Here is a 72089-nt window from a genome sequence, read left to right on the forward strand (position 1 = left end):
TGGAGGAGGAGAAAAGTAGGAGTTGGAGGAGGTGACATTATGTCACCTATTCCTAAGAAGGGGCATCTGCCCAAAACCCAGCTTTCAACTGTTGTTTCTGTCTCTCTCTGGTCCTCACCCCTCCTTTCCGAACCTCCTCCCATTCCTGTTCTGACTCCTTCATTCCACCGGCCCTGTGAAGGCCTCTCAGTGAAGTCCCCGCTGCCCTTGTGACTCAGGACCCAGGCCTCTCAGCATCCAATCACCCAGGAGAGCCTGGGCTAGCAGCCACAAAGAACAATAGGATCACCAGCAGAAGAGCACTAGGTGGGCGGGAAGGGGGGTCTCTGGTTCCAGTGCCCAGGCCCATTACCAGCTCTACACAAATTGGAGGTCTGCGGCACACTTTTGTCGGGTTCCACAGGGTTTTGGGGGATTGGGTTGGAGAAGCCTCCAAAATATGGTCCCATTTTAACTTCCATGAGCTTATTTTGAAAGCTACAGGCATAACACATGTAGTCACAGTTGCCTGTTAAACCGCCACTTGGTTTCGCACATCCTCCCACACCTGGGGTGTTGTCCTGTGGGCAACAAAGGCCTGCGAGGTCTAAAGGAAACGGAAGTTGCTTGGATTATTTCTATCTTGACTTGCCTGGCAAACAAAATCATTGACTTTCTGTTATAATGACCCGTCATGGAATAACAGCCCCAAATCGTGACGACCCTACTCGAGGGTTCCAGGGTACAGCTAAGGCACCAGTTAACTTCCCATGCTGAACAAACTCACATTGGGAAGGGTGTCCAGGTGATTCCATGAAGCACCCGTGCCTACTCAGCTCTCTTGGCGAATTCATTTCACTGCAAGGTATTACCCCTGCCTGCCCAGTTCCATAGCTTCCCCTCCCACAAACACGGCACTGCTGAAACAGCGACGACGCTTTTATGTGTTTTATTGAGCAACAGACTTTCCCAGCAGACCAGCTCCTGGGGCTTATTGTTTTCCACTTTAACAGTCTTTCTCAGGAGCCAAGCGTATTCATCCCGTGGAAATTTGCTCATCATCCATGAATGGCACTTCAACAAAAGCAACAACGCACTTTCCACTGAAAAGCCCTTTGGGTTCAGGATTTTTGGCAAGTGCTTCAGAAAGCCCCCAAGCTTCCTTCCCAGAACATAAATCTCAAGCCCCTCAGCCATGGGTTCTGATTAAGGAGGAGGGAAGGGGGCGGAGCTGAGTGTTGCTCACCCTCCCTCTTTCTCACTGGGTTCAAGCTGGAAATCCAAGGAAAAACTGCTCTGAAACGCGAGTGGGGGTTCTGCGGAGAGGGCCTGCTGTGGGCAGGTCTCTTTCAGAAACGCTCCCTTTGGCAAAGTTGCTGGAGCGGTCAGACTGTCAGGAGGTCCCCAGAGCTTCGTCACTATTCCTTTGAAAGACCCAGGACACGCAGAACCGATGTATCTCTGTTGGAATAACAGCCTGTTCAATGGAACTGGTTGGCTTTAAGTCAAGACTGGCTTTGTCAGTGCAAGTGGAGATGGGCCCAAATGGAGCTGGTTAGTGTGGTAAGTTCTACAATAAACTATAGCACAGACCAATCTCCCAGGAATGTCCTACCAGCCCAACACCAACTGTCCTCGGGAGAGCACTGGTTGGCAGGTCAGGTGCCTGCAGAAACACATCAGGCTGCCCCTGAGTTACCGCACACCCATTTCCCGTGGGTCTCCTGTGGATGCTGGGGCTCAGAGAACTGCCTTTGGAGCAAGAGTGTCCTCCGTGACCTGGTGGTGTGTAACTCTCCTTGTGTCCTCTTCATCCCGTCTTCCTTCTCTCCCTTCTCTGCCACCACTGGTGACAGTGACCATATCAGAGGTGTGCTCCTGGGGCCATGCTCTTTCTCCTCTGCATGGAATGCCTACTCAGACCCGGGGCCCCTCCCTCGTGCCACCTTCCGTGCAACCTCCCGAACCGGGAATCCCATACAGGGAGCCAGGCCTCCACTAGGCTGGAGTGTCACTTGTTAAGACATCAGCAGGGAGCATCCATGATCTACATCCAACGTTTGGATCTGAATTAATTGGTCTCTCCAGGCACTCACTAGCCTTGCACATGTGGGAATGACCCACACAGAAGGTTCTGAGGGGAATAACAAGGACGTTGAACTGGAGGGTGGAAGATGGTAGTAGATGGAAAGACAGGAGGGGTAGACTTCAAACGCTCAAAGGTGTAGAAGGGCCAAGGGGAGGAACACGAGTGACTGACTGGGTGGGTGGGTAGCCCAGCCCTTGGGATTTGGGAGCTTCTGTTTTTTGGCAGCTAGAATTAAACAATTCTGAATGAGGCCTTCATTCACATCCCAACCACTCCTCCTGCTCAGCTGCTATTCTCATAAACATAGTCCCAAGTCTCGGATGAGTGTCTCTCTGTCAAGCAGGAAGAGAGAACTGCAGGGTTGTGAGGAGAATTTATGAATTTGTTTTACAGAAGGAAAGAACATCCCCAAGGTGGCTGCGACCAGCTGCTGCCCAGAACACTGTCCATGGACACGGCCGCTTGGCCCTCCCTGGAAGTCCCGTCCCCACTCCCCAGCTGCATGAAACCTCCCTGCCCTGCTTTCTGGGAGTGACGGATTGGAGGGATCTTGCTCTCCGGTCCTCTCGCTTTGTCCCAGTCGAACAAACCTCTCTCTGCCTCCAAGACCCGGGGTCTCAGTCATTGGCCACTAGCACATCGGCACACACACCTGAATTTGGGGAGGTGCACTGGTGTGCAAAGAAGAGGCCTAGGCTTTTGTCTTAAGGACATGGGCATGTGTGGCCCTGTGATCCTCTGAGAAATGGAACACATTTGTGGGAAAATAATGAGTTTCATTGTACTCGAACATCTTGCTTTAATAGAATTCTGTGTTCAGTTCTCAAAAGAATGAGACTATAAATCACTTTTAAAATTAAAAATAACAATAAAGAGATGGCACCATTGTGTGCAAAAGTGTTGGCCGCCTCTGACAGGCTGGAGAAGCCATTCTTTGAGAGGAGAGGAGGCACCGTCTCCAACTCCCCGTGACACTTGGTCTGTCCCACCCATCTCAGGAGAAGGAGCCAAGAGGCTGGGTGGGAAGCTGCCGTGGAAATGAGGTTGTCCGGCAGTTCTTCTTCCACTGTCCCCTCGGCTCTGCTGTTGCAGATGCCCCGTGCTCTTCCAGCGCTGTGGCCCACTTTCTGGAGCTGCACACATTAAAAAGAAGACCTGGGGCACCTCCCAAGACTCGCCAAGTCTTCTGCACGCAGGAGCCTCCTGTCTCAGTATCCTGCCTGTCAAGTACTCCAGAACTCCTTTGGAAAACACCACCCCTCTGTCTCTCAGCGTACAGCTTCACACGCTCGCTCTTGGGTTTGTTCTGGGGGCTCCCCTTTAGAATCTGAGTTATAACCCCGCTCTCAGGTTGTATGCCCCCCCACACACACACCACTGACAAGGTGACTGCACATCACACACCTAAATGTGCTCAATTGCAGGCGGCGTGAGCGGGAGCATAGCTTTTCATCAGCCAGCGCACATGAAAGGTTCCGCCCAAAATGCCCCACACAGAACTTCAGGCCAGGTGCGCACCCTGTACTCAGGGCAGGGAGGGCCTGGTGGGAGCATTCGATTCAGCAGACTGGATTTAAAATGTGGACCCTAAGGTCAGATACACCAAGACTCAAATCCCCACCCACCTACTAGTCACTTGGGTCAATGTGGCAGGTAACTCATCACCTCTCCATATATTTCTCACCTGACAAAATAACAGTACTGGCCCCAGTCCCGCTGCAAACTAAACGAGACGGTGAATGTGAGATCCTTACCCAGTGATCAGTGATCGGCCCACATTACGTGCTCATTAAAACGGTCATTAACCTAAGCTCACGCACCGCAAGCTACGTTCAGTTGAGCTTCTAGTGCACAGACGGCACACACAAGGCCCGTGGGCCGAATCCAGCCCTCCACCTTGTTTCATCCGGCCCAGCACCTTGTTTCTACCCAGCAGCAGCAATGAGCTCTGCTTAATTGTTAAGGAGTAGTCACATTTGTACAGTCCTGAAATTACATTTGGCCCTTTGAAGGCAACCCGAGGCTGATGTGGCCCCGGTGACAATGAGTTTGACACCCCTGCTCTAGTACATCACCATGGGAAACCCACTTCCACACACACACAAAATGCATCCACTGGTCACGAGAACATTACAGTGCGTGTTCTCTTCATTCCAACGATCGACTCCTGTCCTGCTTGGAAAACTCAAATCCGAGTTTGGAACTGCGAGTAGGAGTGACTGGCACCCGCTGCCTGGCATTCATCCTAGGCTGCCCTCGTCCTGAATGGCACCCACGTCCACGGAACATTCTCGCCTGTCCCTGTTCTCCCACCTGCCTCTCAGAGCTCCATGGCACTGAGACTAGAGCAGGCTCTGCCCGACAGGAAAGCGAATCGGGAGAGGGGCCCGTTTTCTGGAGCTCTGAGCATCTGGAGCCCTGCACCTGGTGCTGTGGCTACAAGATCATGTGCCCACTGTCCCCCACCTTCCCATCCCACCACCTCAAGAAGACAAGCTTAAATTACAAGTAGCGGGCAGTGGGTCTCAGACTTCTGCTGGACACTTCATCTGAGCTGTTTATTGAAAGTCAGATTCCTGGGCCCCATCCTCAGAATCACTGATTTTAGGGCCAGTGTGGACTCTGTGAGGACTAACGCCTTGCTCCGGCAGCTACCGGCCACCCCGCACGCCCTGAGGTGCTGCTGCCTGCCAGCCCACTCGCTTTGCAACTGTCCTAGACGTGACTTTTGTTCTTCTTTCTCTCTTCTTTTCACAGTTACTAAAGTAGTAAGCTACAGAATTAGAAATAGGTGTGTTACCTCAACAAGTAATTATTTTTCTGAAAAATGAAAGCTCATTGGTGTTTTTTGAAATCAATGAGCTGACGAGAACACAGCTCACCCCACAGTGCATTTCAACCTGCATTCAGGGAAGTGATAGTTAAAAGCGAGCCAAGCAGCAGGGCTTCGTCAGAACGTGGGGTGGCCCTCTCCTGGGGCCACACGTGCTCCCCGGAGACTGGAGCAGCCCTTTTCTTTCCCTTAACGACTGGTAAATTGGTTTTCTCCCACTGCCACGGTGCAAGTGGACAGTTAACCGCAGAGAAGGGCAGGCCCGGGCTGTTGAGCTGCAGAGTCTGCAGACTTAATGAGGGAGCTCCACCACCCTTCCGGTGGAGGGAGGTGACCTCAGGCTGCAGTCTGCAAATGCCCAGATCCTGACATGGCCTCTGATCAGAAGCCGTCTCTTGGGATGAGCCCTCCTGGGTGACATTCCAGTGCCGCCCTAGTCCACAGCTGCTGTCTTGACTACTCCCTTCCGCTGGGGGGACCGAGGAACTACAGAGATGCCGAGCACATGCAGCCAGCCCCTCTGGGGTGAAGAGAACTTCTGGAAGGTGTGCTGAGGCCAAGGACGCCCATGCCTATGGGGCTGCAGCAGCCAGAGCCTCGGTCTTCTGCATACAGACAAACCACCGCAATGGGCTGCAGTAACAACCCCACTGATAAGGGCCCAGCAGCTGCCTGCCCCGCCGTGAGGGTTTGCTGTGCAGAGCAAAAGTAGAAGTTGCTGAGCATCAGTTCCAGCAGCCTCACTCTCAACTGGGATCACAGCCTGGCCTTCCAGTCATCTTTAGCAAACTTCCAAGCCCGGACATTGCTCCATTTCACTACTGAATTAGAAGCATCTCTTTTGACATTTTGCTAGATAATGTCTCATTAAATGTCAACCTAATTCTGAAAGTGAATGTTGTGTGTGTCCCCAGAGGAAAGGAATGTGCCAGGTGGGCAGGTGGCTGGTCCAGTTGCACAGAGAGCGGCACAGAACTGAGGCTTACCCGGAGCACAGGCACCCACCCCGGCCGGGGCCAAGGTCAGACACAGCCAGTGCTCCGGACACACCAGCCAACACTGGTGACCTCAGGAGCCTCAAGGGTCCCCTGCTGTGAAAATCAGAAGACAGTGGCTTGGGGGTCCCTGGGGCCCCGCCTTTACAGACAGCACTCAAGTCCTGCCCCGGCCCAGAAAAGCCACTACCTCTCCTAGTTTCAATTTTCACCTCTGTGAGACTGGACCGGGACATGCCTTAGACTCGGGGTGAGAATTAATGAGGGAGGGCGTGTTAAGTGCTTCGTAAAGTAAGTTTGTTATAAATTCAGGAAATGGGACCAGATTTGCTCATCTGAAAATCTTAATTTCAAAATGGTGATGGATAAAAATAAAAGATTGTCAAACTCAAAGAAAATAAAAAGCAAATCATTAAGAAAAAGATGGGAAATAAAGTGAATGACCCCTATTTTAGATTATAAAAAATAAAACTATTTTAGAGTATGGGCTTTCTGGCACATCATGAAGTACACAGGTGATGGAATGTGGGCTCGCAAATGAACGGAAACTTCCCTCTGCCCTGATTCATGCTGGTCCAGAGTCTGGAGTCTCCATAATCAATGGACGACCCATCCAAGATTTAAGAAACTCAAACATAATGACGAAATTGCCTCTTTTTTCAGAGAATTGTGCCATTCAAGGTGACCGTCTTCTCAGGACGCCCTTATTCACGTGATTAAACTGACCCAGTGGGCGTTCAGTGGAGTGGTGGCAAGCCAGGCACAGTCCCCTGGAGCAGCTGCTCCCCTTGACAGCCCACCAGCGGTGCATCTGGGTACTGCAGCCCCAGCTCCTCCCCACAGCCCCATTAGGACTGCAGTCCAGTGTCTGTCCTCACTCCCTCTAACATCTCTGGGCTCCTGGAAGCCTCTGACCTCCCTCGCAGGACTCACTTCAAAAAGAGGTGCTCCACGCCATGCCGGGCCTGAGCCCCCTGGCCAAAGCTCCATGGCAGCACCCCAGCAAAACCTCTGCAGTGGCCTTAGCAAAGCCAACCCAGGCATGTCCTCCAGGGTACACCCCTCTCTGCCCCTCAGCAACATTCTGAATGCCTCATCACCTGAGATGCATACGGCTGTCCCCAAGCGGGAACAGTGGCACTGAGCTCAGCAGACAGCTTGTACCCTCTGCCTGCCCCACTCCGGGCACTTCACTGCTCCACCCTCCACACCGGGGCTGTCCCCAAGAGGCTGTGTCACAGCAGGGGCATGCAGGGGCTTTGCAGTGGAAGTGCTCGATCCCCATCCTCACTGTTCCACTCGCTGCGTGGAGAATCTTAGTCCATGAATGTTGCCTACATAGAACCATAGTTTTCTGTGTATAATGCACCCTTTTTTGCCCAAATTTTTGAGGGAAAAATAAGGATGTGCATTATACATGGGTAGTATTAATTCCATATCTATATGAATGTTTTTAATTCTTTTATTTATGCTTATGTGTTAAAAGTGTAACTGTAGAAAGCAATGATATCCATATGCAAAATAATACCCTGGAATACAATAATCAGCTTTGTTTCTAAATATAAATAAATAAATAATTGGATTAAAAAATTAAACAAAAGATTTTTTTCCTGAAAGTTTGGGCCAAAAACATGGGTGCACATTATACACAGCAAAATACAGTACAGAGTCAATATACAGTTTATATAATATGTTGTATGATACTATGTAATGTGTATTTGTGAATGTGGTATATGTAAGAATGTATGCAACATATAGTGACCTGAGACAGGACTCTGGCTCTGGGAAGACACACCATGGTAGTGATCACTATAGCTACCCAGGAAAGCACCAGAGCAAATTTCTAATAGGGACCTGGGAACACATTTTTAAATAAAAATTTAAAACTGTTTGCAATCTTCAGTTTCAGATCTGGAGCAGCGTCGTAGCCATACCACGACTGGACAGGGAAGGTCAGTCTGGGCTGTGGGGTGCCTGGGGCTCACTTCTGCCAACGCTCCCCAGTGCAGTCTGCTCAGGGGACATTAAGAGCAGCCCTGGACAGAAAGAAAACCACAGACAAGCAGCTGAATTTGGGTGACCAGGAGGTGACCTGGGGCTGCATGGGGAAGGGGCTGTACAGGTGTATGGGACTCAGACATGCTTCTCAGAGGCTGGCGGACCCACGTTCCTTCTGTCCTGCCCATACGGAGCTCAGTCTGAAGCCTCTGGGTCCAGACAGCACACAGGGGACCACTGTCCTTCAGGGCGAGGAGCTGGTGCTCACACCCTGCCCTTAAACTCTACCTTCACTCTTGCCAGCAGGTTCCACACCAAGCATCTATTCTATAGCCCATCCAAGAGGAATCAACTACTATTGTTACCTGGAAGAATTAATACATGAAAGAACCAAACTCAGTGGAGACTATATTCTAACACCTTTAGACTACACAAGCTATGAATGTAATTAATTGGGAAAAATATTGAGCTGAGACCAAACCAGGGAAAGGTGGAGATACCCCAACCTCGAGTAGATTGCAAGTCAGTGACGGAGAAACACACGTACATGCTGTGCTCAACAATGGAGTCCAATAAATGCATGTTTAGCGGAATAAAATTGTATGATGGAAACACCGAGAAAGAAGATTTGTTCAAAGAGCATTTCAGTGAGACTGCTGTGTGCCTAACTCTGGGTTTTACAACAGGGAAGAAAACACGGATCAGGTTCTGTCTTCACCTCTGAGGCTGTTTAATCTTTCCAGGAAACAGTTGTAGTTAACTGTTCACAGACTACAGGAAGTAGGATACGGGAGTCAGAGCATCTCTGACTCTCCTATCAGGCTGGGATCCTGGAGAAGGTAGCCTCGGAGGTGAAGGGACAGACCAACTCCTAACCTTCCAGCGCCACTTGAACCCAAGTGGTGATGACAGGCCCTAATGTCGTTGGCTGGGGCAGCTGAGGAACCTTCGCTTCTTCAGAGCTCAGCTTTACTAGACTCTTTCTCTGTTCAGTATCCCTGGTGATTAGCTCAGGTTCTTTGGGCTGATTTTTCTCTCTGTCAGCAAATAAATGCAAAAGCTAACAGTATCTCTCTTATTCTCATTCTTTTCAGAAGAAAGCCCTTATCCCTACTAGTTACAAGTCAAGCCCAAATTCACACTGATGCCCATGTTCCATGGGCTGTCGCAAGACCATTATCTGGGGAACACATTTTTCTTTCTTTTTTCTTAAGATTTTATTTATTTACTTTTTTTTGGGGGGGAGAGAAACATCAATATATGGTTGCCTCTTGTGCACCCCCTACTGGGGACCTGGTTCACAACCCAGACATGTGCCCTGACTGGGAATCGAACCAGTGACCCTTTGGTTCACAGGCCAGCACTGAATACGTTGAGCCACACCAGCCAGGGCTGAACACACTTTCTAATGAAGATGAAGAGTGTAAATGGACAACGCCCACACCCCATTCTTGTCATAGCGAGTAAACAGGAGCTGAATAAATTGGCTTTAAATGTCACTTGTCACATTGTTGACATGTGAAAGCTGCTGGTGTGACAGTTATATAATGAGGGGGATCTGAATCAGTAGATCAGAAATAGGCAGGACCTGTCCTCTTTATTGGGTCTTTGTTAATGAACCTGATATTGCATCTGGAGGTGGTTCTTGAAACTTTCTTTTTAAGTAGAGGCCGTCTTCCCGCACTGGCGCCCCTGAGCCCTGAGCGCAGCGCATGAAATAAAGCCCCAGCACTCCGTGCTCTTCTCTCGGCAGTTTCTCCCTTTGCTTCCACAAATGCAAAATGCTTCCCCTGTAAAAGTCTGTATTGGTACTTCTTTTCTCAATGCGACATAGAAAACAGAAATTTTAGCCAGTGACTGGCATGTTATTAGCAGAAATGGCTTATTTTGTTTTCGGTTTTGTTTTGTCATGGATTTGTTTTCAATGTGCTAAATATTCTTTTTGTTATTATCCACTCTGTTTGAATACAAATCCTCCTTACTACTGAATGAAGCACCACATATATTTTAATTACAAGAGTGTTGCATCTGTATTGTCATAGTCCCAACAGAAAAGAAAAAGAACAGATATCAGACACTATGGAGAAATGGCTGGGGAAGGCTGGGTAAAGATGAGCCCACCACAACATGTTGTTGTCCCAGAAAGTATGGAAGGCTCAACATAATAAGAACACACCAAAACGATGCTGAAACCAGCCCGCAGGGGCTCGCACTGGCCAAACCCGCCAACCTGAGCAAGAACATGACGATACTGTCACATGACACAGGAGACCATGAGTCTATGCTGACACAATCTATGCTGACACAAGTGGATGAAAAATAAATGGAGGTAGGAGAATACTTTTCTTAGTTTGTAACTAACACAGAATACGACTAATGGATATAGAAGTGAACATCATAACAATTCAGCCAGGGAATGTCAAGTAATGTTAAAACTATGGACGGAAATTAAAGAGAAAGGCAGTATTCCACACTGTCAAAATGCCTTCCCAGAATAAACGTAACTTTATAGCAGGGAAAGGTAGCAGATACCTCCCTAATCAGGTGATCAAGGTTAACTTCACCAGTAATGGGATACCTTGCCCTCATCTGCCCTGTGATAAGGCACATAAGGACTCACTGTCACCTCCGTGACACTCCTGCCGAACTCCACAACCTGAATCTAATCATCAGACCAGAGCTGAGGGACATCCGACAAGGTAACTGACCTGTAATCTACGACAGCATCACTTCCGTGAGTCAAGAAAAGATAGAAGACTTCCAGCCCCAGAAAGAGATTAAAGAGACAGGACAAGGAAATTCAACATTGAAACTGGCTTGGCCCCTTATGCTGGTGAGGACAGTATGGCAACAGTTGGGGAGAAGGGAACAGAGTGCATACGCCAGACTGTAGCATGATGTTAACGTCCACGTCCTGACTGTGCTGGCTGGTCGGAGTGTGTAGGAAACCAGCCTGGCTGGTAGGAAATGCCACTAACGTATGTGGTTTATGGGCATGCTTTTACAGCTTACTCCCCAAAGGCTCAAAAAGAAAGCTCTTTGTACTAGCCCAGCATCACTTTTATAAGCAGGAGGTTATTTCAAAATAAAAGCAAGACAAAGATGAGAAGACTCAGAATAATACAAAAAAAAAAGAAGCTGGCAGAGTTGATGAAAGAAACTAAAGGAGAAAAAAGAAAACTGGTTCCAAATTTGAAAACTACCTCTGTCGCAGAACGTGGAATGGATGTTGTTTAAAATTAAGTCAATGATGTGTAAGACTTAAGAAAAGTCACACATAAAGCATTGAAAACTCAAACATGAAATAAATACTAAAAATTGCAAGGATGAACAATAGAGACCCAATCTGTTCAAAATTGTTTCTGAAAAAGAAAATATAGGAAAGGCAACAGAAAAAAAGCATCAAGTTATAAGAACATTTTCCAGAAATAAAGAACACATGAATCTGTAGACAAAAAAAGATACCCCATATCCCCAGCAAAATTAATAAATAATTCATTGCTTAATTCAAGGAGAAGAATCCTTAAGCATATTGGCATGAAATATTCAAGGAAAATCTCAGCCTCAGGTATCTCAACAGGACTGGTTTCCACAAGAGAATGAAAATATGCTTACACTATGGTAATTTTTAAAAAATAGTTTGCAAGTATTCTCTGCTAATTTTATAAGTTGTCATTTATTTGTAAAGGAAAAAAACACCCTCATATTTTCAAGCCCTAAGGGCCTACATCTTTCTTAGAATTCATAGGAAACATATATTTGCAGACTGTGCCAGAGTCGGCTTGTTTTTGCCCTGATACAAAATCCTCCCCTCTTGCTTAGTGATGAAATCCCTAGTTTCCTCCAGGCACCGAACCATTCAGATTAAAAACGCCGTTTTCCAACTTCCCTTCCATCCACACTGGCTGTGCTGGCCAAGTTGTAGCCAAAGAGCATGTATGTGTGCTGCCCGTGTGTGTGCTGCCCCTGGGCATGCTCCTCCCAGGAGCCCGGGCACCTCCAGAAGCCGCTGTCCAGCCCTAGCCCGCCCTCTGCCAGGCGTCTTTTGAGAGAGAGAACTAGGTGCATTCCTATCTTAATGAAGCCTCTGTTAGTTTCTGGTTTCAAACCCCTGCAACAAATCTAACCCTAAATGACACCAATAGACCCCAAAGCCAAAAAAAAAGATGTTATCACAAATGAGGAAATCATTTGTGAAAGAAGTTGCAGTAAACACTAAACTCAGTTGAACATAGAGTAAGTCAAAACCTTTGGGTAAATTGAGTTAAAAACGCCAGTGTGTGCTGCTATCATTCTTCACAGAAGAGACAAATACGGGATGCATAACTTGGTGGTGATGGATCGGGACAGAATGTAGACTGTGTCAGCAAAGGGAGGCAGCACGCAGATGAATGAGGGTCAGAAAGGAGCAGTGGGTGAGTCAGATGTGCTGATTCATTCCTCTGTCAGGGGGGAAATCAATACATTCAGTTTCACTCACAAAACTCATGAATTGAAAAGTACGGGGGTTAAGAGTATTACTTAATATGTTTGTGTCACTGAGAATTTGGTTTAGTTGACAGTGAAAGACTACCAAAATCAGACTGACTTAAGAAATTCAGAGTTTCATTTTTCTTTCACATGAAATGAAGTGGAGATAGGCAGTCCGGGGCTAGGAATGGTCACCTCACTTTGGCATCAGAAGTGTAGACTGATTCTGACATTCTGCTTTTCTGTCCTTGACAGGAGGTATCCACTGCCAGATTGCCTCATGTGCACAAGGTGGTTACTGGAGCTCTAGCCATCATATCTTCCTCCAGACAAGAAAAAAAAGGGAGGGAAAAGGAAGATACACTCATCTAAGTTGTCTTATATCCCATTCCCCACACATAAATTAAAGAGAAAATGGCCCTGGCTGGTGTGGCTGGTGTGACTGAGCACCAGCCTGCAAACCGAAAGATAACCGGTTCAATTCCCAGTCAGAGCACATGCCTGGGTTGCTGGCCAGGTCCCCAGTTGGGGGCATGCAAGAGGCAACCAATATACATCTCTTGCACCGATGTTTCTCTCCCTTTCTTTCTCCCTCCCTACCCCTCAAAATAAATAAATAAAATTAATGGAAAATGGAAAAAATTGTCTTTACTCAAAGCATATTTTTCTCTCTCCATGAAAAGAGGGTTCTGTTCATAAGAGGAAGATGCAAATGGATACTGGGTAGGTGATGAGGGGTCTCTGCCTTGGAAGGAAGTGTGACAACTTGGCTGATGACTGTATTTCACCAAATCAATAAACCAGAAAACCAGCTTCAGAAGGCTCTTTAGCAACATGCTAATCCACAGTATTTCTAGTTGTCCCACACCGTTAAGAAAAATGCACTCCTGGGTGTTGGGGGTTGAATCACACCCCACGAGAATCCACAGACTGAAGTCCTAAGCCCAGCCCCTCAGGAGGAAACTGTGTGTGGAAACGGGGCTGTCGCAGGGACAATTAGCTAAGACACAGTCATGCTGGAGCAGTGTGGACCCCTCATCCACCATGACCAGCGTCCCTGTAAAATGGGCACTCTGCACACATGCACGCAGAGAGAGGACCATGGAAAGATGGAAGGCAGAGGGGGGTGGAGCCTCTACAAGCCACGCAATGCTAAAGACGGCCAGCAGCCACCAGAGGCACGGAACAGGTTCCTCTCACAGCCTCAGGAGGAGCCCGTCCTGCCAGCCCGATCTCGGGCTCCTGGCCTACAGACCGTGGACAGCGCATTCCACTGTTTAAGCCCTGGGTCTGCGGGACTCTGTCACGGCAGCCTGGGCAGACTCACCTGGTGGGATAATTGCTTTTTCTCTTACAAGTTTTTGCATGGTTTGACTATTTTTAAAAGCCTATTTATACATATTATATGGAGAATTAACAATAAAGATTTTTCTGTAAATAAGATGGAAGAGGCAATTTCTAGCTTTTGTTTTATTCTGCAATTTTATGTATCATAGGAATGACTGCTCTTCAGTTTTTGGACAAAATTTAGCAGTAACGTTTCCCGGGCCTGAAACTTTTTAGAGAGCCTTTATTTTTAGGACCTTTTGCAGTTCCGTCCAGGACCCTAGTCAACTTTTAAATTTTAGAAAATTATGATCTTTTATACTTTCCTAAGAAAAAAAAAGTGAATTATCCTTACAGTGAAAATAGAGTGGTTATATTTTCTGCCAGATGCCATCAAGATGCCCCTAAAAGTGCCATTTCCCTGTTAAAGCACAGGCTCCTGAAGGACATGGCTGGTTCCAGGCCTGGGGCAGAAAGTGTCCAGGATGAGTCTTCTCATCTCCCAGGTCGCCACTTTCAGAAGTCTCTTCATCCTAACGAAGCTCAGCTCATCGGCTCTTCGTGGAGGGGCCTTTGTGGTGTATCAGAAAACTCACGTGGGCTCTCGTGTAAGGGACACCAATAATCCATAAATCGGGTACCTTTCTGGTTGTCCACACCATAATTTTTTATTGTCTTAGCCTCGGTTTTGTTTATGTGCTTTTGGGTCAATTCTCGGAGCTTCCCGCCCTCAGGATGACGTCCTTCCCTGCGTGACCCTATTCTTTCGGATCTTTGGCTGCAGCCCTGATTCCGTCACAGTCTTTGCTGGTAACACACTCAGCCTTTGTTCATGGAGGGCCGACACCTGTGTGCATGTCTCTTCCTTCTGTGTGCAATTGATTAGCTACTTTAATAATACATCCGTCGTTTATAAACCTACTGTTCCAGAGAAATGCCAGCGTGTGGGTAAAAGCCTTTATCGTTCCATTTACTTCCAGCCACTGTCCCATCCCCCGGGCCTCCTCCCAGACAAAGCAGGAGTCCTGGTTTTCATCCTCCTCTTTCCCTTTTATAGATATTTTATTGCATCTATAGGGACTTCATTGTCTTGTTTTTATAAGCTTTTCAGCCCCTGCAGTATCATCTTTAAGCAGAAAAGAAGAGCTGACAGCCCCTGGTTCTAAAGCCTCTCCAGCGCCAGCATCTGGAGAGTGCTTGTTGGGAAAGACAGGCTGATTACATTTCCATTATTGAGGTGACATGAATTACTCAAAATTCAGACTGTGCGTGTGCACACACGTGGGCACAGCCAGTACCTGGCTCACTGTGGGGCATATGGGAAATGGTGAATTTCTGAAGAATTTCACACAGGTTTCCCAGCTGGGAACTATACTGGAATTTAATTCCAATGCCGTAGGCATTTGTAAAAATACACAAGGTCTTCTTCTTCTTCAGTAACCCAGTCCTTAGGAGCTGATCATTCGTGCAGAAATGTTAAGCAGCCATCCATTTGTGAACGCCTTGTACGTTGGCTTTCCCAAGCAGAAAGATGTGTATAATCTTAGTATTCTTGAAAAAGATAAGCCTTAACCCTGAAACTCCTGTAATTTATTATTTCTTTGTGATGGACAATACTAACAGATTAACAAAAGGGGGGGAAGTGTTTGCTAGCCAGGGGTCCCAGCAGAGGTTCAGAGATTGCTTCCACGCCATTTATACCTTTAGGTTTTCTCAGCACCTTGAGCTCACCGGGCCCTGGATGAGGACTCGGGATTTGACTGACTGACCGTGCTGAAAAGCACTGATTTTCAGGCAGCTTTAGAGCATTGGAGGGATTTCATTGGGCTTGGTTCAAGCTCACTGAATTAGTATTGTTTACGTTTCTGCAATTTTGTAGACTAAGGACACTTTAATTGTGCGTTTTATGCCTCTGAAATGTCAAGGGAGGCCCCTGTTGAAAGCATCTGTCCTAAACCAAGGTGCACGCACTGCCCTCTGCCCACAATGACCATCTATAAACATGGCTATAAACATGGTCTCCTATGGATTGCTTTTACTGCCTGCGTATTTCATGAAAGTTGATGGTTTGGACGGTCACTACCCTACCAGAAAGAACTGGCTTCTGCAGCCTGGCCATTTTCCCAGCCAGTGAAAAAGCTTTGCTGGAACAAGACAAAGGTCTGCGATGTACACACGTCACTGCAGGAACACGGCAGGAACAGCAGAACCTGCAGCCGCCCTTCCCCAAAGCGCACAAAGTGCTCGCCCAGACGGCAGCCACCGTCCCTGCAAGTAGGTCAAGTGGCCTCATCTCAATTAATGGTTTCGCATTTCTTTTTCAAGCGCTGCTTACAGAAGAATTGCCCCGCTGAAATTGCACTGCATTCAGTCCTTCCCAGTTTTGTTTTGTTTTCTATCTAGGTCATTTGTGGTGTCGCCCTGTTCCCACACCCCACGGTGCTCACATGACCAGGAACACACGTCAGCACTTAGCTCGTGTGGACCCCAGCCGGCTCGTGCACTGCTCTGGGAGGCCCACCACGAAGTCCCTCCCCCGCTCTCTCCCACCTGCTAGGGAGTCGGACACTCTTACCATTACCTTGGGATGCTCTGGGCATTTTGAGACGGCCAGAAATGTCAAAGTCTGCTTTGAAAACTGCACATAACTGAGGAAGCGCTGCATTACAAAGTCACACCAACGTCTGGCCATTGCCCCCAAATGCCATGGTTTTCTCATCTGTCCTGTCTGCTCTCCTGCCCTCCTCTGCATCTGACAGCAGCACCCCTCACCTGTGTCCCCCAGCCCCAGAGTTGCCTGTGCTGCATCGCCCTCTGCTGCCCCTGCAGAACCTACTGCTGTCCCCTCTCTCACTCCAGCACAGCCTCCGGGGCACCACACTCAGCCACCTGGGACAGGGCAGGGAAGCAGGACATGCACGCACAGCCCGCACGCGGTCTGTCCAGGAGGCACCCGCCATGTACTAGGAAAAATAGAGATATTTACGGAAGATACGAGATAGAAGAAGCACTGTACATACGACAAGGACGCCTTGGTCCCCCTCAAAGTAGGTGCCCTGGGACCTCACACAGTTCTCCTAATCGCCATCAGCTGCTCCAACGTATTTTCCTGCATCTCATCAAAGCTCTAAAATCTCTTCCCTTTCAAAGGTGATTTTAGTTTGGGTAAAATCCAGAAGTCGCAGGGCACCAAATCTGGACCCTATGTAGGGAGGCTGAGCCACCTGGGTGATGTGATGTTTCACCAGAAAACTCTGCACGAGACATGAAGCATGAGCAGGTGCGTTGTCCTGGTGAAGCTGCCAGTCACCAGTTGCCCATCGCTGCGGCCTTCTGAATCATCCAAATAGTTTCCACGGAGGAACATTCAAGCTTAACTCGAAATATGATGCAGATTCATTGCTCTGCTCACTCAGTCATTTTGAATGTGACGGCCACACAGTACACATGCTCACTCAATGGTGTCTGCCGACCCACTGACTAGTACAGTGAAGTTGTCATTGTTCACGTATGTGCATGCCAGTCCACACGCCTTGGCTGCTAGGTCACATCAGCATCATGCAAACCATTCTTATTATACAGAAAATTGCTGGACTTTTCTAGACAGACCTCATGTACTTGGTCACTTCCTCGGGGTCCCAGTTTTGAGCACCTGCCTCCTGTTTGCACTTGTTTGCACTCTGACCTGTCCCACTGCCCCTTACGGTCAGCCTGCCCTCCTTCCACTCCTTCATCTCGAAACACGACTTGTCCTTTACAGCTAACGTAAAGGGCCACATCCTCTTCCATTCCTTTCCTCCACTCCCCAGCCCCTCTCCCGAGGCCGATGTAAGTTCCTGTTACCAAGGAACCAGAACCTCCCTGGAACCGCCCATCCTCAAGAGCAGTACCTTTCATCCCTGTTTTGCCCACCAGACTGTGAGCCCACCTAGTGACACCTCGGCAAACATACATCCAATGTCAGGCAGAAATGCTCCAATGTGTTGGTGACTTTGGCATCAGAGCAAAGACGGTTCCAATCCTCTGCAAGTCACATAACCTAAGTGAGATTCAGTCTCCTCACCTATACAAAATGGACCCAACAATACCGTCTCGGTGAGATTTTTGTGAAAAGCAAACACGACTCGCACATACACGACCTTGGTCACAGTGGCCAGTTCACACCTGTGAGTCTCCTTCCTGCTTCACTCTGGTCAGCGAAGCTGTTGTGAGGTGCGATCGCAGCAGATTCACTGGCAGCCGTGACAGAGCGAAGCCATGTGCCACTGTCCAGGCAGGGGCCCTGGGCTCCACTGGTGTGTACAGTGACAGCGAGGGGCCCAGAGGGTGGTGAGGGGTGCGACCTCGCCCCTCTAAGAGCAAACTCAGACGCTCACTATAGAGGCAACAGCTACTCCTGAGACCACTGAAGGCTGAGGGAACTGGTTCTGAACAAGCACAAGAGAAAGACCCCCGATGGAGAGGCCCAGGGAGCCCTGACAGCTGGAGACTCTCCAGGCAGGAGGAGCCCTTGAGTGCTGCAGTCCATGTTCCCACCACTTGCAGCAGGTGCTGGGAGCTCCTGTGGCCTCTGACCGCCCTGAAAGGCCATCTGGTCACCTGTTCACAGCTGCACTGCTGGGAGCTGGGCCTGTGCACAAAAGCAGTCGGAACAAAAGGCATCACTCACCTACCCAGCCTCCCCATTAAGAGCCCTGGGGCCTTCCATGCCTGTTGGGCAGCCACCCACTCCCCCACATGACCTGGCAAGTACAGCCCACACGAAGGTCAACTCCACCTGAGGCCACTTCGGGAACAACAAAGCAGAGAGACTCTAGTGGAAGGGAAAGGAGCCTGAGGGCTCTCTAGTGCTGTGGGAATTCTCCAAGGTCTGCTGGGGGCAGGTGAGCCCCACTGTTTGTGTCCCCCTTCTCCTCCATAGAGTGGGCGGGGCTCTATCCAGGTGTTCTGACCTACATGCAAGGTCGCTGCAGCATGTTCCCGGATGCATCACTTGAGCCCCTTTGGCCCAGGGCAAAGGGAGCAGGCAGGATCAGTGGCATTACGACATGCACCTGGCCTCCCCACTTGGAGCCACTGAGGCTGACGGGCCAGTACCCTGCATACCTGAGGCAACTGCTCAGCCCCTGCCTGCCTGCCTGGCAAAACCACCAGCACACAGCCTACGCAGACGCCACTGCTCCTCAGGCTCCTCTGTCAACACTGGGAGAGGCAGCTGTTTTGTCTAATTCGTGTAAACACACACAGGAAGTCCAACAAAATGAAAGGACAGAAGACTGTCTCTCAAATGAAGGAATGAGAGAATTCTCCAGAGGGAAAACCTTGAGGAACCGCAGATAAATAAGTAATTTGCCTACTAAAGAATTCAAAGAAATGGTCACGAGGACACTCAGACACACGAGACTTGAGAGGGGACTGGAGGGACTTCAGGAGAGTGTCAACCGAGACAGAAAGCACAGGAAAGAGCCACACTGCCTGAAGAGCAGTGCAGCTGAAGGGAGAAGTTGGTCGAGTCTATCTGTGCTATGTTTCCTCCCCTGGAAGACCCGCGAGTTAGCGCTCATGAGGCTGTTCGCAGAATCTGGCACAGAGTAAATGCCCATTCGGGTGGTTTTGTATTAATCCTCTGTAAGCACCTTCAGATAGAAATCTTCTGTCCTCCCAACACACATAGTACCCGGCCTGCATTAGACATCTCCATGGAAGTATCTTCACTGAGCGGATGGGTGAACTCGATTTACAAAGGGAGGGAGAATGGGAGAAAATTCTAGAAATAGTGACAATAATCAAAGGGGTCTCCCGGGGAAAGGGCAGAGGCAAGGATAGAAAAGACTTAGGGAAAATGGGGGCACCTGCTCAGGGTAAGTTCAGAGACTTTCCCATCAGCCAGCGGGAGAGCTCAGGACTAACGCACCCCAGTGGAGAAGCGCCTCCCACGTCTGTGCATTTATCAGACCCGACGAGAACAGGCATGGAAACAGAGACGAGCCGGGGCGAGAGAAACGATTTCATGAGACGTATGTGACGGTGCTGGTCCAGGGATGAGCATGCCTGGGCTGGGTCCGGCATTGAGGGCTATCTACACTGATTTGCTAGGCCTGACAAAACTTTTACTTCCATCGTCAACTAAAGCCGGATCTTTACGAGATGTTGTAGTTTGTCACTTACTTTATGTGAAGTAACAGGGCAGGATGAATGGATTCGTCTGTCCGACTCCCGCCGTGGCAGCGTGCGCCAAGAGGAAGAGTGTCAGAGGCCACTCTACACAGTATCTCCACCGACAAAATGCGACAGGGCTAATAGCACCTGCACTGGCGGGTGTCGTAACGGGGGTTCCAGGCTGAACGATGTGGAAGTGCACACAGCAGTCCACCATCTGTGTCCACGAGGTCATCGTCAGGTGAAGAGTGAGAGTCATTTCTGGCGGTGATGGGGTTCAGGGTTCCACTGTCCAAGCAGGTGGCCGACAATAGCGGAGGGAAGATGCTGGAACTCGGGACACCGAGACCTGGAAATGCCAGCACAGCGGGGGATCGACATACAGATGCTGACATCTCTGAAGAATGGCAGTCAAGGCAAGGAAGCATGCACCCAGGAGCTAAGTCTTTAATAAGTGAAGGAACATGAGCAGATAGGCAGGAAGAGAGAGCACTGGCAGAGCCAGAGACCATGAATCTCAGAGGCTCTACAAGGTTCTACGGGGGAGGAAGAAAGCTCAGAACCTCAGGTGATGAGTGAGAATTAAAGCCTGCAGCTGCCAGAACTTTAAGACAAGCAGTGCCCTCAAGGGACAGCTGGGTTTCAGTCAAGGGCAGTCTTGGAGCTCAGAATCGGGTTGAAGACATTAGGGGAGTTTGCAAGTCAAGGCAGGGGTAGGAGAGGAGGGAAGGAGGGAGTGATGGCGACAAATTCGGTATGTCCCATGTTGTAGGGGACTGAGGCTCGGACGTCCAGGGGTACCCAAGGGGAGCTGGGCATGGAGAGATGAATCTCTTACAGAAAACCAGGCCACCAGTCCAAGCCCTTGTCCTCCCTACAGACACAGGGTGACAACTGGGTGCGAGCTGCGGCAGTGGAAACGAGTACAAAGACAAACGTGCCTCCAAGAAGAGCATGTCTCCCTCAATGTGTCCTTTCCCTTATTTTGATCATCCCAGGAGCCAGGCAGCATCTGGCTTGTTCTGGGGGGAGTTAAGCCCATTTCCTCCTTACACCTCCCATCTATATGGTTTGGCCTTCAGTACTGAATCATTTCTTTTCATTCAACCGGTACTTCCTAAGCACCTGCTGTGCCCCGGCCACCACACGGGAGCACAAAATGCACCAGATGTCCCTGACCCAGCGCTGTCTGCACCCCAAAGGCGCAGACCAGGTGGGGATGGGTAATGTCAAAATGATGCAGGAACAGTGCCTGCTCCCCACACCGGGGTGCTCCTTCTGGTTGTACCCTATGTGGGTACTTCTTTCCTCCTCACTACCCCATGGCGTGGGCGCTGGTCACCCTTCCTACTCGGCCATTCTCCAGTGGTGCACATTGGGCTGTCTCCACTGTTTGGAGGACACTGCTCTGCAACTGGTCGTGGTGACAGTTGCGTGACTCTGTGACTAGACCGAAAGCCACTGACCTGTACACTCTGAAGGAGTGCATAGTATGGTCTGTGTTTATTGTGTCTCCATAACACTGTTGCCCCCAAAGGACAGTGATAGAGTTATATACAGGTGTTTTATATGTACATATATATTTTTAAATTTTTTTCTGTATATTATGATGTTTTGACATCTCTTCAAAAACCCTTTCTGACTCAGGAGAGACTGCCTCTCCCTGATTCTTAAGGGCCCAGGCCACCTAGGAGCAAGCCTTTGGCATGAAAACTACCCAACCCACAGCCACATCCTTCTACCTGGCCCAGGTGCACACCCAGGGCTCAGTACTGCTCAGCCTGGTCTTCCTAAACCCAGACACCAGGTGACTAAAGACCACCCACCCTCCCAGCTTTGAGCCCACAGAAACTATTCCAACTCCCAAAGCTGCTGCTCCTCCTGCCCAACCTGTCCCTCCCTCAGGAACCCCGATAAGGGCTCTAGCCTCAGCTTTCCGCTTGCTCTGCCTTCCCTGCCTCCTAACCACCCCAGCGCTTCCCCATGCGGCCCTGCATGATATGTGTGACCCCTCCCCGGGCGTATGAGGATGCAAACTCTCACTCTCATTTCCTCCTGGGCCGCCCCAGCCTCCCTGCCCTCATCCACACGTGTGAGTGTAGGACACAAGTACCAAATAGCACAAAGATGAGGCACCCGCCCAATCGGACGGGCTGGTGGTTTGAGAAGGCGCTTCTGGGAGGCCCTCACAGATACCAGCTGGCCACCACGTCCAAGGCATTGCATGCTGACTTGCTTGGCAATGCAGAAAACAGAAAACGCTGCTTCCAACCGCTCAGTGCTGAGGACCAGAGCCTATAACACGTACCCGGCTAGGGCTCTATCGCTTGAGCTCTCTTCTCCTAGTCAGACGAGCTCTTCCCACTCCTTGCAGAGGCAGGCAGCCAGGCAGGCATCCAGCAGAGAGAGGCCTTTCGAGTGCTCTGAAGCACTCACGCAAAGATGAATGATAATTTCTCAAATGAACAATAAAATGGCTCTTGGCGAGTGAAGCCAATGCAAAAGCAGTTGTGTATGCCCTGGACTTGGACTGAAAAATAAGTGAGGGGTGACCTCTACACCAATCTGGAGGTTTGAAATGATGCCCACTTATAAAGCTTATTGCCAGCTCCCTCAGCCCCTCCCACATGTACTCAAGTGTCCCAATTCACTCCAGCTCACGTTTGTGGCATCTGTTTCTGAGGTCCCACCAGGTAACAAAAGCAGCAGCAGTTTTGAAGCACCCTGCATATCCAAGAGGTTTGTTTTCCAAAGAACAGCGCTGGTAAACAGGTAAGTTTGGGCATATGCAACCTTGAGAATTTGCTATGGACTGAGGTGTGTACCCCCAAAACACAGAGCACTAATGCCCTAACACCCCGTGTGACAGTGTCTGGAGGTGGGTGCTTGGGCGGTAATTAGTTTAGAGTAGGCCATGCGGGTGGGTCCTAATGACGGGACCCGTGAGCTATCTCACGTATTGGTAGTCTCTCCCCACGCACAGGCCACAAGGGAAGACCACTGAGATGCGGGAAGAGGGTGGTCATTTGCAACCCAAAACAACCCACAACCCAACTAAAAACGGGCACAGGACCCGAACAGACGCTTCTCCAAAGAGGACATGCAGATGCCAGTAGACATATGGAAAGATGCTCAGCATCACTAATCATCAGAGACATGCAAATTAAAACCACAATGAGATACCATCTCACACCTGCCAAAACGGCCATCAATAAATCAACACACATCAAGTGCTGGTGAGGATGTGGAGAAAAGGGAACCTTAGTGCACCGTTGGTGCGAATGCAGGCTTGTGCAGCCACTGTGGAAAACAGTATGGAGATAGCTCAAAAAATTAGAAATGGATCTGCTGCCCTTTGACCCAGCAACCCCACTTCTGGGAGCATACTCACAGAGACCCAAAACACCAGTTCAAAAGAACATATGCACCCCTACATTCCTTGCAGCGTCATTTACAATCGCCACGATTTGGAGCAGCCCAAGAGCTGCTTCATCAGTGGATTACAAAGCTGTGGTGCATCCACACGGGGCCCACACTGCGCTGAGAAGGGACAGTGGGGCAGCACTGAGCGGGACGTCATGCACTCAGACACACAGGGTGAGAATGGCCTGGGCTCACTGGTCTCATCGGGGCAGGCTGCTGGAGGACTGTCAGACAGCCAGCCCCGATGTGACCTTAACTTGGACAATGAGATGGGTTCCTGACACCCTTGCCTCGCTCCCACGGTGCCCTAACCCACTTCACCACAAGCTGCCTCATGTCCTGTTTGCAGACCTGCTTTTCTCGTCACCCTTTCCGACAGCCTCCCTGCTGTGCTCCTCAGGTGTGCTTGTGTGTGTCGTTTGTGGTCACTCCTGTTAGACGCCAAGTGGAACCAGGTCAGCCCCGGGGGGTTGTAACCCAGACCACACCCCAGGCTCACCTTGACCCCAAACAGGATGCCAGCACCCGGGCCTCAACTCTTAAATTCAAAACATAACAATTTAGTCCATAACTGGACTAAAGTACAGTTGAACTAACTTAATTAGTATAAATTAAAATTATTTTTAAATAGTATGTTCTCACGAGATGAATACTAGGAGACACAGATTTCTTTGAATGTCTCCTTTTTTCTCTTATTTCCACGACATTAAAAATGAGTTAAGTATACTTTCCTGGAACTCCTAGTCTATTAAAAGTATTAAACGCTGTGATTTAACAAGGCACAGATTTCTCATTCTGTGAGGATTCCATTCCTGGAAACTACTGGATTGAAATGCATAATTATGCACTGGCCAGCGCAGTGGATAAAACCAGCAGCTCTCTCTTACCCAAGTCAGTCATCTGTTTTGTGTTTCTCATATATAACAGTAATAATACCTCATCCACAAATACGTAGTGAGGAATTACAAAACACATTCAATTGTTTTAAAGTCTGAAAGCACCACACCCACCTGACGGGCTCCCCCGCCCCCCAACCAGGAAGGAGACCCTTCTTCCTCTTCCTGAAGCGTGTGCACGTTTCAGAAGGCGGCCCTGGGAGAGTGTCGGCAGGCACCTTCTGTTTCTTCCATCTCCACTGCAATTCCGTGCAGTCCAGGGGGCCTGACGGAAGTTCCCCTGGGTGCCAGGCGCTGGGCCTCCAGTTTCCAGTTAGTAGGAGGCTAAAATCAGACAGTGGAGAACGACCATGAGATACAGGCCTGCCGTCCAGGTCAGTGTCTGGCAGTGCGATGAGGGAGCCCCCAAAGAGAGCCCCCCACCTGCGCAGACAGATGGCTGTGGAAAGTCACGGCTGCAGCCCAGCCCCAACTTCTTCAATCGCCCCGATGTTCACCGTTCGTCCATGAAGGCAGGGACAACACGTGAGCAACGTGTCTGCTGCTCCCAGGGCTCAGTCCCCACTCGCTCGAGCTTCTGTCCAGAGAGCACTCGTGACACCATCCGCCCCCATGTGCTCTCGCTTTAACCAGACTGGGCCTGGAACCTGCATCCTTTGCTTCCTTCAAAACCTGTCCTAGCCCCTCCCCCACCCCGTGAAGATACTCCAGCTGCCCAGGAGAGCTCCTCGGTCCCTCCTGAAGGACTCCCGGTCCCCGGGCCTTCCCGAGTAGCACGTCTCTGTCAAACAGGTGGACAGCTGTGCAGTGACGGGTGTGAAAGGAAAAGGGACCGTAATGGGGGTGGAGCATGGCGAATCTGCCACCCCACTCATGGCCAAGGTCAGTTCAGCTGAGAGAAGTATCTCTGTCCTCCCCTGGGAGCCGCAGAGCAGACGTCTTCTCTCTCAAGCACTCACAAACTGCTTAGTGACCTGTTCCGTTCACCCTCACAACCTGCTGACCCCCAATCCACGCTGTGTGCGACCACTGGGTTTCCGAGCCTCCCCCACCCTATCGATGTCCCTGGGCTGTGTCTTTCCCAAGGAACGGTCCTTTGACACTAGGCTTCTTCCGTCCAAACCCTGTTGCACCAGCTACGTCTCTTGCCTCTCGATGGTTCAAACCGTAGCTCTGCTCAGAGACAGGACCATGGAAGGCAGCCGCAGGCCCTCTCAGCAGACTGAAGGAAGGAATGAAGAAGAAAGGCATACAGGACGAGGTGGCAGAAACACTGGCGGGAAATCACAGGACCTATCAGCCCTAAGGTAAGGAGGGCCCAAGGCACAGTCTTCACCATCAGGATGGAAAAGAGAAGGCAGGTTCTTAAAAGAACCGAAGGAAGAAACACTGAGCGACACCCCCAGAGGAGTCGTGTGCGGCGGGCTGCTCGCTGGAGACCATCTTGTGTGGCCTCCGCGCAGCGGTCCCGACAGACGCTCTGGGCAGAGGAGAGTGCCACACTGTCCCCGCCGGCCGGGCGGTGTCACTCTGCCACAGCTCACGGCCCGTTCTGTGGTTATTCACATGCAGCCCTGTCCCCGCCTCTTGCATACGAGCTCGCTACTTAAAAAGACTCGAGATGAGTGCAGTTATCATCGTATCCGATTTGCCACAACTTAGTCTTCGATTCTTGAGAATCTCCTCTGAAAAAATAAACAGCGCATCCTGTTCTCAGCGACCAGGTCCGTCCCGGTCACTAACGGGCCATTTTACCTCCAGTCTCCCTGGGTTCACCTCTCTGGGGAAAGAAAGCCAACTTCCAAGTGAGAGGTAAATGATGTTGGCTCTAGGCAAGAATGGGACACCCACCCACACACACACAAAAGGTTTTTTAAAAATCGAGTACTTCTGTGGCTCTCGTATTGTGCCAGGAATTGCTCGGATCTATTTACACACACTGCTCCTTCAGTCTGTAAACGCCCCATGAAGCAGGCACCCCACTCACACATGCAGCCTCAGCGAGGTGACTGGCGACTCAGCCCCCGCACGCACTCTGGGTCCCCTCAGTGCCTCTGACCACAACAAGGCAGCACGTGGGTTTGAAGTGCGGGTCACAAAAGGGAAAGAACTTGTTCTATAAACTACAGATTCATTGTATCAAATTAGTTTAACTTCAGCAAAAGGAAAATGCACTCAATATTAAGAATGCAATTTTAAGGTTATGTCTTTGGGTCTCATGTTTGAAGTTACATTACCCCATTTCTTAGGCAACACATGAAAGCAACTTAAATAGCCCAATGTCATGTAAGCTTTCGGAACACCGTGCTTTGTAGTTTCACACTCACCGCCTCTTTCTCCCCAAGAGTACAGCAGAGGCCTTCAAAATAAATTGCTCTCAAGTAAGCAGTGCGATGTTTTATGTCCTGATCTCTTAAGAAATCTGCGCCCGTTCTGTGATGTATCTAAAGATAGAGAACACGGTAAAATGAGAGGTGACTGGCGGGCACACTTCAGTGAAATTCACTAATCAAGGGCTGTTTGCATAGAAACTGCACAGCAGACAGGGACTCCACACAGGGGTATCTTCAAGCAGCAGCGTCATCAAAGGCGGACTCCAACCAGGACCGGTGGTGGTACCGTGCCCACGCTAAGCAGTGACCACAGACACCGCGCTTCAACAGGGGTCGCAGTCCAGGGGATTCGCTCACCCTCCATTACTTTATGCTTGTTACAGAGACTGCGGTTTGGTGCGAGTCACTTCACCTCTCCAAACTCTCCCACGTGTGAAGCATGTGAAGCCCCATCTCTCCAGTCTTCACTGAGCATTAAACTAAATGTGAGGAAGCATCATTATTACATTAGAGGAGGCAGCTGAAGGCCATGGTCTTCTGTGGCTGCCTTTGGAACCTCGGTCTGACACTCCTTGAGAGAATGGGGGCTAATACCCAAACCTCATTTTCTTTATCTGTGAATGGAATAACCACAGTCTGTGTGGAGTATTAGAGGAATTATTAGAACCAATGTAGGTAAACTACATTAGCATAATGCCTTCAATAGAGCATTTATATCTATGAGCGTGTATCATTACTACAGAAAGGCTGATCTCATAGTAACAAGTTAGCAAAAGCTGTTTTTGGTGTTTTAACTTACTGTGAGTACTGAATGTCATTTATCTTTTCCCTCCCCCAATAATTCGTTTCTGTTACCCTCATTTTTAAATTCCCTCCTTCCTGAATACTTAGTCTGATGTGACGTGGCTGAGATTGGCCATTCCAAAGGAATAATTTACAGGTGTTCCCTGCAGTTAAACTGGGTTCAGGCCAGGAGAGTGTGGATAGCAGTCACGTACGCCCTATACAGGCCTGGCCTAAAACCCCCCAGGCAGCCCTCCTGTGACTGTGCCCTGTGCTGAGGGCGGTGACATGGTGGGAGGGAAGGAGCTTGGACCCTGAGTTACTGCCAGGAGGAGAGGCTCCCAGGAAACCACACACCCACTGGACCATGACATACACTATAAATGTACTTCTGCTGGGCTGAAGCATTTAAATTTCATGCTCTTTAAGAATCACCTCGTAGCCTCACCTACTATAACTAATAACACTAGCTATAAAGAAATGGAAGTAACAGTATGTGCATGAGCAGTGCGATAAGATGAAAGAAAAGTCAGAGGAAAAATAAGCAATAGGAGAAAGCCCAGAAAAAGTGGAGTGGAGTGACAGCAGACAAAGGAGCTGGGGGCAGGTGGTGCTTGACAACAGGTGTCTGGACAGCGGCCCCTCCTTCCCGGCGGCCGATGGGTTCCAAGACCTCCCAGGGGATCCCTGACACCATGGGGCAACCCGGGCCCTGTGTATACTATGGTCTTTCATATACATACATGGCCATGATAACAATTAACTTATAAATCGGGCACAGTGTGTGGTTAACAACAGTAACTAAAACTAAAAGTTACAACAATATAATGTGATAAAAGCTACGTGGATGGCTCTTGGGCCCTTACGAAGTAAAACCAGGGTGACTGATTAAGTGAACGTGCTGTGACACCACCAGAGTCAGCCTGACCACCAGGGCGGCCACTCAGTGACTGACGGGCAGATGGCATCTCCAGCGCAGATGTGCTGGCCCAAGGGATGCTTCACGACATGGGCAGGAGAGGACAAGGTGTCTCATGCCCCTCAGAACAGCATGCACTTGAAGACTTGTGAGCTGTTAATTTCTGGAATTTTCCACTTAATACTTTCAGACCGTGGTTGACCGCAGGTAACTGAAACCACAGAAAGCAAAACCACAGATGAGGGAGCTGCTGTATAAAAAAGATGCAGTTATGTTAATTTGAATAAACTGATTTGAATTAAGCCTGTTTCATGAAATCTCAGCTCTAGTGTTGACTTTTATGAGTAAAGGTGAAAACTGGACGAGTACTTGGAGAGGGAAAGCACAGAAGGAGAGCGTGTGACTGAGCAGCGGGCTGTGGAGCAGATTCACTCAACAGGAACAGAAATCAGAGGTTCTGAGCGCTGAGGGGTCTGCAGACCCTCTGGGCCCACCTCCTTGTTCTACAGCTGGGAAGGAGGAGCTGCAGGGAGATGATGCTTTCTTTTATCAAATTTCAAATTTGGGGCCTTGAACGGGGACTTCCTAATACCCTCTCTTAAAGCGCCTCCCCGTCCCGCTCCTGTGCCACATGCTAGAGAGAAAAATAATAATCCAAACTACAACCTGCTGGGTTTACCAGTGAGTCTGGGCAACAAAGTCATTCTCCATGGAAGGTCAGTACAGGCTCTCTGAGTGGACTGTCCACAGAGCAACACTTAGGCAGAGATGCTGCCTGTCATTCTGGATGCCAAGGAGACTGTCTCAACCTGTCGATGCCCAAGAAATAAACTCCGCAAGGAGACATCCCGTGGAACTCCCCTGGGCAGAGGGGGCGGTGCACACAGTAAAGGCATGACTCCGCCGTTGTTAATCGGGACTAGCGCCCCCAGTCAGGGCTGTCTGTGAGGACCCCTTCCCCCAGTGGAGGGGAAGGGGCACGGTGCCCACCTGCAGGGACACAGGTGTGGCACTGTGTCCATGCCCCCGTGGGTGAACTTAACAGTAAGGAGGGTGCCCCACCTGGGATGCTCCCAGCCACACACCAGGTATCCACACGTCCCCTGTGGTGCTGACCCACAGGCAGCACTTCGGGCTCCCAACAGGCGGAAGTGCAGTCTCCAGCGGGGTGCTGAGGTGTGCCTCAGTCAACGGGAACTTGGGGAGGCTGCCAGAAGCTCCTGACAACAGGAGAGGCACAGCTTGCTGCTTCTCTTCACAAACATGAGCTTTATCACCTCAGCAAGGAGACCCCAAAGCGCCCTGCACGCCTGGGAGCAGGACTGCAAACAGCAAGCAATTTTCAGGTGAAATCTGCCCAAATTGAAGCGTTTCTCTCTGTTCTGAACCCACTTACTCAACACAAGATATGTTAAGTAAACTGACAGTAGATGTAAAGACTAAATTAGATTTTGCCTTTTCCCTCCAGGGAGTACCACCCATAAATAAGACACTGTGAACACAACGGCTCCCCTTCGGAGCCTGAGGAAACGTCGCGATCGCCTGCCTGCTCAGGGAAACACCCGTGTGCTCGCGCCCAGGGCCGAGGGTCCTCAGGGTCCTCAGGCAGGCCGGCCGGCTGTGCCCACTGCGGTAGTTACTCCACGGCTGCACTGGGCCCATGTCTTCAGGACACGGAGGGAGCTCTAGCGCAGAGCCCGGTCTCGTCTGTGAACAGCCCTTGTTTTATGGTTCCATCCCGCACTGTTATTAACACCGGGCGGTTATTACTGTCCCCACTTTACAAATGAGTGGAGGCAACAGGCCTGTCAAAGTGCTAACGGATGCTCGAGAGCCACTGACAGTGACCACAGGCGGCAGAGACCCAGTGACTCAACACCTAGGCTGTGTGCTAAGATCCACAAGGCTGGCAGGGCACTGTCCACGCAACTCGAGACGCTGAAGGTGTTCACCTGAAAGTGATGATGACCCAAGGCTGGGTACATGGTGGTGAGCTTCTCCGTAAGTCGGACAAGTAGCTTTCCGACTGATAAAATAAAACGGGGCCGCCCCCAGGATTCCTGCGCCCCCGAGGGCAGAGGCCACATCTGAATGTCTTACCCTCTCCTCTGCCCACCACGGCGAGGCAAAAAGCAAGCACTGCATCCACTTGCTGAGACAGGAATCAAAGCAGCTCTTTCATTGGGTAACTTTTAACTAAGTCATCAAGTTAGGGGCTTCAGGAGTCTTTAAGCAGAGACAGTGAGCAGCGAAGCAGACTTCGGAATGTCCTGGCTCCACACGGGAACAAGGAGTGGAGACAAAAGAGGGTGGTATTCTTTGTTTCCCTTTCCCATCGCAAGCCAAGCTCAGGACGGATGTTCCAGTCCATCAGAAGGAAACACAGTGGCTTCCCGGAGCTCAAAGCCATGCCACGCTTGGCTCAGCCTGGTACGAAATGCGTGAGCTAGTTATGTCCCATGCCTCTAAAACCATGGGGACATAATCATGGGAAGAAGGCTAATTCAGAGGTCACCCTGACGTGGCAGTTACAAATGGATTTCCCACTAGTCACTTAACACTTAGTCCTTTAGCCCTGAGACACAGCTCAGGCAGCAGTGCAGGTGGATGAATACGTGCTGTGCCCCTTCCACCTGGGGACACACTCACATGTGTGAGTGCATTTGTTCTGCTGGACGTAGATGCTTCTCCATCAAGGTGGGAGGCAGAGAGCAAGTGGTAGAGCAAGAGAAAGAGAGTATTCTGCAGCTTCCACTTCCTTTATTTCTGCCTGAGTGGGAAAGACCTCCCAAGGAGAAGTGATGCCAGGCAGACAGTACCTGCCCAATATGGAACCGACAGGCCTCCTACTTGGGAACACTGGTGGAACACTGTTGGTCACAAAGGTAAACAATCCTTCTGAAAGGCAGCAAGGCTGACTCAGTGGCGAGCAAGCGGGCTTGCTAGCAAAGCAACTCTAATAACCAAGCAAAGTTCGTCCTCGTCACACAGGAAGAACTGCCTTTCCGTCAAGTCCACGTGCACGCACGGGGCACCGGGTGTTTTCAGGCGCTGGGGGCTCCAGGTGGGTCATGGCATTTGTCACCGTGACTGGACTGAGGGAGCCCAGAGAGCTGGCCACACATGTTCTGCTGCGTCTGTGAAGGGCCTTCTGGAAGAGATGGGGGTGGGTGCCCCCCGAAGTGTTGTGGGCCCGAGCAAAGAGGCAGAGGAAGGGTGAACTTGCACCCTCGGCTTGAGCTGGGACAGGCATCTTCTGGTCCTCAGGCCTTTGGACCCAGAGCAGGACTTACACCACGCCCAACACCCACCCCCCACCCCCAAGCCTTCAGGCTCAGACTGAACTGTACCACTCTGGATCTCCTGCCTTCAGCCTCCACAGCCATGTGAGCCCGTCAATTCCCATCATAAATCTCCTCCTCTCCGTCTCTGTGCAGCCTGTCAGTTCTGTTTCCCTGGGAACCCCGACTCAGAGCTGCTGGTCCAGAGCAGTGGAACACAGGCGTGTCGCCTCCCTGTGGTGGGCAAAGGGGCTGAACCTACAATCTTGGTCAATGTAAGAGGCTCCTGCAGGATCCCGTGGGAGCCTAGGTGGTGGGCACCCAGTCTAGGGTGCAGGTAACACCCCCGGGAGCCCCAGCAAAACGGGGTCTGGAGGTGCCCAACCACAGGGTGATGAGGAGGCTGACGAGGAGGCTGACAGGCTCTGGGGGGCAGAGGTGAACCGTACCCACTGTGTACCTCTAGCAGGTAGCCCAGCCCTTGACATCCTCAATGCTCAGTGGCACCCATCGGGCCGACCTGTAGTAAAACAAACTAAGACTGCAAGGTCTAACTAATGCCACTTTGTTGTCAGCATTTAAACAAGAGACTTGTTGGCTAAGGGTAATGCATATTATGTATATTACGTACGATATATAACACGGTAGTGTCTAATATAATCTATAGAGTAGTATATATTATACGTCACTATATGAGAAAGACAAAAACATAAACTCGTACATTACATGGTTTTATCTGTATTACATAAATCCAGCGTGAGGTCCTTACTGAAGGGCCCTTTCTCACTGAAACATGTTCAGACACAAAGGGATCGGGGTCTGGTAAAGGCAGAAGAAGAAACCATTAGGACCCCTCAACCAGAGCTTGTAAAGGTACAGGCAGAATCTTCTGTCCCAGTCTTGCTCACACCTGGCCAGTGAGCAAAGCGTCCCCTTGTCGGAAGGGAGCACGCAAGTTCAGAGAAATCCCCGTAAAAACCCGTCGGAACCTTTGCAGGTTTTCCAGAGGAAGAAAACACTGGACCTTGAACAGGAGGAAAAGGCTCTCCTTGGAGAGTTTAAGGACTCAGGCATGAACACCACAGTCTCTCACTGGGGACGGACCTCTGAGGAAGGACAGTGACCGTGGCTGTGGTGGCAACTGAGACACCCATCTTCTGAAGGGGCCGGCTTCCCCACACTGCCACGCTGCCCGAGCCTGTCGCACCTGCTCAGCTCCCCTCTACTGGCGATCTGTACGTTCTGTGGGGGGTCGGATGAATTGCACTGCGAGTAAAGGGACTGAGGTCTGCAGATGAGGGCACTGTGTAAACAGGGCGTTACCCTGTTTCTTTCCCATGCAGGACACATTCCTTCACAGCCACAAAAGGAACGTGCCCGGTGACTTTCCATTCGCTGCTTCTGCAGCTTCAAATTCAATTACGCTCTGAGATGAACGTGAAATCAACTGAACAGCTGGGTATATAGCGATCTTATTTACCCGATTGCCTTAAATTTCATACTCTCATAAGATAATCAAATTCCCCTTGTGTGGGCTAACGTTCTAGTGAACTTTAGAGGAGAAATAATTAGTTTAAGCATGCTCCCTAATAGTATGTTAAAAATGTAAAGTCTTTATGTATACATAGGTACAGCCAGCTTTCTGTATCCATGGGTTCTGTATTGTGGACTCAACCAACAGAGGGTCAAAAGTAATGGAGAAAAATAAAAATATTATGTTGCTACTGACACGTCCTATGCAGTTAGCCCTGCAATGGTTTTGCTAGTCATCATTCGCTAAACACTACAGTACAACTACTTATACAGCATTTACATCATATTAGATATTACAAGTAATCTGGAGATGATTGAACGTATGTGGGAGGATGTCAAAGTTGTATGCCAATATTACATCTTTTTTTTTTTAATTTTGTCATTTCTTTGTTTATTGTTATTCTATTACAGTTGTCCCAATTTTTTGCCCTTTGCTCTCCTCCACCCTGCCCAGTCCCCGTTCCCACAGTCAATCCCCACACTGTTGTCCATGTCCGTGGGTCATTCATACCTGTTCTTTGACTAGTCCCTTCCCCTGCTTTCCACCATTAAATTTTTTTTTTATTGTTATTCAATTACAGTTGTGTGCCTTTTCTCCCCATCCCTCCACCCCACCCCAGCTGAACCCACCTCCCTCCCCCCTCTCCACCCTCCCCCTTGGTTTTGTCCATGTGTCCTTTATAGTAGTTCCTGTAATCCCCTCTACCCACTGTCCCCGCCCCCACCCCCCACCCCCGCCCTGGCTATTGTTAGATTGTTCTTAACTTCAATGACTCTGGTTATAATTTGTTTGCTTTTTCCTTCTATTGCTTATGTTCCAGTTAAAGGTGAGATCCTATGGTATTTGTCCCTCACTTCCTGGCTTGTTTCACTTAGCATAATGCTCTCCAGAGACATATGAAAAGATGCTCAGCACCAATATTACATCTTTTAAGATAAGCAGATCTGGGGATCCTCAGGGGTCCTGGAACCACTCCCCCGTGGATACCGAGGGGTGGCTGCATCCATGCAGGTGCACACAGGCCAAAATACATGGAATCTAGATTTTCTGTTCTTTCAAGGAACACACACTAACTAACTCATGGTAAGAGTATGAAATGTCTCAGACTGAATAGCTATTACCTACCAAAAATGGATGAATTGTCTAAGACCTTCTTTTTGGCTTAGATAGCTTTTATGCTGAAACAAATATTTTCCCATCATTGTAAAACTGTACTTCACGAATTACTTTCCTAATATTCTATGTTGATCTGATTATTTTATTTTTTATTTTTTTAATCTTCACCCAAGAATTTTTTTTCATTGCTTTTACAGAGAGAGTAAGGGAGCAAGGGTTTAGAGAGAGGTGAAGGGAGGGAGAAAGAGAGGGAGAGAAACATCGCTCCATTGTCTTTCACATGGGCCAGGACCAGGAATCGAACCCACGACCCTTCAGTTTGCAGGACGACGCCCAGCTGACTGAGCCACACTGGCCAGGTATGTCGATCTTTAATCTACAATCAAATGTTTGTACATGCGTGCCTGTGAAATTAAAATTAAATCAGAGTGCATAGCCATAAGAGGTGGTTTTCATGGCAGAGCCCAATGCTGAGGCTTCCGTGGGCTGTGGGGGGTGTGAGCAGAAGCACACGACTTGTGCAGAGATTCTCCGGCTGGTGGAGAGAAGGCACAGGGCAAGGGCTCGGAGTAGGATCAGCCCTTGGAATGCAAAGTCAGAGACGTGGAGGAGACAGAGCAGGAATGAAGTCAAGGTCAAGGGAAGTACCGTCCAAGAAAACAAGGCCATGAACAAAGATCTGCTCTGACATTCCGTGCCCTTGGTAGGTACCAGAGATTCCATAAGGTTCTGAAGAGTTTAAAAACAGTAACTGGTTTGAGATTAAAAAAAAATCTCAGTTTGAGTGCTCTTTTTTTAAATCAGATGAAACAAAGGTGTAACGAGACTAAAAATTAGCAATACCTGTATTTTCTAGAATAAGAAAAGATGATTCTGGCAACTAAATCGAAGGACATGGATGTCAGTCAGTGCTGGCAAAATCACAGTTCAGATTAGCACACAAACGACCAATAAAGGGATGTGTTTTGAGTGAGGGACTGGTTTAACCCAGCACACAGGTAACAACGATTGGCAGGAACCACCCAGTTTTACTAACAGCACATGAAACTGTGTTGGTGGGGGTCTCAGGCAGCATCCACCCACAGGCTCACCTGGAGCTCCTGGACTCCCAGCTGGCCCAGCGGGGCAGCCTGTCACTCCTTCTGAGAAACAGCCCCTGGTCAGCCAGTGAGCAGGTACATAGCTCTGTACACAGTTCCCCCACCTAGCTCTGCACCCAGGCAGCCCAACCTTGGTTCAGGTCCACTCAGATTCTAACAACCAAATTAAGATGGCAATGGAAATAATATATTCAAATGAGAAGCAACTCTGATCCCACAGGTGGATCCCCTTACATAAAAGTTTGCGGCCACACCTTCAGAGGCCACTGTTCCTGATGTCTCGCTTGGGCAGCCTTAGGCCACACTAGGACCTCACACCCAAGAGGCCCCCAAGTGTGCTTAGGATGGGTCTAACATTGGCTCACCCAAACCAAAAGACCACAGTGTCCACAGGGCAGCACCAGGCATCCTGTTCCAATGGCAACTCTGGGTGGATGACTGGTAAGAGCCACTCAGCACCATGGGTCAAATCAAAGTCATTCATTTCCCTTGCCCTGGACAACACCCTTAGGACCAGACATCTATTTCCACAGATTCTTGGGCTGTGGCTAATGGCTGAGTTATCTGGTTGGGTACCAGGGGGATAGCAGACTGGAATAGTAAAACACCACTCTGTGGGACTACGAAGCCATTGCTATCATCAATGAGACACTCAGGGAACCTGTGGCCCCACCCTGCACCCTGCCACGGAAAGGAGTGGTACCCAGGTGACACCATGCAGAAGCGATGGAGCTTACCGGGACTGCAGAGCCCAGGCGGCCAGCTTCGCCCCCTGGACCCACCCTCGGATGGGCCCTCTCCATCCCACCCTGGTCCACGGTGCACTGGAAAGGTGGGCCTCCATCTGGGTATCAAGGAGGAGAAGCCTGGCCTACTGGGGTGATCTTGTCAGCAGCTGATCCGACTTCTACAAGCAAGGACCTGCATTCAAATGGGTTCCTGCCCTTCCCTGTCATACAGACGACATCAGTCCTCTGCCTCCACTCACAACAGGGTCCAACAGCCACTGATGCATTCGCACTATGTAGTCGCTATTCTTGTGAGAGTGGCAGGAGGTGGCCACAAAGTGGTAGCACGTGGATGCAGCTGGCCCATGTTTGGCTCATTCTGACAGTTGTCACCACAGTTCACGGCAAAAAGGGCCAAGCAATAAACTGCTCTGGCATTGGGTAGACGCTGTCCTGCCATCACCCAGAGGCTGACTTGTCTGATAGACTCCTGAGCAGCCTCCGCATCAGCAGGGTGGGCAACACCTCAGTCTCACGAGGTGGACAGGCAATGCGGGTGTCCCCCCAAAGGAGGGTCCCTTTGTGACGACAGCAGGAGGAGAGGAAGCCAGTGCAGCTCTCTCTGTATCAGCAATTCTGCCTGACAGTCCTGCCCTCCTTTTCTTTCTGTCCACGGCCCTCGGCACCAGGGCAGCCTGCCAGGTGGCAGCTCAGGGTAGCAGTTAGATAGTAGGGGGAGGGTGGCACAGACTGTTGCTTCTACAACCACCTGCTTTTAGGTAAAGCAGATCACAGACCCCAAAGATTATAACCAGTCATGAACTCTAAAACACCCCAAGGTAGCCTGCCCAGGTAGCCCTGTGAGACATCATGGACCCCTGCAAGTTCCATCACTGCTCCCTGGTCCTGGCCCATGTGGACGGGAATTCTGTGTGCAGGTGGGGGATGGCTGGGCAAAGTAAGGAGGGGTAACTATAAGACTGGACAAACAGACCACTAGGCTGTGGTGGGAGAGTGACATGCAGCACTTGGAGGGGGTCACTTAACACCCAGGAGGTGCAGGGAGGAGGGCAGAGAGAACCAGCTTGTTGAGTGCTTGGTAAGAGGTGCCAAGCCCTGGCCTGGCCTCTCTCAGCTGCGTCACAACGCACTGCATGCATGGTCGCCACCAGGGTCCACCACACCACTCCCTGGGCCCTGGAGAAGGGGGCCTGGTGCTGCCCACTGCTGCCCCTGCCTGCTGAGCCCCAAGGAGGGACTGCCTTGCTCTGGCCCGTGGAGTCTGTGGATGACTTCCACCACCCATGGAGCTGCCTCCAGGCAAGCTTCACACTTGCCTACTTGTCTCCTTTGGAGTCCTGTCATGCTATTCTTTCCCATTCTTTTTTTTTTTAAGATTTTATTTTTTTAGATAGAGGGGAAGGGATGGAGAAAGAGAGGGAGGGAAACATCAATCTGTGGTTGCCTCTTGCACACCCCCAACCAGGGATCTGGCCCGCCACCCACGCATGTACCCTGCCTGGGAATCGAACCAACGACCCTTTGATTCGCAGGCTGGTGCTCAGTCCTCTGAGCCACACCAGCCAGGGCTACTCTTTTCCATCCTTGTTAAGGTTGAGATTCTCCCCTGACACTGGGCAAGAGATGAGAGCCAGAATTTCCCAGGGGGCCCAGTCACACCTGGATGGTATTTGGGTTTAAGTCCATCCTAGAGCTGCCCGAAAGAGAATTCAAGATGAGGTTTCAAGACAGAGATGGCAGTGCTGGTGCCCCAAGTGGCCTTCATTGAAGTGACATTAAAGACTTCAAGGTGCACAGGGGAAGAGACAAGGGGTGTGGGGGGGAGAGAAGGCGGGGCTGAGACAGGAATGGAAGGGGACAGCCAGGCCCACAGAAGTAGCTCGGTGTTTCTCTGATCCGTGGCTATTTTGCAATCCTCGACCAAGATGAAAACTCAGAATTTGGCTTTGGGTTAGAATTGCTCCATCCCTGGGATGAGAAGCTGGCAGGGACTTTGAGGCTGAACCGCTATCCTGTGCTGACTCACTTCAAAAGGCAGGCGCCGTCTCATTTGCATAGCTCTGCATTCGTGATTTGAACGTAAGTGTGCAGAGATAGAAAAGAGCAGGCTTTTCCTACCCTAACAGCTGTAACAGATGGCCATGGATCCAGTTTGTTTAGAATAAATTACGACTAACATAAGTGGAATAATTTACACATATGATTCTGGTGAATCTTTCAGCTAAATCAGCTAGACTTCAATAACATTACTTGGGTAATGACTCTCCTATGAGAACGTAATTTGTGTGATACCAGGTAAACAGAAATTTACAAATGCAACTGAGGGACGACTGGGAGTGTGCTGTGTGTTGCTGTAAGGGTCCGCATATTATAAAACTGTAGCATTCATTAAGAAAACACAGTATTTTATATTACCTAAGCCTCCATACATTCTAAGGCACATCTCATGACCACTAAAAAAGAAAAAACTGCTGCCAATTAAATTGGCCTAATTTATTCTCATCCTTTAGAACACTTCCATACGACACAGACCTCAGTCCCACCAAAAGCTCTCCTTTGTTTGTAGAGTTTCATTGGTTGATTGACTGACTTATTTTTAATGTCGGAAGAACACTTAAATGAGATTTGCCTCCAACAAATGTTCTAGTGCACAGCAGGGCGCTGCTCAGAGAGGGCACAATGTTTCCAGCAGATGCAACCTCAGCCTCACAATCGGTTACAAACTCTTCATACGAGAGCTGCCACCCTCGTCTCCAGAGGTGTCTTCCCAGCTGCTGACACGTGTCCTGCAGGCTCGATCCTCCCATGTTTTTATTGCACTAGGATGTGTGCAGAAGATTTTCAGAGAACACGGGAAAAACAACAAACGACACTCAACGCGTGTAGCCCCAGTGACACATGAGACTACAGCACACAGGCCAGGGCTGACCACGGCCACGCGGGTACAGGCAGTGACAACCGGGACACCACTGCTGCCCGCAGCCACGGTAAGACAGCGCTGATTGCAGATCTGTCACAGGTGGAAAACGTTAAAATGTGCCTCCAGCGTCCCTCCTCCCAGTCTTATTTAAACCCACCCCACTGAGACGAAGCCACCCCATGTCAAGACCACCACCTGCACACGGCCAGACCTTGCAGTCAGTTCGCCCCTCAGCTTGTGTGATGCCTGCGATCACTTTCTCCTCCCCTCCTAATGTCGGCAGGGCCCCGGCATCAGCCCTGGGCCTCCTCTCCCTCTACGCTCGCCTTCACTGGTGAGATCGTCTACTTTCTAGCCTTTAATGCTACGACTCTGAATGTTTGTATCCCCAAACTCATGTAGAAACCCTGGCCCCCCAGGGGGTGGTTTCAGGAGGTAGGGACTCGGGGAGCCCCATGAATGCACTGATGCCCCTAGAAAAGAGACCCCAGAGAGCTCCCTCCCCAAAACTAAACTCCTTACCCCTCCCCAAATCTGCCCTACTCATGTTCCCTGCCGAAGTTCATAGCAACTGCACTGTTCTCCTCGGTGTCATCCAGGCCCCTCATCCCCTACACTCCACACCCAGTCTATGGGTAAGTCCTGTTGGCTCTCTTTAGATAATACCTAGAATCCACCACTCCTCACCCCTCCGTTCCGACCACCCGTCTGCACCGCCTCCACCCCTGACCCAGGTCCCTCTTGTTCCTGCGGGCGGGTTCTCCTGCCCGGTGCTGAGCACCCACAGTCTGTTTTCAGTGCAGCCATCATCCGGACTGAGGGTCACGCCGTGGCTCTTCTGATAAAAACCCTGCAGTTCTGCTCACAACAAAAACCAAAGTCCTTTCAGGGAGGCACTGAGTGGCCTGGCCTCGGTCCGCCTGGCCTGTCCTTATTCTCTCTGGTGCAGCCACACCAGCCATCCCTGTGGCCTGCAATGCTCTTCCTCCAGACCTGTCTTAGAAAACCTCCCACCTGCTTCAAATCTTCAATCAAGTCATATTCTCAGTGAGGTGTGCCCGGCCCACTGTTTAGTACTGCTGCTGCCCTTCCCCCACCCCAAGCCCTCCAGCCCCCACCATCTGCTCCACCAAAGAGGGCAGAGCACTTACCCTCTAACACACTATGCAGTTCACTTTGTATCATGTTCACTGGTTCCGATCCGTCTTCCCCATAGACGGTAAACTCCAGAGCACCAGGGATCTCCGTCTGTTCTGTTCATGGAAGAACAGCATCCAGCACGTGGCAAGTGGTCGCCAGATGTCGGAGAGGGACCTAAGGGAAGGCAGGACTCTAAGCAAGGCTGAGCACGCAGGTGCTGGATACTCGGAGATGAAGCTGTCACTGCAGAAACAGGGGAAGGGGACACAGCTGCATCTGGGGATGCAGTGAGAATGCATGGGCACATGGACTGCTGAGATGGAACAGCGGTGTGGCCAGAGCGGCTGTCCCAGAAGCCCCTCTGGTGATAACGGCCCAACAGCCATACCCCGTGTGTGCATGGCTGGCTGCAGTTCCTCGGGTCTAGGGCAGGAGCACCCCGAGTGTGCATGGCTGGCTGCGGTTCCTCGGGTCTAGGGCAGGAGCACCCCGAGTGTGCATGGCTGGCTGCGGTTCCTCGGGTCTAGGGCAGGAGCACCCCGAGTGTGCATGGCTGGCTGCGGTTCCTCGGGTCTAGGGCAGGAGCACCCCGAGTGTGCATGGCTGGCTGCGGTTCCTCGGGTCTAGGGCAGGAGCACCCCGAGTGTGCATGGCTGGCTGCGGTTCCTCGGGTCTAGGGCAGGAGCACCCCGAGTGTGCATGGCTGGCTGCGGTTCCTCGGGTCTAGGGCAGGAGCCCCTTAAAACAGCTCTCTTTAGTTTCTAAACGTAACTGCACTCTCTCCACTGGAACCTGCTGCCTCCTGGAGTAGAATTTAGTAACTGAAAAGTTGTCTCAATGAGGACGAAAGCTAAGGGACAATGGCCTGCAAGTTCGCTGTGTCAAATTAACACAGTGTTCAGGACATTTTCTTTTAAATGAGTTACTCAGAATCAGTGAATGTGAAGTAATAGCATCTGTCTTCACTGGGAAAAGTAACGTGAAATAGTTGCACTCACTTAAGTGTCCTTTCTAAAAGGAAGAAGTGGAACTGTATCTTCCATTTACAGACGAACAGCCCTGGAAGGAGTACATTTCAGCATGCACACACCAAGGGGTGAGGGAGTCATCTAAGGTAACCTTTCGAATTGCGGTCAGGGTCGCTGTCTGCACCTGCACCACGGCACACACCCCCTGTGCCACCTGCTTCCACTGGCCGGACATGGCACAGCCCAGTGCCAACAGAGCAACTCAGACTCTCTAGACTATAACTTAGCTGAGGGTGTTTAAAATAACTCTACTTTGGTGGGTTTATTTTTTTTCATCTTGCAAAGAGAAAAATCAAAGCAGAACCCCGCTGAGGTCTCTCTGATGCTTGACCGAAAAGCATCTCATGGAACAGCGAAGTCCTTGATCTGTCTGTGAAGTGGAGGACGCAGGTGTCCGTCCCCAGTGTGACTCCCGCTCTCCTTACCATGTGGATTTAGAAACACTGAGCACCATTCCTTGAGAGAAGTCAAATTCATGTCTGGATATTTTTTACAGCGTATGTGCACTGAGCTTTGTGATGTTATTTAAAAGATTTTGAGGGGGACATAAAATGCAATCTACATTGATCAGAGCTATTATAGTCTACTAAAATTTATCTTGGATAAAATAGAAGAAAAGGGCAACAGTACTTGGGCGAATGTCTTTATTTTCCGTTTTATGGCCATTGTTGAATGGATTCTGCATTTGATCCGATGATAATGGCCTCTCCTGAGATCCAAGTATCATCAAAGTGAAGTTTAAGGACCTTTTCAAACATAACTCATTCATCGGACATCTTCTGAATTTTCCACCAGGAGAGTTACCCAGTAAAGCAGCATTTCTAATTTATGTTTCAAGAACTCTAAGATTCTTTCCTCTCAACTAAAATACTGCAGTAAAATAACTTTGGGAAATAATGCATATACCATATTCCCTCTCTTGAAAATTTATAAGTTATAACAACATAAAAAGGACTCTATTTACTAATCTAATAAGTTTGAAAAACTTGAAAATGTACCTAATGAATTTTGGAAAAATTTCCAACTTTATTAAATGGTTAATGATTCTATCGAACAACGTTGAGAAAGGCCACATGTTGTCCTCTGACCCCTTCCCTGCTTTACAAGGATGCGCGTTGGGCCTGGACCACCTCCGACCAAGAGCTGAAGGGGTCCTCACGGACTCAGTGCCCTCGTGTGGGAGCGTCTTTCCTTGTTTCAGACTCACTGCGTGCTCCTCTGTCCTGCTTCAGCCTGTGTGTCACATGGCACCCGGCCGATTCCACTGCTCTCTGTCCTCTGTGGGTAGGGACAGGGTCCTTCATTCCGTAGCACAAGAGGGGTGCATGCAAGCCAACCACCCTGCGTCAGACGCAGGGAGGGACCCACCAGCCACAGGCACCAAAACCCACCATGGAAGCCCCCGTTCCGTCTCTCCTGCTTGGGAATGTGCCGGATGGCACGGCGCTGTCCATGCTGACTCCAACCCCCAGCCACAGTGGACAGCAGCATTCCAGAGCCCACTTCCAGCGACAGGCAACCAATGCCCCCACTTGCCAAACACACTTTTGGAAAAACTGCTCTAAGAACAGCATCTGCTGGCTACCTGCCTCCTAAAGTGAGTGTGCTCAATGGCCAGAGCCACCTATTTAAAGGACCATGAACGAATGACAAGGTCAGGTGCACGTGCGCAGACAACATCCACCACGGCAAGCAGGGAGCACGCTCAAGGGAAGTCACAGTGGCATCACTCATAGGCGGGATCTTTAAAACTGCTCTGCTCCTAGGAACGGAGAGTGGGCTGATGGTTGCAGGGCCTGGGAGTGGAGGAATCGGAGAGGCAGGTTAAAAAGCACAGACTTTCAGCTCTCAGATGAATGAGTTCTGAAGACGCCAGTTGGTAAACTCTCCGCCATAACTGGGACATGCTACCACAGTAGGTCTGCAGTTAATGCTAGATCGCTTATGGATAGGTGGCAACAGTGTTGGTTTTTTTAATCATCTAAAATAAAGACTAGTTATGTTACGATGGAATCGTGCCTTTGCACTAGTAATTTATTCCACAGAGATAAATGGATGGTTGTAATTAGGAATGACTAAGATATGATTTAATAAGCCTTGATCTTTACCAAGAATCTAATTGCTCAGATTAGTCTGTCACCTCTGAAAGCTGCAAGTAATACAAACAATTTATATATCACTCAGAAACTTACAACATGGGGGATGAACCAGGAAACCTTTCCTAATCTCATTTGCCTACTATATATTAATATGCATGGTGTTTTTTCATAAAAGGTCATTGTAACTGCTCCAGTCGTCTATAAAATTACAGTGATTAATATGGAGGGTGTGCTTTATGTTTGTCATTACAGTACAGTGAGTTTTCAACGAGACTGGTCTACCCTTTGGAAAGGCACAAAAGAGAGACCTCCCCAGGTGCCCAGTCGCCCTGTCCAGCTGAAGAGGGCGTGTAGATGCCCCTCTGCTTCCCCACTCACTGTCCTGTGGAGGGTCTGCACAGGTCCTGCCAAACCTCCTGAACAGGGAGCATCTCTCCAAGAGACACACGTGATGGCTACAGAGGGCCAAACAGTTGCAGAGAACTCCCCACCCACAAGCTGGGCATGGGGCAGAGTTTGCATACAGTAAACGCTGAAATCTCCATTCTTTCAACCATCCATCCATCCGTTCATGAACACTAATGGGTCAGGAGCCAGGCATCTGGATCAAGGGGCAGTTAAAAAGCACCCATTCTCCTAGCAGCCAGGGGATGCAGCCACTGTCTCAGAGCCTGCTCTGTCTCAGCCTCCTGTCCTGGGTCCAGGCACCTGACCCAGGATCAGGACATGGCAGGGGGCCGCCTCACACCCCTCTGCCATCCCCAAGGAAAACACTGTGTGTCCCACCCTCTGCACGGTGCAGCAGGGACTCTTATGTCAGCATTCTTTGCTTTAAATTATGCACACCCCACTCCAGGGAGGTGCTCCTCTCCCATTGGGAGTGCTCTCAGGTGTGCCTTATGGACCACGCTCCTGTGGTCTTCCATTACAGGTGGCACACACAAGGCCCGCAGGCCGAATCCAGCCCTCCACCTTGTTTCTACCCGGCAGCAGCACCGAGCTCTCGCTTAACTGTTAAGGAGTAGTTTCATTTGTACAGTCCTAAAATTATATTTGCCCTTTGAAGGCAACCGTGAGGCTTATATGACCCCCGGTGAAGATGAGTTGACACCCCTGTTTACAGGTAGGACACTCAGTGCTCTGGAGCACTGATCCTCCTGCCAAGAGATGGAGGAGGAGGAACAGGGGCAGGAAGGGGAGGAGGAGGAGGAGGGGGAATCTCCAGGGCAGATGTGACTTCCCAGGCTTCCCAGCACTGGTGAGGAAGATCTTTCTCGCCAGCCCTGGTCTCTGTCTTGAGCTCCACAACCCACCACCACCTCCCAAATAAGTGAGCATTTTCACCTCACTTAGACTCAACTCGGCCAAACCCCTGTCCTCCCACAGAGACAGGAGCCTGGCCGCTCGCTGTCCCGAGTCAGTGCACAGAGCACCGTGCTCCCGCCACTCTATGGGCTCAGATGCGTACCTCCCCATCCTCTGTGCACTGCAGGTGTGACATCCTGGGACCTCTCATTGCCGGCTGCCCTGCCACCACCTGAATTCGAGCTGTTGTCACACTCACATGTGGGCTTACGCCCAGTGTCGAGGTGTCCCCTCTCTTCTCCCTCCCAGGCCAAGCTGCTGGAGACACCGACAGCACCTTCCTGAGCAGGTCTGCTTCCTCACTCGCCCCAGCCATGCACCTCAGTGACAGCCTACTGCGCACCGAGTCCACTGCATGTCTCCACTCTGGGGTTCAAAAATGTCGCTCCTTTTAAAGGCGTGCTATTTGACAAATCGGTATTTTAAAATGCTGCCAGTACTATATCACGTTAACACGCGCGCACACACACACACACACACACACACACACACACCTGAGCCAAAAAGACTCTGCCTCGATGTCTTCCCTGTCTTCCCACCCCTACTTCTTCCCCAATGTCTGTGAAGCCCTGACATTTTGAGGATGCACTCAAATGGCCCCTCAGTGACTTCTGGGTGCCTCCCGACTCCATGTGGCATCCTTCCTCTGATCACTAATGGACTTTATTTTACTCATCTCTGTTCTGTAAGAATTTAAGTACTCAATATTCAGCTCCTGAGGGGCAAAGCCCCTTCTCTTCCCAGACCCTAACTCAACATCGGGCATATTATATGGTTGGCACATCATCCTGAAAATACGTCAGGGGTAGGAATAGTCCCATTAAAGGTAAAAGCAGCACATCCCCAAAATGCAGCTGACACAAGCCAGAAGCAAGAGGGCAGGGCTGTGCCATGTGCATGACCCAGCTGTGGCCACAGGCATCCATCCTCAGCCGGTGTCTGGGAACGCCTCACTCGGGCCAAACTACTGCACCGATGTCCCTACCTGGATGGAAACCAGTTGATCTGGGAGCTCGTGGTTGGAGAGACCGTTACTTCAACATTAGCCTCAGCTGAACTAGAACACTCCCCTGGATGTGGACACCCACTTATAAAAATGCCCCTTCCAAGATTCAAAGTTTTCAAAAATACAACCTACAGAACTGCTGTCCTTTCTCTCTCCATCTTCTCCTGGTCCTTCCCCCAAGTGCCGGATTCCCCGTGGGGATGGCTGACTTCCAGCGATGGAGCAGGTGAGATGGGTTTACATTTAGTTGGTGTTAGTGCAACCTGTGTGTGAGGTCCGTAGACATTCTAAGTAATTAGGTTATTGCTGACTGTTCTGGTATACAAACAGCTTTTCGAAGTCCCTGCCTGCCTGCTCTCTGACTCTGCTGGCAACGGGACACAAAGGGGCCACGTCCAAGGTCAAATGGGCGACCCTGGTCCGAGAAGCACCCCCAGTGCACCTCGCCCTGGAGTGTGCCAGGAACAGCCACTGAACAAGGTTTGACACGCACAGAGCCTTAAGCTAGTCTGTGGAAAATCCTTCTAATCATCAGATATGTAAAACTGTAAGTGGAAAATTCAATTCTCACAGATGTCCAGTCACAACAGAAGTTCTCCTTTGTGAGAAATAGAATGCATAATGCGGTGTATATCGTTATCAATGCACCATGCAGTTTTGAGTGTTTTTGATGGGATTCACAAAAAAGTAAAATAAATCTGTTTGAACTCTGTGTGCACTAGACACAAACCACTAACAACACAACACACAAGAGTGACCCTTTGTGAAGTCTTACATTTCAGATGTCGCAACGCCTCACACTGGACCAGTGGGTGTCCTCTCGCCCATCTTGTCCAAATGACGTCTGGTGGCACCAGGTGCAGACACTCAACACTTGCCACCAGCGGTACTGAACAGCCTACAGTGACAAACGACAGGAGTGCCCTGGATTATGCCTTCATCGATTTTATATACCTTTCACATTTTATATTTTAAGTAATCAATTATCTTTTTTTAATAGAGGTTGCTTTTTTTAATCTAGAAAGAACATCGATCGTTTGTCTCCAATATGTGCCCCGACCAGGGATCAAACCCACAACCTCTGGGTGCATGGACTGATGCTCCAACCAACCGAGCCACCTGGCCAGAGCTATGGACATATTTTCAGAATTAGTGGTAATACCAAAATTCAAACATACCGGGGCAATCAGTGCCCTCAGGTCACTAAATTATTAAAGATTAGTAATTGCTTAAGAAAACTAAAAATTTCTTGACATGTTAAAGCTTATATATAAAAGAAACTTGACAAGTTTTTCTTAAATTTGATAGTATTTCTAAAAGTTTTATGACATATTCAGTTAAAAATTATGAAGCTGGAAGAAACTCATCTAAACTATCAATAATAAAACCCAAATTTTGATCAGGCATGTTAGAAAAAATATCTCTCTACTTCTCCTATAAAAATAACACTACAAAAGTATTGTCATATAAAGGGCCAATCAGCATTATGAGCCATAAATTGTGGGGAAAAGTACCACAGGGGTCTGTTAGGTAATTAATAAAAACACTGGGTTATTTTTATGGATCATGCGATGTTTGTGGTATTTGATACCTTTTTAAAATTTGAAATTTGTTTGTATTCTCTTTTTCATTCTAAATAAATATTCAATTTCATTCATTTTTAAATTTGAATTTTTGTGTTCTTTACCTTAAAGAAGTATAATGAGCTGTGTAGGCCCCACAAAATGGAGAATCTACCAGGAAACGCCCACAGAAGTACATTAGACAACATGTCACTTGCTCGTCGACAACTTGCTGAGCGGCTCCCTCACACCCAGCACCCCCTGTCCCAGGCACAGCCCCTTCTACAGGGACTCACCCCCACTCCGCCCCGAGTGCTCCCCTTCCAGCTGCTGCGAGGACATCAGCACAGGTCAGGTCACACTGGAGGCGAGGTGAGGAGAAGGAAGAGGAGGAGGAGGAGTGCTCTGAGGAAAACCAAGCCGGGGAAGCAGGAGAGGCTGAGGGAGGGAGAGCTCCTGAGGGAAGGATGTAGGATGTCTGGGAAGGTCACCAAGACACAGCAGCCGGGTGGGCGCGGTGAAGAGGACAGAGCTACCCTGGGATGCACCTGGATGGGAAGGGCCGAGGGTGATGCAGGACTATCCCAGCCAGGGCAGGACCAGCCTGCGCGCAACCCCCACGGGGAGCGGATCAGAGCGAGGAGCCCGGGGCAGGTCAGTGAGGCAGACAGAGAATGACGTGGAACGGAGGGAACAGGACCTTTACCAGGTGAGGCACCTTTTACTGCTCTTCAAAAAAAAAAAAAAAGACTAAAGCAACTATGGCAAAATATTAACCCATATAAATTTGAATGTGTAAGATACGCAGGTATCTTTTTTCTTCCCGATCTGTGTGTCTGATATTTGCTAATTGAAGATGTATTTCTAGCCTCCAAATACATATATTAGGAAGTGGGAAAGACTGAAAATAAATGTCACATCAGCCTCAAGTAAGAAAGAGCAGAAAATGTCCTCGCAGACTGAGATCAGCTAACAGATGGGGAAACCGAGGCCAAGAGGCCTTCAGCCACATGCTCCCAGAACAGAGCATGGCACGGTGAAGCTGGGATTCAGAGCCAGAAGAGGATCATTCTTCATCTTCCTGAGAAACCTGTTTAATTTTAACAGTTTTGCCACTTACATGCTCTGGAAGTCGCCCACTTTCCCATTTGCAGGGTCAGATGTGGAGCTGCCACAGTGCCCACGGTCACACTCTTGGGTCAAACAGTCCTACTCTACTATGAATCTGATCGCTGAGATTTACAGGTGATAAGTCAGGGTAAATTATACCCCGTGATCATAATACTGTAGAAGTATGAATTTTCATCGTTACACAGTAAAGTGTTGGAAACAAGCTTTCTGTACATTCTTAATGTGCTACCTAACTTGCTTTTGCAGCACTAAAAGAACCCTAATAAATTCATTCTAATTACTCATACCCCAGGGCTATCACCAAATACGTATTTTAAATTAAATATAAGCCTGCTCACCCTGAGGGAAAAGAAGCTCCAATAAAATAGCATAGATGCATTTATAACAAATTTCTGTGTTAACTCAAAGGTAATTAAAAAACACTTCAAAAACAGTTCACTGTCATTTCACAAAACTCAGCTTCGTCTATCTAAAACATTTAATCAAATTTTATTTTTTCATGAAGTCATGGCATGTAAAACTGAGAATTAATGAAAGTTAGAGTAAGATACAATACTGTCGCAAAAAAGTATTAAAATATCCTTGTTAGTTAATATCCCACTAACAGAAAAGCTAAACTTCTGTAACAAATAGCAGTTCAATATTAACTAATTTTAATGACTTGTAAGTACATAACATAATGCATTATCAGAAAAATATTCGAAACTACCCTCGTGTTTCATCCCAAAACAGAGCCATGAGCCAGTACAAAATAAACTTCCTTCAGCGCTCACCAACAAAAAATTTCTGACTGCCCTTGGTAGGCCAGCTCACTCAATATATTTACCAGTTGGCCGACAGTTTCAACAAATGACTAAATTTAAAGAAAATCTATGTAATTCAATGGAGCAGTTTTTTGGGAACCATTATGTTCAACTAACTTGAAACCCTATTTCTGAGAGTGACTGATGTCCGTATGTATTACAATGTGGGTAACACAATATGGAAGGCAGAGGGGAGAAAGTTCTTCAATCAACAGTTCTTTGTTGGATATATGTCCACATGGAAAACAAAATGTGTCTCTACCTCACACCACTCACAAAGGTTACTCGAGATTTTAATTCTAAATATAAAATTCAAAACAGTAAAGCCCAAAGACTGTAACAGAGATTAGCATCTTCATGATCTTGGGACAGAGAAAGATTAAACAACACACCAAAGAAAAAAAGCAAAATACAAAATTTATAAATTAGACCCCATTAAAAGTAAGACCTTCTGTTCACAAAAAAATACTATTACAAAAATGAAAAGGCAAGCCACAGAGTGGATGGAAGCATCTGCCACACATTCACCCAACAACAGAACAAAACCCAGAATGCAGTCAGAAGTCCTAAAAATACACATGAAAAAGACAGACAACCCAACAGAAAGAATGGACAAGAGAATTAATGAACAGACACAACTGAAAACACCCAAAACATAGTAAATATACAAAAAGGTGTTCAATCTCATGAGTAAAGCAGCAAAGTGAAAATGAAAACCAAAATAAGATGGTGCTATAAACCCTTAGATATGGCAAAAATGAAGAAGATAATACCAACTGTTGACAAGTACATGGAATGTCGGAGCCTCATTGGTGGTAAGTTTGTACAATCACTCGAAACATACGCACACCCAACAGAACACTTACACAGGTGTGTGAAGAGACAAGGAAAAGAATGTTCACTGCAGCACAATTCCTAATAGCCCTCAATCAGAAACAACCCAAGTCACCTACAGTAGGAGAAATGAACAAATTATAAACAGCGATGAAATCAGATTAACTACAGCTACATAGACCAGGGCTGGATGTCACAAATACATTTGTAAGTGAAAGAAAGGGGTCTCAAAGAATGTATGCTGTGTAATTCAATTTACACAAAACTGAAAACTAGGCAAAGAAGTCAGGACAGTAGGAAGGAGAGATGCTGACTGAGAGCTGGCAAAAGAGGCTGTCACTTGCTTCTTGACTGCTACAGAGTCACCAAGTCTTGGCTGCTTGACTTGGTGACTCTGTAAATGTGTCCCCTGTGGTAATTTATTAAGCTGCACATTCCTGTATGTGTCTTTGTATATGGGCCCTGAATGTCAATTAAGACTGCCTTGAAAAAGGAGCGCCTAGTACATGCGCTTTGTCCCTGCTTCCTCATTTCCCTCTGCATTGCTGCCCAAATGCTTTTGAGGGGAAGTGCCCTCGGTGCCATGCTGGACCACGAACACGAGTTTTCTGGGAAGAATAGAGACATGAGCTAGAAAGAGTCAAGATTCCTGAGGCCGACATACTCTCCCAGACTGCCTGCCTCTGGGTTTTCAGGTGATGGAGCTATGCACCTTACGCTAGCTGAAGACGCTGCAGTTCTGGCCATTCCTACACAAACCCTACCTGCTCAGAGCGCCAGGCCACAGATCCGGAGCTCCCAAACCCCACTCCTGTCTTCTCACAGCCTCACGCTGAGTCTTACGCAACTATGGATAAACCATTCTAGAAATTTCTTGTCAAAGAAAAAGCAATCAAACTCATTTGTGTAAAGATGAATGTTGGGCCACTGCCAAAAAAAAAAAAAAAAAAAGGCTGTAATTGCAAACGTTCCTCTTTATTACACCTTAAAAACCAAACAGTGTTTTACAGTATTGATTTTTCCTTTTCAGCTATGGCAGCTGTTGCTTTTATAATTTTCCTTCAGAGTAACCTTTTCCTCCTTCCCACGTGATTTACTCATTCCAGTGTTAATATTTGGCAAATGATTTTTCCTGAATATGCAGATATTTCTAAGCACTTCAGTTGGTTTTCCCTTGATAATTCCATGGTACACTTAATAATCAGGAACATCTCACATGGAAATAAAGAAAGGGAACAGAATGAAAGGGCATGGAAAGGTATGATTCACGAGCTCAGAAAGCCACTGCCTTCACAAAGGGGTCACTCTGTGTGTCTCTCCGAGGGCTGTGATGGTCACGGAGTCAAACAGAGTAACACAGAAACTCAGGGCATCAGCTGTCCACCAGAGCAAGCAGCCCGAAGATGCGACTTTCCCTGAGGACATTAGAGCTCAGGCATGCTGCATCTGAGAGATTCACAGTCATTTTCCAACCCCATTTTCTAATTTTCATCTAACTTTCGACTTCCTTGGTTGCAACTCTTGGCAGGCAGAATCTAACCCAACTATTTCTTTTTGTATGTTTTCCCTTAATATCTGAGTTTTTCACGGCAGAATTCTCTCTCTCCTGCACCCACTTTGGCCTTCCCTGTCTTCACCCCTGTTAGGAAAGAGACCCCTGGATGCAACGATGTATCTCAAATGCACGATGACAGGGTGTTATGGACTGTATGGTTGTGTCCACCCCAAATTCACAGTTGAAGCCCTAACTCCCCATGCCAAAATGTTGGGAGATGGGGCCCCTTAGGGGGTAACCAGGGTTAGGTTAGATCATGAGGGCAGAGCCCCACAATGGTATTAGTGCCCTTATAAGAAGAGAAGGAAACACCAGAGTTGCCCCTCTCTCCACTGTGTGAGAACACAGAGAAAAGGCTCTCTACGAGCCAGGAAGAGGGTCTTCACTGGAACCTACATCAGCCAATACTTTGACCTTGGACTTCCAGCCTCCAAAACTCTGAGAAATGAGTATCTACAGCCTAAACCCTTCCATCTGTGATATTCTGATATAGCAGCCTGAACTAAGACACAGGTCTATGGTATTTTGCTACAGCAGCCGGAACTAAGACATAGGAGGTTAATAGTATCTTAAGAAGAGTTGAAGTTCTGGAAAATGTAGTTATTCAATGACTACAGGACCCCCTGGTCATGGCCACCAGGGCAAGATGAAGCCAGCTCCCTGGAGTGGATGGAGCAGCCAGCAATGAGCACTGGAAATTAATTTCCATGGGATGGAAATTAAGAGGAAGGAGCTATACATTGCAGACAGACACAGACCAGTGGATGGCTGAATGTCAACAATGAGGACGTGTTCTATGCCACCTCTGAGCTCAGAGTGTGTTTCTGCTCTCCTCCGTGTGAGGCTGAACCCTTCCTATAGATGGACCAAACCACTGAGGAACACAGGCCACTGTCAGTTACTCACTCCTCCTGCTCCTTGGAAAGTGTCTGTGAGAATGGACTACTTGTGCCCTGGCCAGTGTGGCTCATTTGGCTGGAGGACCAGCCTGTACCCAAAAGGTTGCTGGTTCGATTCCCAGTCAGGGCACAGATCTAGGTTGCAGGTTCGATTCTTCATCCCAAATCCCCAGTCCTGGTGCATACGTACCCTGTTCTATCCCCATTCCGGGCGTGTACTGGAGGCACCAAGATGCTTGTCTCCCTCATCGGTGTTTATCTCTCTCCCTTTTTCTCTCCCTGCCCCTCTCTCTAAAAGCCATGAAAAAAAAATGTCCTCCTGAACAAGTTTTTTAAAGAAAAGACTAGTTGTTCAGTCAGCCTTGCCTCAGAGTAGGTCCACGTATGTGGAGAACTGGGGGCTGGGAGGGGGGACAAACAGCTGTCACAGCTCACCAGAAGAAGGTAATAACGTCTAATATGTTTGATGGCTGACATGTCCCCTCCCTGGGAGGTGGGAATGGTTGGAGGAGAGAAAGGCACAGCACCTACCCACCACCTGCAGCAAGAGGCTGCCGCCCCTCATCCCCCACGAGACTGCCAACAACTGATTTCTCCTCCTCTCTCATTTTCTCCGGCCCACATTCCCTACGCCGTTTAACCGCTGGCATCACTTCTCACTAGCTGTTTCATTTTAGACAAATTACTCTGCACCTCAGTTTCTCAATCTGTGATGTGGGCATGTGAACACTACCTCCAAAAATGGTGGTGAAAATTAAAATTAGAAAACAGAGAGAGCAACTCTCCCCGTGCCTGACAAATGGAGAATGTCCAAAAAGTGTTTCCTTCCCTTTGAGCTTTACAAAGAGAGAATTAGCAACATGGACAAAACCCACAGAGCACTGGCCAGACCCCCGGAACCTTCTCTGCTGCGGAGCAGACGCCCCACAGGAAACTCCTCACCCAGACAACTCTAACTTTCTTAAGCCTCAGTTCCACATCTATAAAATTGGAATGAAATTGCTTCCTCAGGGGGATTTGTGAAAATAAAAGATGGGTGGCTGTGAGGATTAAGTGCATTAATAATTGTCCAGCTTAGCTCAGGGCCTGGCATCGAGTAAGCATTCCATGGACAATGATGACTGTGTCTGTTACGACTGTGTGTGAAGACTTATTTCTGGTCACAGGGCACCAGAGGAAAAGCGTGCTCTGTCAGAGCAGAGCAGGTCAAAATGGGGTGCACATGCCCTGGCCGGTGTGGCTCAGTGGGTTGGGCGTCATCCCACAAAGTCAAAGGTCACCAGTTCAATTCCCAGTGAAGACACATGTGTGGGTTGAGGGTTCTGTCCCTGGTCAGGGTGCATGTGAGAGGCAACTGATCAATGTTTCTCTCTCACATCGGTATTTCTCTCCCTCTCTCCCCCCCTTTCCCTCTATCTAAAAAAAATTTTTTTAAACCTCAAAAAAATTTTTTAAGCCCTGGTGCACAGAGAAGACTCAGACAGAGAGCAGCGTGCAGGTTAGGGCCACAAGTGGGAACTAGCATGGATTTGGCACATGTGACGAAGCTCTGAGGTTCCTAAGGAGAACGTCCTCGCTTTTTGGAGACTATGCCGAAGGGTTTAAGGATGAAGTATTGTGATACCTAAAATTGACCGCTTAGGAAAAATTACAGAGATGAAACTAATCTGGCAAAATGGGAGCAATCGGAGAGCCCAGGTGGGCACCTGCACTGTTCTTTACACTTTTCCAGTTTTGAGAATGCTCATAATAAAAGTGTTTTTTAAACCATGACCAGTTCGTCAGTGAAGAGCAGTGGGGGGTGCCCAGCATCCCCCGTGTGGGCCTGACAATGTGGGATGTGTGGTAGGGGCCAGTAAACAGCAGGTGCTGCTCTTCGTAGAGTTCAGGTTCATCTGAAGGACTGGGGCTGACCCCGCGTTCCCGTGTTTCAGGTCAGGGGCTCACAGAAAGACCCCGGGATTAGGAATTGAGTGAAGCTGGACCGCAACTCCAACCCCTTTGAAGGAAATCTGAACATGTTCCCTCGTCACACTGAGCCTGGGTACCCTCGTCCACACTGCTGGTGAGGGACTGCCGGGTTTGAGTACGAATGTTTGGGGTAGCGCACTGACTGTAACGACTGCCCGTGTGTGAGTGACTCCATTCACCTATTCGGTTCTGATTCATCACTAAATGTGTGCATCCAAGTAGCCACAGGACACGGGATGTCACTCCGACCTCTGAAACAACATACTGAAATCCTTCCGGTAGGCAAGTCCTTCGAATTTCACATGACAAAGGTAATATACAGACATATAGTTACTATGCCTCCCCTGCCCCTTCAAATCCCCTACATTCAAAACTTGGGAATGCTAACACACTGCTTCCTCTTCCACCAGTCAAGCCACGGAAGGAACATCTGGTCTCTTCGCCCACAGGACCCTGCCGATTCCCAGCCCAGGCCCTGGATGTGAATGACCTCCCCCAATGGCAACGGACCCTGTGCCACTGCAGTGATTCCACTGCAGGCTACACAAAACCATGGAGGCGAAGTCTGGGACAAGACATGGGGGGAGAATCCTGGCTCAACTCAGCTAGATGAGGTAACTCCCGGAGCTCGGTCACCTTCCCGGCTCACTGGGCAGAACCCTATCTGCGTGTCTGCAGAGATGGAGAGACACAGTGTGTGCAAAGCTGCTGGTGCTGGATGTACCCAGCACAAGTGAGAATAGACTGCGGAGAGAAGGCTGAGGGAAGAGTGAGCCATGGGCACCGCACACCTGCCAGGCAGGGGCCGGGGGCACCCAGAACATGCTGCACCAGCCCCCCTGCTCTGCACCCGCCAGCTCTGGCCAGGGTGTCACTGCTGGCAGAGCCTCATCTCTGGATGAAGATGTTGGAGGAGCTCAGAGACTTGAACTGTACTCTGGCCAAAAATGCTATATAAAGATTAAGTATGTGACAAAATCTTGCAGCAACATAAGCTAATTGCAAAGTTGAGGAAGAGAAAGTAATTAAAGTTAGAGATGAGCCAGCAAGTAATTCACTTAATTGTGATCACAGAACATTCCCTAGTCTGTAACCCTCTCCTCCCCCAGGGGGCAAGGCAAAGGTGTGCAGAACTATGAAACACCTGCCACGTTCAGGGACTGACTCGGGCTACCCGTTTCATCCAGCACAAAGGAGACCAAGGCAATATTGTTTCAGGTATTTTCTTGTGCTTCTCCAAAAATTGTTTATATCACCGAAGTGCCTCAAGAGAGTATTTCCTCCTCTGAGTGTGGTTTAAAAACAAAACAGTAATAATCACCATTTCGCAGACGTCATGGGCAGACCTGACTCATGACCCCAGGTTGCACATGCGCCATAGACACACAGCAGCTCAGGACCCACAGCCCGTCCGGAACCACGGCACTGGAGTCCACGTGCACTGGAGACTCTGGGGAGGAGAGCTTAACAATTCCACGGAGGTCATGGACGGATAGGGAAGTGCTATTATGGACAGTCTCTGGGTGTCCACAGGTCTGATTTTGCTGTTTGGGCGGTTTATTTTGTTTGGCATCTGTGCATGTCCAATGGTGTTAAATAAAAAAAGTGACATCATGGCAGCCAGCCAGAGTGCGCACAGAGCCTCACTCCTCTCGCTGGACCAGGTGGAGGTCTTGCCCGAGCTCCTGCATGCTTCCTGCTCCTTGTTCCAACCTCAAGGGACACTCCCGGGCCAACACTGACAGGCATGTCCCCCTGAGGGCAGGCATGCCAACATCTGGGTCTGCGTGTACTTGGAGGTGACTCTCCAGAAGCCACCTATGTGTTAGGGGTTCAACTGTGTCCCGCTCCAAAATGTCTGAATGCCCAATGCCTCAGAATGTGACCTTAGTTGGAAATAAAGCCACTGCAGATGCAAGTAGTTAAGATGAGGTCATATTGGAGGAAGGAGGACCCCTACACAATATGACGAGTGTCTTTATAGGAAGACACCCAAGGAGAAGCTGTGTGCAGAGGGAGGCAGAAAGAGGGTGGTGCTTCTACAAGCCATGAAGGCCACAGATTGCCAGCAAACCCCAGAAGTTAGGAGTGCCTGGCGTAGCCTCCCCCTCACAGCCTCTCCCTGCTGACACCTTGACCTTGGACGTCCAGCTGCAGTGCTGGGTCACTGCAGCCCAAGCACACTAGTACACTCTGTAAGATAAGTGCTCCTTCTCATATGACACCACAGGGCTTCAACCCTGAAAGTGTGTGGGAGCAGCAGGCCTTCACCACACCCAGAGGCCACCCTGGAGGTGTAGAAAGGGCACTGGCCTGGGATGACAAGACCTGGAGTTGGGTCCCTCTTGTGTAACCTTGAGCTCAGCGTCCTGCTCAATAGGCAATAATATCTGAGTCAACCTCTCATGACTCTCAAGAGAACCACATAAAGCCGTGGAGGAAAATGCTTCATCCTCCCACAGGCTAAGCAAATGCAGGGCACAGCACTGCTAATATCCCATCGTCACCAAATCCTGGGCCCATCGTGATGTCATCACACAATGATTTTCCAAGGAAAAAGCTTTATGCACGAATGCCTGTATTCACTAATGGAACAGTTATTCATTTTGCTCCCACAGTGAGCGGGGGCACTGGAACACCAGAAGGACCCTGTCCCCACCGATGACAGACCTCACGTTTGAAGTGGGCAAACATCTGCTGTGTCTTTGAACATGTGTTCTGATCACAGAAGCCCACATCACACAGGACCCCACACCAGGCTGAAGGCAATGGGGACAGGTGTAGGCATCAAAACCACCATGACAGAGGTGGGTGGACTCGGGGAGAACAGAAGCACAGGGCATCACAGATACCCCTGACTGCAAAAGAGGGGACGTGGACCGTGTGAGTGTGTACACCTGTGACGGCACACAGGCTAAGTCTCTGTCACCTGGGATACCTCTGTCTCTTAGGAAAGGCAACACAGAGACTGCAACTGTGGGCAGGGACTTGGGTCTCAAGAAACAGGAGGAGGTTACTTAAGTTTGCATTATGAGACTGATATGAACGGCAGGTTTGCACCCCCAAAATACACACGTTGAAATTCCAACCCGCATGTGGTGATATTAGCAGGTGGAGCCTTTGGGAGGGGGTTTGGTCAGGAGGGTGGAGCCATGGGGATGGGATGAGTCCCCCAAGACCTGCTTCCCCATGTCCTCACTGTGAGGACACAGTCAGAGGTCTGCAGTCTGCACCCAGGGGGCCAGCACCCTGACCTCAGACTCCCAGCCTCCAGAACCGCCAGAAATAGCTGGCGGTGGTTTGGAAGCCAGCCCGTCTGTGGTGTTTCATTAGAGCAGCCACACTGCCTGAGACAAAGACCTTCACTGCGAAGTTGTGATAGAAACAACCTTCATCCTCACCCTCTGGGCAAAGCTCCCAAAGCCAAAGAAGCAAAACTCAGACTCACACAAATGCATCCTCCGAAGAGTCAGGTCCACTGATGATTCCGCACAGGTCTGCAAGGGCACACCTCCTAAATGCCAATGAACATAAAGCAGGGGCTCTGTTGGGGACTCTTCAGGGACAGGGGCAGGGGCTGTGAGAAGGTGTTACAGGGGTGTCTAAGGGAGGTCAGGAGGGCTTCCCCAGGGAAGGGACTGGGGCTGAGATGGGGGGATGAGCAAGAGGGAAATGCAAACACAGGTCTGAGGTCTCCGAGGGTGGAGAACAGCATACTACAGAAACAAGAAAGAGGTGAGGCGGGTGGCCCCACGAAGCACGGCTGGCAGCACGGGGACGTCCGGGGAGGGTATGACGAAGAAAAGAGGGCAGTCTGCCGCCTTTTCTCCATGGGGCTTTGTGGGCAGGGTGCTATCCTGACTGGTAAGAAATGGGGGCCAGGCGTTCTCTTTTGTCTCCTCTGGGTAGCACCCACATCATAGCTAGAATTAGGACACTCTTTCAAAAACAGCTCCCGTCTTAGGTACGATTTCTTTTTAACTAAAATTTACAAAATCCTACCTGAAATGTGATGCGACATCGAATGGCTGCCCGGGCTTCCTGCAGGCTGAATGTCCACATCACTCCTTGAAAAATGTGCGGGGACGTGATGGTGAGGCTTCACCAAACTATCACGCATTTACACACACGAGGAGCTGTGCACAGTAGAGCTATGTGTGCACACACAGGTGCATGCAAATCCTGGGAGATACCAGGCAGGATGTTACATCTCCAGGAAAACAAGTAATCGTGTCCCAAACCATAGTCAGATAAATGCATTTCATTGGCTCAATATGTTATAAAAGGCAAATACTTTTTCACTTTATGAATATTCTAGATACTTCCACTTGCCTTTAATGAAAGCCATGGAGAGAAAACATACAAACAGAAGGAGGCAGGAGGACACTGCCTCCCTGTTCGTACCAGATGTTTGCTTCCACAGCGGGAGGCGCGTCTCCCACTGACTGGCTCCGCTCCACTGACTCAGCATCTGCCTCCTGACACCCAGCCCAGGGCCTCTCCTGTCAGGTCCTGCTCAGCATCCTTGGAACTCAAGGCAAAAATCTGTCAACTCAACCCCTCCAAGCAGCCCTATCTCCTGATCCTCCTGGAGACTCGGAACAAACAGGGGACTGGAGAATGCGGGGTCTTCCTGAGACAGGAGGCAGTCAGACCAGGTCCTAAGACAAAAGAATCGATTATCAGCAAGCTGGGTCCACACCAAAAACCTGCTCAGTTTCTCTCCCATGCAGTGTCTGTGCGTAAACCCGCAACCAGTGCAGACGGCTTTCAATGCCACACAGCGGAGGGAACGGCCCGGCTAGTGCCAGAGTCGCTCTCTGACTAAGCTCTGTAGCACAGGGCAAAGCAGTCAGCAACGTGCTCCCGGGCTTACTGGGGAGATCACTTTATCAGTTATATAAATGGCAAGTCACTACATTATACTTCTGAAACTAATACGATATTGTGTATCAACTGCAACTGAGAATAAAAGATTTTTTTAATAATAAAAAAGTAAAAAAAAAAAACAAAATAATAAAAAGTCAGCATTATGTGTAGAGCAGAAGGTGCAGGTGTGCTGGGCACACTTGTATTCTTATAATGAAAGACAACACCTGCCTGGTAACAGCCAACTCTACCCACCCCCTGGCCTGAAGATCACTAGCATACTGGGAAGGACAGAGCCTTGGGGTGCGCTTCCTGTTCCCCTCAGCCTGCATCTCTGACTTCCGCGGAACCCTCCCTAAGCTCCCTCCTTCACTTCAAATGCACAGAATGGGCTGAAAACCATTATCCTCGGGAGCGTGTGTGCTCCTGCTCCCCGGCACGTGCTGTGAGACTGGCCCAAGAGGAACCCCCACAGTCTGGGCATCTCCAATACTGACCACTTGCCCGACTGCCGGGGGTGGCGAGCAGGAATCCGATTTTGTGTGTAATCCGAGGGGAGGGTGACAGGTGAGCTGTCATACTGGACGTGGGCGACTGCAGAAACCACAAAGTCCACAACGTTCTGGGTCCATGCACCAGGGAAGATGGGGCTTCCCTTTCTGAGACGGAGAAGAAAGCCCAAGCACAAACCTAAGGGGGAAGAGTGGGCATTTAACAGAACCACCTTCAGGTAATTTCACCCGGCATCACTCTCTTTTAAAAAAAATGGGAGGAATGTCATCTGAAAGTCTATTAAGACTTTTTGTCAAATGAAAGGACTATACCCCTCATCTCTCCAAGTGTATGACACAAAGGGCCAGCAAGGAAACTTTCTAAATAAGAAACTGGTTAAAAAATAACTTCCCACCCAGAGTAAGCGCTCAGTCAGTGAAAATTTTTGTTCTTCATCTTACAGCTCTATCCCAAGAACCCCTTACAGGTGCAATCCCGGTTTCCCCGGATGGGCCGTGCTGCAGTGGTCTCGCCGTTGGGTGGGTGTGTGACTTGCAGAGAGGTGTGTGTGGGCACGTGTCCAGGTGTGTGGACATAAAGGGATCACGATCATTCTGGAGACACACATCCTGTGCACCTGAGAGCCGAGGCGCTTTACACAACATGTGTCTTCGAGCACTGTCTGTTACTTCCCCTTTGCACCTCACGGCAGAGTTGGTGGCAGGGATGTACCGACAATGCCACCAGTGGGCCTCACTGTGGAACAGTGGATGAGCGGCATCCCCCAGCTGGAGAGTGACGTCGAAAGGAGATCCCAAAGACGACGCTCACACGGACTGACCCGCACTCGCTTTCCTGGCTGCCGCCTGCAGCTGACTCGGTGCAATGCCAGGGGAAACACATTCTGGGAGCACGGGAGAGTTATGGGAAGCAATCGAGACTGCTCTCCCCATCTTCCCTCTGCCCCCTTCAGCACAGCTTGTAAATTTGCTCAGTCTACTGGACACTCTTCTCCCTCCAAGAAACAGAAAAAGAAAATGCTTACCAGTGTCGGGATTGTATGCCGCCATAACTAACTGTCCGATCAATACGCACCTTTTAAAGTGGCTGCGTACAGAAGTAGCCCGCCCCTGGCAGTACGGTGTTGCCATTATGCAGGACGGCGGTCCCTGCCTGGGACTCCACGCATTGGATATGAGGCCACGGGCTGCTCTATTTCCGCACTGAAAGCATGCAGCAGCCAGAGCTCCTGGCGGCAATCTATAAAGTCTTGGTCTGATCACAGGGACCACTTTCAAAATGACCTATTCAGAAAGCTAATGTTCCCTGTAGTACAGCGAACAGAAAAAATAATGAACCAGTGTCCCCATAAAACATTTTGATAAATACTCAGCTTAACAGGCCACTTCACCCAGATTAATCTTATCCGAAGCCGGCCATCGTCCAAAGTCCTCAAGAACTATCAGTGAATGGTAACCAAATGAGGAGAAACGATGCTATCCCACGGAGCACGGCAGAGACCTCTCGGCAGCGCTTCCTTACAGCATCTGGAAGAGAGAGTGGTCTCAGGCCTGTGTTCACTGACGAAAGTTGGAACCGAAGTCCCTATGCGGGACACGGTGTTTGCAGGAAACATCTCTGATGGAAGCTATGGTATTCTCAGTGGAATTATTTCTAAGCAGACTGCAAGCTCACAGGGACAGGGAGGCTGCCGTGTTCGTTTCCACCTGCTTCACAGAACCTGGGAAAATGTCTTCATGCGCAACGTACGCTGAATAAAGAGCTGCCGACTTATCTGCAACATCTGCTTGAAGTCATCAATGAGCGGTGCAGTAGTGAGGGTTCTCCAGAGACACAGAACCAGCAGGACCGAGACGGTGACAGACAGCCAGACAGACGTGCAGATACACACACACACACACACACACACACAGACAGACACACACCTGCATGCACACGTACATGCGCACACACACACACACGCAGGCAGGAGGGGAAGATTTATCATGGAAGCGGCTCGGCAATCCTGGAAGCCGTGGGCAAGCGGGAGACTCAGGAGCACTGGCGGTGCAGTTCTGTCTGAGTCGGAAAGGCAGAGGCAGGGGGGCTGATGGTGTCAAGCCCCAGCCTGAACCTGGGAGCCCAAGGCCCAGGAGTGCCCACGCCCGAGCGCAGGAGATGGGTGTCCCAGCTGAAGTAGGGAGAGGGCTTCGCCCTTCCTCCCCATTTCCATTCTATCCGGCCCCCCGTGGACTGGGGTAGGGGTGCCCACCTGCATCAACTGGGGCACCTCCTCCTCTACTCAGTCCTCTGATCACATGCTAATCTCTTCTGGAGACCCCTTCACAGGCACTGCAGACCCCATGTGTTACCAGCTCTCTGGGCCTCCCTGAGCCTGGTCCAGACAACACACAAAATTAACTACCGGGAGAGGTACTGAAAACATGGAAATACTGAGAGAAATAAGTTTTTCTGCATTATCATCACCACCTCTTCTTACGGCGGCCATCACCTCCTACTCGCAGCAGAGCGTTGGGTGAGGGACATGTTCCCGATCCCCTGGCACCTCAGGGACACCAACACCAACCATTCCGTAATAGGGGGGGTGAGTCTTTCAGTCACAGCAAAACGGGCCCCAGAGTACTTACACTCTTTATATTCCCAAAGGCATATCCTCACTAACTCCTTTTCAGGTACTCAGGTATGCTGTTACATGGAAAAATACTAACTATGATGTAACTGAACTACTACACCATTCTGACCAGTGAATATCCCAAAACGAGGGCCCCTCAGAAACCCACGCAGAGAGGCAGCTTGATTTTGTGTCTCCACAGGACAAGCAGGGACAGGAGTTCTTGTCCCTCCACGATCTCTGCTCAGGAGTCGGCACGAAACGGCACTGTAGCGGCTCTGCCCCAGAGCACAATCTGTTTTCAAAAGCTTTTTTTTCAAACCCTCTAATTTCTTCCCACACAAGCTTTCATCTTTCTGGCGCATGCTGTGACTTCTTCAATCACCAGGAAAATATAGATCTCATAGGAAGGTAATACCCAGAGGTCTATTTTTCTCCTCAGAAACTAATTCGGGCTCTTACCCCCTTGAGAAAGAGGAAGGTGAGTAGAACCACTGATACGAGGAATTTTTTTAAAGCCATTTAGTTTCTATTTTGAGCCTGGAAGGTTCCTAAACATTTTAAAGTTCCTAAGAGTTCCACGAAGGTACTTTTCAGGATTCTTTTATAACTTGCCATGCCAACAGAGAAATTATCTCCGAAAAAGAGAGGACAGGAAGAAAAGAGATGATGTCTAGGGCGAAGCGCCTCCACGCCCGGCCCTCTGTACCAGCGCCCAGCCCTTCTCTAGGGCCAAGACCGGGGCTGCGGGGAGCGGTCCACTCTCTCAGGGTCCAGGCCCAGCCTGTGTAAGAAAGAGACCCGAAAATACTGTTGCTCCAGAAATGTAAAGGTATTTCTTTCTTATTGTTATGCAGAGGTCAGCGAGGGGTGCAGCGCAAGCATGCCCCTGGCCCCCTCATCTTTGTGGGGAGCTGGGTGAAAGCTGCCATCCAGGAGCCCGAGCCCAGGCCCCCACTGGGCTGGTGGCCAAGGGACGAAGTCAAGGAGAGACATGTGCGCATAAACAAGCCCCGTGCCCAGCTCCAGCAACAGCCACCTGGCGGCCTCCTGTGAAATAAGGGGGTGAGAATCCCCAGAAGAGGAGAGGGCACCAGGGACTCCCCCTCACCCTGAGTGACAAGCCACCGGTCCTGGTGCCGAAGGGCTCAGCTGCCTCTCATCTTCTTAGCATTGCCAGTTTGCCACCTAGGTTTACCCTTATATTTTAACAAGCCTGAGCGCCCAGTGCTCTCTTTGTGATGGCTGAGACCACAAGGGTCTCAGGCTCCCAAGCCCCCTACCACCTACCTGGAATGGGAAGTGAAAAGAGAGAATGGGTCAGACATCGTCCCTTTTACAGAATGTGACCAGGAATTTGCACACGTCACCTCTGCACGTAACCACTGTCAGAACGTGGGCTGGGCGGCCTTACACTCACTTATTCTCTGAGAGGGTACTTCCCACAGGAGCACTGAAGGTCCAAGTCTCCGGACGCCCATCAGAACAGGGCGAACTGGGGCAATCTGTCACCCTAAAGAGGAAGTCTACCCCATAAGAAAGAGGGTGAGAATGGACGCTGCAACCCCTGAACAGTGCCTGCCCCACGTCCTCCAGCTCCCGGCCCCCAGCTCTCCCCGTCTCGCCTCCTCTTCTCACATGAACAACAGACAGTGTTCCCCTGCTTCTCCATTGTCAGACATTGGTATCCCCGTCCTCCCCAGGAGACAGGAGGACTTTGGGGAACACCACCACACCACGCAGGGAGCAGAGGAGGAAGGAGTAGACTATGCTGTGCTTACTGGAAGGAGGGCCCCCAACTTGACCAGGACTAACCATGGAGAAGAAGTATGAGGAAGGGTGTTCGGGCTGGAGGAACAGAGTAAGCAAAGCCCAGAGAGACACAGGAGCCGCGCATGAGGGCAAACGAAAAGTGGCCATGTCTACAGTGGAGTGGGGACTGGAGGACACAGGTAAAGGTGACCCAGAAAAGTCAGCCTTAAAGGTCTCACTGAGGATTCTAGACCTCACCCACGCCTGACGACACCCAAGAGCCATCGGAGATTTTCAGCAGGGAAGCGGCATGACTGGATCGGTGTTTCAGAGACGCTTCCTGCAGCCTTGGACTGGAGTGGGAAAGAGCTGGTCAGAGACCCAGGACAAACAGCACACCTGCAGTCAGGGCCACCTTCCCGCGCAGACTCTGAAATGTGTCCTGAATGGACTCTCCAAATCTCCACACAGGCGTACCAGCCTAGTGGAAATCACAGCCATCTGCGTGTACCCACTTAACCCCACGCTCATAACCACCAGGGCAAAGGGTGTTACCCTCTCAAAGAAAGAGGTGCTGTGGGCGCACAGGTGGGTCACTGCGCTTCCCTGGCTGGAGACGCATGAGGCTGGACAGCACACGGAGCAATGGGCGGCATTTATCAGAGGGCTGTCCCTCCTCCTGCAGAAGCGCCTCCTTCATGCTGATGCTCTCTTGTGCAATGTGTTTCTGGCTCAAGCGTTTAAACAGTTTAAACAGAGGTTTCTCTGGCTGCATTTTTATTGTTCTTTGCTGTTTCTGGGCGATTGAAGTTTATCGTGGTGACCACTGCGGAATGTCAGGTTTTCTCTCCACCTCATTCCTGCGCATTTTTACAATCCTTTCTGTCCCTCTGCATCAGCTTGTCCCCCATTTGCAGGAGGGCTTGACCTCTGCTGCTCTCCCTGTGTCCCTGGCATCTTTTCTTTTTGTGAAACCCCCTGACCCCACTGTTCCTGCTGGTGGTTGAAGGGGGTCTGGCCCCTCCCCCACACATACGGGGTTAGCCTATGCCCTGGCCTGACCAGTGAACCTACCCAGACATGGTCATTGTTCAGGAATGGTCAGTTGACCAAAGCTCAGCCAATGAGAGTCCCTCCTGGGATTTCTAGAGATACCCAGAGATTTTGCAGGAAATTTGAACACTCTAAAATTATGGAGGTGAAATCCACACCCAGATCTCCTTAGCTGAATTCTCTACCACACGACATCCCAGGTAACCATGGGTTCTCAGTCTGGCGCATTCACTAACAGCCATGGGCTCGGGCACGGGGGGTTGCGAAGGCTGGATGAGAGCTGGGAAAGGCTAAGTGCAGATGGCACCAAGTCTTGAGTGCCCTTCATCCTGAGAGGTTTCCAGGCAGGGGTTGGCAGAATCTGATCTCTCTCTCACAAAATGAGTTTGCAGATTGGAGGGAACGCCTCTGTACAGGGGACAGAAGGAAGGGGGCACAACCCGAGCCACCTGGGTCCATCAACGGGGCCACCAGGTGTACCTCAGGCCCACAGCTCACCCATCACTTTGAAAGCCAACCCTTTGAGTGGATGGGAGACAGAACAAGGGACAATGGAAGTGGCCTGGCCAGGTAAGTGTCATTTTGGACACTTTGGAGAGTGCAGGCAGACGCTGAGTGGCATGGTGGGTGTGGAGCCAGGAAGCACTGCCTGTTCTCCCTGAGTCCTCATGTCCTTTGCTGCAGGCCCCCACACAGCCTGGGGGGCACAGCCCCTCGAGGCCTGGCTGGGCCCTGCTTTGGGCTCCATCTCTCTGACCTCTTTTGCAGATTTCAAACAAAGTCCCTTCTTCTGGACATGGTATTGAGAACCCTTTGCCTTCTGAAGATGAGCAGTACCTTCCTAGTACTCGGAGATTCTCACTCTCTGGGCTTGAAGAGAGTCAGTGGTCCTCCTAGGCCTGCCCAGGGCACACTTAGTTACACTGCTTCTAATTCTGTATTTTTAAAAAATTAGCCAACTTTAGGGGTGTGGGGGGAGGAGGGGGATAAATCAAGCCCCAGAGGGAAAGAGACTTGACTTGGGTAGTAAACATACAAGGAAGTGCCCAGATGATGTGTTGTGGAACTGTGCACCTGGAACCTGTGTGATTCGCTAGCCAGGGTCACCCCAGGAAATTCAACAAAAAAGAAAAAATAAATAAATAAAATGTAGCCAACTTTGAAAACCCTAATGAGAAGATACAAATGTACACAAAAAAGCTGCAGAAGTTTCCATTCTCCAAAAGAAAAAGAACGTCAGGAGCGGTAGGACAAGCAGCACAAAGCCTTGATTTAACATTCGTAATTACAGCAGTGCGCCTTGAGCCCAGGGAAGAGATTTAGTTATCCCATACTGGATATAAAATCATTTAACACTATTTGACGACCCCAGGCCTCAGCAACGAATTAATTTAGTTACAACCCACCAATCAATAAGCACCAAGCCAACACTAAGTAAGGGTGACATCGTGCCTCTGTGGCCACTGATGCGCTTGTCTGCTGAAACTGCCCGGGCGGCTATGGGCCTGAGAGACTGTCTCCCTGAAGTCCACTCAAGGGCCTAGCCAGCCGCAGGAGGACGACTGCACCCAGCTCAGTCTGTCCTCTGGCTGTGCATCTGCTTTGCTACTGACATTCTTCCTCTCTGATGCCCCCTCCCCGCCGTGTGTTTCAGTTGGCTGCGACCTTCACTTCCTCGGTCAGCTCTGGATGTTTCTATAGCTCAGCTCAGAACACATGAGTGGGAAGCATCTCCCACACTCAGGCGCTGGGCTTGCTCTCCCCTGGCACTCCTGTAAGGAACCTGAGCGAGGCTGAGTGGGGGCGGGGAAGGTGGGTAGGGAGGGGGATACAGAGTCTGCAGCTGGTGGAGGGAAAGGAGCGAGTAGGCCAGGCCCCAGAGAGAGGCCTGTCACCCCAGAGCCTGTGCGAAACCCACTATCCCAGCTGTACAGAATCCAGGGGACTTGGATTTACAAAGGAGTTGGAAATCAAACCCACACTGGGCTTCAAAGAAGGGAACTCCAGGGGCAGCTCTAACCGGGAAAGCGAGCCATTGCTTCTGCAGTGACTCCAGAAAGTACCAGCACTCCAGGCTTTTTCAACACTGCAAACATGGCTCTGAACTTGGACTGTCCTATTCAACAAGGCTTTCGTTCTTAAAATAGTCAAGTGTGACACAGCAAGGGGCTCAGAATCACCAGGGCCGGAGAAGCAGATTCTGTCCCAGCTCCTGGGGCCTTTTCTGAGTGTGTCTCATCACTCTTCTTCCATGGAGGACAGTGAGCTCCTCAAGGCCTGGGACAAGTCCCATCCATCTTCACGGCATACCCGCCCTGCAGCCACGCCCCCTCCAGCCCTGTGACCCCCTGCCCAACACATAACAGGGGGCTTTTTAAAATAATTTTTAATCCTCACCCAAGGATATGTTTGTTGATTTAGAGAGAGAGAAATGTGGATGTGAAAAAGAAACATCGATGGGCGGCCTCCCATATGCACCCCCACCAGGGATCGAACCCACAACCTAGGTATGTGCCCTGACAGGAATCGAACCCTCAGCCTTTTGGTATATGGGACAATGCTCCAACCAACTGGGTCCCAGCCAAGGCTTTTATGTATTTATTTTTATTTACTCACTTTAGAGAGAGACAGAAACATCGATCTGTGGTTCCACTTACTTATCCGTTCATCGGTTGCTTCTTGTATGTGCCCCCCTGACTAGGGATCGAACCTGCACCAGGACGACACTCTAACCATCTGAGCCCCCAGGCCAGAGCCTAACAGCGCGGTTCTGATGGGCCGGGAACAAGTCTGGGACTCTCGGCGAGAAGATGTCATCTTTCTCAGCGTGAAGACAGAAAGTGCCTGAGGGTGAAGCCAACGAATAAATGAAGCAGAGCCAAGTCGGAGAAAGAGAGAAACGGAGGCCCAACGACACGTTTGGAGCCCCTGGGCAAGCCACACCTGACACTCGGCCCGCACAACCCCGACCCACTCTTAGTCTCATGAGCTGAGCTGCTTCAGCGTCCACCACCTCTGACCACGAGTCCAACTGATCTGCAAATCCAGAGCGCTCGGTCTCTCTCAAAACTCCCATTCTTCCTATCTATCTACACAGTTTTCCCAAAATACCTTTGGGGTGAGAGGTTTGAAAGAAAGTCTACAGAAAGGTAGGGCTGCAATCGTTCATTTTTTAGTCTGTAGAGTTTTCTTCCCTACAAGTCAGCGTTATCCTAATGGTCACATAACTTTGTATCAACTTATGCATAGACTTTTTATGGTGTATAATTGACAACACTGCAGAAGCTCATATTAATCAGCAAGAGTGAATTCAAAAAATTCAAGGGGATCATTATTTAAAAATCCCTCAAACACTAGCAAAAGGAATATCACATTTTCAACAAGTCTTCAAATTCCTATTGGAAAATGTACCACAACCGCATTCCCAGGCAGGAATGGCTTTCCCTACTCCCGGAAGCATTATGCTCAAGAAAGACCTCCCTGGGGACCACACAACCATCCTATTGCTGAAGAATCAGAACTCCCAGAAAGCAAGTCGGAAAACTGAATCAGACTTTGATTCCATTAAGCTATAGCTCAAATGAGACGGGTACCTGAGATGCATCTTTGCAGCTGTGGGCACGCGGGGAGCCTGTCGTTGGGAGGGTGGCTCCGGCTTATGGGAAAGCAAAGGGTCAGCACACAAGCCTGTGAAGTAAAGCCAGCCTCACCTGAGCCCCACTGCCCCGCAGAGGCACGGGACCTGTGTCCACATTCTGGAGCATGGCTCTGCTCCTCCAGTCACGCAAATGCTGGTCGTATGCAACAGAAACGCTCTGTTCGGAAGGCACCTCTGACTTCACAACCGTGAAAACGGTCTAAAACCAGAGGGAAACTCCATTGCTCCGTCAACACAATATGCATAAGAGTAGCTACGCATCCCATGTCAGGAAGAATGAATAGAGGTTGATGGTCCCCTTAAGCCGTTTTGCAGTGTCCCTTTAGATAGCGTCTTGTGAAATAATGTGTCCTGTTTAGCAATAGGAAGAAGATTATTGTTTAATCAATCTCTGGGGTGGGGTTGGAGTGGGGAACCTGCCATGTCAGTTTAGTGCTTGTGACTAAGTCTCTGAGCATGTCGGAGGAGTCAGCTCGGTGGCTAGGTCACGTGCTGGAGAAAAGTAAGAACAGGATGACCACCCACTGCTACAGAGAGGCGACCCAGCTGTGCCTGAAGGAGAGCAGAGAATGCAAGCCAAGGGAGGGAACACGGGGCCTGCAGGCAGCTGAGCCATCTATGGAGTCAGAAAAACCTTACGAAGAGGTGGCTGCACAGAAACAATCTGCTGCAACATCTGCTGGAAGGAGAGGTTCCGCTCACTGGAACATCACTCACCGAACACTTGAAGGAATCCTGGAAAACAGAAGCATGCACACTGTTCATACGCAAAAGCCCACACACACCAGGTCTGCAGTGACAGCCACTCTTGGCTCGCCACTCGCACACGCAGGTTTATCTCTGCTCACGCGGCACGTGAGATTGGCGCAGGAGCCACCAGGCCAGGATGGCCTGCGCCTTATCTGTAACAGGTCCACGTGTCTCAGTGAGAAACGGAGCCCTGACCCCCATGTCCAAAGCCCCATCCCAGTAACATCAGCACGCAAATCTGCTTTCATAGCACAGTGTGAATCAACCCAGGCCAACAGCAGGCAGACATTACTGCGTGTCAGAAAATGTCAACGGGGCCCCTCTTTAACCCATGTCTCAACACCCTGAACACCAAGACAGCTCCGAGGTCCCCACCTGTGCTAGGCCGTGTACCCAGAATGAAGCCATCTTAGCTGACTCGTTCCATCGTCGGGCCCACCTGCTGATGGTAGTAGGAAATAGAGAGACCTGCGGGTTTTCTATAGATGTGGTCAGCACATCTTTACTGACAAGACAGTTTTAATTTCTTCCCTTCACACACCAAAGACATTATCTGATGCTGTGTTTTAGGAAAATAAAGCTGGAGGCAAAGATGGCTGAGTGGATGACAAGTTTCAGAGGAGCCCTGGCCCCACTGATCACCTGTGACGTTGCTACACCTGCTACCGGAAGGAAGCAGCATCCCTATTTCCCAGTCAAGTTTGCAAAAAAGGTCGCTTCTTTTCTGCTTCCCACTGGGCTCCATTATCAGCTACACTTGCCTGAGTATTGTTTTCCTTGGTAGGTAGGTAGCTGCTGTCTGTGTAACAGGCTTGCCGACACAAACTGTCTTCTTTCTTTCCTGAAGTGCTTCCTGTCTTTCTACTTCTTTTAAATGTGCACAGACAGACACAGCGTGTGACTTGTCTCCTGACTGAAGAACATGGTTCACGATTCGGGAGAGAGACCCTGAATGGGGGCAGAGGTGAAACAGCCTGGTGGGTCACAGCTCCTGCAAGGACACATGGTGATGCTCACCACACACAGAGAGAGCCACTCCTTGGCCTCCCCGATCACCGCCCTCCCAGGACTGAATACGGCAGGAAGGGAAAGGCAGGCTGGTGACAGCGGGTTCAGAAGCACTTGGTTAGTTGTCAAGTTTATGACGCATAATGAGGTTCCCGTTTTGCCTTCTGTGCATATTTGTGTAGTATCTTCAGCAATATGTATTCTGTAAAAAGGAGTTTCGTTCTGTGCTGGCTGTTGCTTACTAGTTTGAACATTGGCTGTCTCTTCTAGAATGTGCTGGGGCCTGAGTGACCACACATTAAAATGGTGGCCTCTGTCTGATGTGACTGTCCCATTGCAGCAGCCTGTGGAGCTCAAAACACACCTTGGCCTGGCTGAGGGCCTCAGCCCTGGCTGTTCAGGCCACTGACCCTACAGGGGCAAAGCCCTTTGTTGGAGCCAAAATAACCAGGTTAAACTTTTATCACAGCTGTGCATTCCTTGTTTGACCATCCCCATATCATGTGATGCATCTGATCTGACTCTTCTCGTCTGTTAAGTGCAGACAGTACACCACACAGGGTTTTGAAGCTCACTAAGATAATGGAAGTGAAGGCTGCTGTGCAGAAACAGCATTTTCCCAGGAATCAACAGGCATGAGGTGAGAGAGAGGGGCCTCTCTTTCGGCTGACAGTGGAGATTCGTACACAATAGGGAAGCAGAGGAAGATGAAAAGAAGACAGGGAGGTGGGGGACGGGGTGTGGATGTCCCCCAGCCCGCCGGAGGCCTGGCAGGGCCTCCAGCCCCACACACTGACAGCCCACCTGGGATCAGCCAGGAGACCCTGCTACACAGTGATAATAAGACTGCACACAGACACAGCACTGTTGCAGAGGGCACAGGTAAAATCAGCAAGGCCAAGGGCAAAGCAGAATTGTTGAGCAGGTCTGTGTCCACATGTGAGACCAACCAAGGACTCTGGCTCTCGTGACTGCATGCCAGCCAGTGAGACAACCCATCAATGGGATTCACATGTTAAAAATAACAGACTCTCATGTGTACTTGCAAACTGGTAGGGCCTAGGGAAATCCAAGTTGCAATCATATGTAAAATACCTAGGTTATAGTTATACATGAGAAGAAATGTACAAATTCCTCCCCCCCTGGGCCCCACAGGCAGGCAATTCCCAAAGGCAGCCACCACGGAGGATGGCATCCCTCCTGCAGCGAGAGGAAATGCTCGGCCTTAGCAGTGCTGGTGAGTGTGGTCCATGGCCCTCCCTGCACACGCACTGAGTCTGCCACCCGACGGGCCACGGGCCACACACGCCCAAGGCGACCCTAACAACGTGTCCCGTGTACTGACGAGAGGAGGTGTATGAATGAGACGCAGGGGCTCACGACCACACGTCCAAGATTATTCAGATTGACCCCATGCACTCTGATATGGGGGTTCAGAAAACGCGGTCACTGTGCCCCAGGTAGGTTCACACATCACCGTGAAAACTTAGTTTGTGTTTCTAGCACTTCTCATGAGAAAAGGCCATCATCTTAGCTCTGAAGCCAAATCTGCCCTTTACGCAGCAACCCCTGGCGCACA

Source organism: Desmodus rotundus, chromosome 13 (genome assembly GCF_022682495.2).
Source record: "Desmodus rotundus isolate HL8 chromosome 13, HLdesRot8A.1, whole genome shotgun sequence".
NCBI lineage: Eukaryota > Metazoa > Chordata > Mammalia > Chiroptera > Phyllostomidae > Desmodus > Desmodus rotundus.